Source organism: Drosophila mojavensis, unplaced genomic scaffold, assembly GCF_018153725.1.
Source record: "Drosophila mojavensis isolate 15081-1352.22 unplaced genomic scaffold, ASM1815372v1 contig_72, whole genome shotgun sequence".
Classification (NCBI taxonomy): Eukaryota; Metazoa; Arthropoda; class Insecta; order Diptera; family Drosophilidae; genus Drosophila; species Drosophila mojavensis.
The window spans coordinates 3,093,388-3,154,335 of record NW_025318897.1 but is presented as its reverse complement, the minus strand read 5'-3'; the positions used below and the strand labels follow the sequence as shown (position 1 = coordinate 3,154,335).

The 60,948-nt window shown below is 37.5% G+C and overlaps 2 protein-coding genes and 2 long non-coding RNA genes across 5 annotated transcripts; 2 read left to right on the top strand and 2 right to left on the bottom strand.

The window, feature by feature from the left end:
* Window positions 1–9,399: 9,399 nt before the first annotated feature.
* Window positions 9,400–18,354, bottom strand: LOC6585864. 2 transcript variants are annotated; one of them, XM_032732957.2, is made up of 4 exons: window positions 17,871–18,354; window positions 17,531–17,607; window positions 11,368–12,477; window positions 9,400–11,303 (listed from the first exon to the last, which is right to left on the bottom strand). In XM_032732957.2, the coding sequence occupies exons 2-4, from the start codon at window positions 17,555–17,557 to the stop codon at window positions 9,756–9,758; spliced, it is 2,685 nt and encodes an 894-aa protein (XP_032588848.1). In that variant the 5' UTR covers window positions 17,558–17,607; window positions 17,871–18,354; the 3' UTR covers window positions 9,400–9,755. The 2 variants fall into 2 exon arrangements, with proteins under 2 accessions (XP_032588848.1, XP_015016327.1); XM_015160841.3 differs by lacking the exon at window positions 17,531–17,607 and having other exon boundaries at window positions 17,871–18,353.
* Window positions 18,355–18,836: 482 nt separating this feature from the next.
* Window positions 18,837–35,711, top strand: LOC6585865. Its single transcript, XM_044009329.1, has 3 exons — window positions 18,837–18,885; window positions 35,254–35,430; window positions 35,488–35,711. The coding sequence occupies exons 1-3, from the start codon at window positions 18,849–18,851 to the stop codon at window positions 35,598–35,600; spliced, it is 327 nt and encodes a 108-aa protein (XP_043865264.1). The 5' UTR covers window positions 18,837–18,848; the 3' UTR covers window positions 35,601–35,711.
* LOC116804809 lies at window positions 21,069–26,399 on the bottom strand. The gene is made up of 3 exons (XR_006357408.1): window positions 25,918–26,399; window positions 22,365–23,752; window positions 21,069–22,308 (listed from the first exon to the last, which is right to left on the bottom strand). It is a non-coding gene; the product is annotated as an uncharacterized LOC116804809 (long non-coding RNA).
* A 4,067-nt stretch (window positions 35,712–39,778) lies between the features above and the next one.
* On the top strand, window positions 39,779–41,151 carry LOC122757391. The gene is made up of 2 exons (XR_006357416.1): window positions 39,779–40,001; window positions 40,056–41,151. It is a non-coding gene; the product is annotated as an uncharacterized LOC122757391 (long non-coding RNA).
* Window positions 41,152–60,948: the final 19,797 nt, after the last annotated feature.

Sequence of the window (60,948 nt, the reverse complement as noted above, 5' to 3'; positions counted from 1 at the left end):
TATATTTTTAAATACATCGAAATTGAAATTTTAGCCATAGTAAATGGGTATTTTTATACCCTGAACCCATTGAAAATGGGAAATCAGGGTATAATGGCAGAAGGAGGCGTGGCAGACCCCACAAAGTATATATATTCTTGATCAGGGCGACGAGCTGAGTCGATTTAGCCCTGTCCGTCTGTCCGTCCGTCCGTCTGTCCGTCTGTCCGTATGTTTGAACGCGTCGATCTCAGAAGATATAAGAGCTAGAGACTTGAAATTTTTTTCCTAGGTCCGTGTATAGCACGTGCATATCGAGTTTTGCTTTAAATATCGATAAATTGCCCCGTTCTTTTGTTATCGATTAAAAACATTATCGAAAACCAGTAATAAATTTATATCTCCTATATCTTTAAAGTAAGAGTCTCCAAATTTTTTATGTATACTTATATGCATTTTACACAATTTCGTTTTTTATCAAAATTTACCCCCCACCCCTAATTCACCCCCTCACCCTCACATTTGTAAAAGGCGTATTTCAAATACTAGAGATTTGTGCTTTGGCAAATACATACATATCCATGATATAATCATAATCTGAAAGTTTCATGATGAAACTTCATCCACAAGAAAAGTTATTGAGCAATTAAGTTCCCTTAGTAAGCCACCACTGCAGCCAATGCGTGTTTATGCGTGCGTGCGTATCTCTGTGTGTGTGCGTGTGTATGATGTGTGTGTATATGCCTGTTTGTGTATGCGCGTGTGTGTGTGTGTGTATGTGTGCGTGTGTGTGTCTTGTGTAAGCAGAAAGACGCGAAAAATGATTGAAACAGCTATTGCTCGAAGGGCTCAGGGGATCTCATAGTCGGGCACTCTCGACTAGAGCTTTCTTACTTGTTATACCCTGAACCCATTTTCAATGGGAAATCAGGGTATAATGGTTTTGTTGAAATGTATGTAACAGGCAGAAGGAGGCATGGCAGACCCCACAAAGTATATATATTCTTGATCAGGGCGACGAACTGAGTCGATTTGGCCCTGTCCGTCTGTCTGTCTGTCCGTCTGTCCGTATGTTTGAACGCGTCGATTTCCGAAGATATAAGAGCTAGAAACTTGAATTTTATTTTTTTAAATGACCGTATATACAGCGCGGACGTCGAGTTTGCTTTTAAAATTCGATAAATCATCTCTTTATGTTTTTATCGAGTAAAAACATTCAAGTTCAAATCAGATGCCACTATAGCTAATTGTGAATGATTTTTCTTTTTTTTAAATTTCTCAAATATTCAATATAATATGTAGATCATATGCTGAAAGTTTCATTAAATTCCGTTCAGTCAAAAATTAATAAAAAATAATCAAATATTTGGCCAATTAACAAACGCACGTGCAGCAGCTACAACAGCATCGTATGCGTGTGCACACATACATTAAAACTTCTTCTAGAAACATTCGTTGAATCACATCAGCTGTTAGTTTCGCTTAGTTTTGGTAGATGGCGCAGCAGCAGTGAATCTATTTGAGTTTTGCCAGCGCCCCTAGCAGGAGTGGGGTGGCCTAGTGTGTTAGCTGCATGACGCTCGATCGAGAAGTCGCGGTTCGAATCCCGATCGATGCAGCTGATGTTATTTTTTTTTAATTGTTTCAAAATATTTTTAAATTTTCATAAATGAGTTTTCTATTGAATTTATATTTTTAAATACACTGGAATTGAAATTTTAACCATACTTAATGTGTGTTTTTAATAGTTTGGTCATTCGAGCAGAGAGGGAGTGTCTTAGTAATTGGGCCGGGAATAGGGGGAAAGGGGAAGATGATAATTAACCACCACTCACGTTTACCATTTTACCACCGCTTAGCCTTGAGTCTCCACCGTCCCTTGTCGATCCTCCAAATATGTCGCCCGCCTCCGCAAAACACAGTCTTTCTTCGCCTTTTATTTCATTTTAACACTCCAAATTAGAAACTATACATTATGTTACAACCGCTTCGTGCGGCGATCGCTTAATCACTCGTTAACTTAAAGGGATTCTTTAACTTGACCGCTTCGCCCGACGGTCACTCACTAACTACCTATACTCATTTTCTACGCTCGCTCAAAACGCTCGACGTCGGCGACGCAACTCTCCACTCAAGAACTCTCCACGCAGGGTTGCGCTGCTGATCGTCGATAGTTCGTCTGCGCTTTGGGCGGCCCTTTCAAATACAAATTCAAATTGGCATCATAGCTACAACTTATCGCTATCTTAATTTAAACTTATTGTTAATTTAGAATTCAAACAAAAAACTCCCACCACTACCCACTACCACTTATCACTATCTTAAATTTAACCTATCACTAATTTAAGAAATCAAAACAATATTCACTATTCATCCATATTCATACTAATCTAAGAAATCAAAACTATATTCACTATTCATTACAACTTATAACTATCTTAACTTTAACTTATTATACTCATTCACGAAAGTGAATCAGTATATTGGTTTTGTGCAATGTCCGTCTTGCTGTCCGTCCGTCTGTCCGTATGAACGCAATCTATTTCGGCGCTATTGAAGCTAGAGACTTGAAATTTGGAACACATACTCCTGTATATCTCCGATTTATAAAGTGTTAAAATTTTCCCGATCCGCCCACTAGGGGCGTGGCAAATCGGAAAATGCATTTTCCGATATACCAGAAATCATGTTAGTTAAAGAGCTAGAAAGCTGAAATTTGGTATGTAGGTCCGCGTTGACCACCCAAGATCACGAGCTATGGCGGATATATCTACGCCCATTGGGGGCGTGGCAAATCGGATAAAGCTGTATCTCCTAAAGTTGTAAACCTAGAATGCTGAAATTTTGCACGTCAGCTAATGGTATGATTCTATAAAGTCTGAAGATAAATTATAAGTCTACGCCCATTGGGGGTGTGGAAAATCGGACCTGAAGATATAGTGATTTTTTAAATTCTCCTATATTTTGGACACTATTGATGGCAGAGACCTCAAATTTTGTATATATACTCGGACTGATCACCCAAGACCAAAAAGTTTTATCGGATATATGTCCGCCCACAGGGGGCGTGGCAAACCGCAAAAGTTTATATCTCCTAATATATAATAGCTAGAAGCTTCAAATTGGGATAGTTGAGTTACTGGTAGCCTCCTCTATCGATTCCCCAAAAATAATTTTTACGCCTCTTTAGGGGCGTGGCATATCGAAAAATACCCTGTAATTTTCACATTTTTTGAGGGTAAGTATTCAAACTTTGCAGTTAGGTTACCGTTATCTCTTTCTAAAAACTGACCAAAAATGAGGTGTCTACGCCCAGTTGGGGCGTGGCAAATCGGAAAAACCTGTATATTCTACAGTATTAGAGCGAAACTTAACTACTAAATTGTTGATGGGATGTGAATGAGTATTCCGCAGTCGGTAACGCCCGACTGCAACGTTCTTACTTGTTGCTGATTTGAAGGCGGCGATCGGCGAGCCGCCTTACAGTTTTCTGGTCCAATTTGCCACGCCCCTAGTAGGCGTAGATATATAATTTTTGCACCCATCTTTATAGAATGAAAACATCAGCTTACGTGCTATTCAGCATTCTAGGTTTACAACTTTAGGAGATACAGTTTTATCCGATTTGCCACGCACCCAATAAGCGGAGATATATCCGCCATAGCTCGTGATCTTGGGCGGTCGACGCGGACCTACATATGTACCAAATTTCAGCTTTCAACTAACATAATTTCTGGTATATTGGAAAATGCATTTTCCGAGTTGCCACGCCCCTAGTGGGCGGATCGGGAAAATCTTAACACTTTTTGAATCGATAGCGCCGAAATAGATTGCGTTCATACGGACAGACAGACAGGCGGACGGACAGACAGCAAGACGGACAGTGCACAAAACCAATATACTCATTTCAATTTCGTGAATGAGTATAAAAATGCACATTTAGTATGGCTAAAATTTCAATTTCGATGTATTTAAAGATATAAATGAAATAGAAAACTCATTTGATTAAATATATAAATATTTTGAAACAATTAAACAAAATTTACATCAGTTGCGCGCTTGGGGTTCGAGACTGCTCAACTACGAGATCCGCTGAACTTTTCGAGCAACTGATATTTCAATAATTATTCGCACATACACATAGACACGCAAACATACGCACGCATAAACACACATTGGCTGCAGTGGTTGCTTACTATGGGAAGTTTATTGTTCAATAACCTTTCTTGTGGATGTACTTTCTTCATTAACTTTTTAGATTATATTTATAACATGGATTGCATGCATTTGCCATTTTACAAATATGTGGGGAGGGGGTGAATATAGCGGTAAATTTTACCAAAAACCGAAATTGTTTAAAATATATATGTATAAGTACACATTTAAAATTTGGAATCTTTAGCTCTAAGGGGGTAGGAGATATAATTAAATAACTCGCTTTCGATACGGTTTTCAATCGATAATAAAATATCGGGAGTAGTTATCGATATTTAGAGAAAAACTCGATATGCGCGTGATATACACGGACCTAGGAAATAATTTCAAGTCTCTAGCTCTAGCTCTTCTGAGATCAAAGCGTTCATACATACAGACGGACAGCGCCAAATCGACTCAGCTCGTTGCCCTGATCAAGAATATATATACTTTGTGGGGTCTGCCATGCCTCCTTCTGCCTGTTACATACCTTTAATAATTAACAAAACCATTATACCCTGATTTCCCATTTTCGATGGGTTCAGGGTATAAAAGTACGAAAGCTCTAGTCGAGGCTCCTCGACTACGAGATCCCCTGAACCGTTCGAGCAACTGATATTTCAATAATTATTCGCACATGCACACGCATTCACACACACATAAACGTACACAAGCACCCACGCCTAATCACGCATGGGCTGCAGTGTGCGCTTACTATGAGAACTTATTTGTAAATTAACTTTTTTTGTGGTTGTACTTACTTCATGAAACTTTCAGATTATAATTACAGCATGGATATGATGCATTTACCAAAGCACAAGTCTCTACTATTTGAAATAGATTTTATGAATTGTTTGCGAAGGAGGCGCGGTATCCAAAATCTGTAAATTACAAAATGTTCGTATTCATCAAATGTATATACGCAGTAAATCTGTCTCTAGGGCTAATAGTACTCATATTAGGCTGAACAAAAAACAAAATGATGTTATCGATTATTCTCGATAAAATAGAAATCGGATGAGTTATCGAAAAAATTCGATAGACTTGTACTGCGTATGGTATACACGAGTGTAAATGCAACATTTCAGCTCTCTAGCTCTTATAACTTCTGAGATCTAGGTGTTCATACAGACGGACGGGCGGACTTTATGGGGTCTGCGATTATCCCTTCTGCCTGTTATATACTTTTCACAAAACCAATATTTCTCATTTTCAATGGGTTCAGGGTATAAAAGTATGAGTGATTTTGACCTAACATCCCGGCCACATTGAATGGCGCAGTCTTTCAAGAGACAGCAAGAATAGTTATTTTGTGCTGTAATGCGGACATCTACGACTCGTACTCGTTGATTTCGTCCAGGAATTGTAGCTGTAATATGTTCCATTTTGCACTTCTCAGAAGGTATGTTGTCCTCATGTACAAGAGCCAAGTCACAGATAGAGATTCTGGGTGTTGGTTTAGTCCACTTAGAGCGTAGGTTCAGCTCCTTGAAGTAGTCTGCCAACCAGCGTCGCTAAAAATATTATGTGATACCAGTTTTGAAACACCAGCGGTCCAAAGATTTCAGCAGTTCATCTTCTATATTGCATTCAGGCAATGCTCGCCCGGTGTCTCCAACTAGGAAGTGACCAGGTTGTAAGGTAGCTCGCCCGCGAACCACCTTACATTGCGCTCGTGCCGGAGGAAGTAGATCTTCATCTGATAAGGGTTAGGTTTGTAAGATATAAAGGTATACAATGAAGAGTCGCATCTTTTAGTTCATAGCCGGTAAGGCTTAGATTTGTAAGGCATAATATGATGAAGTATGGTATTGTTAGTTTGTAGTTGGTAAGGTTTAAGTTTGTAGTACGTAAGCTGATGAAGTTTTGAATTTGATTTTGTAGCCGTAAGAGATTAAAGTCATTGTTATTGTTGGAGTGGTGGCGTCTTTAATAAGTACAAAGGCCGGGGTGTAGTTTCCAGTCTTTATTGTTGAGATGATAGCTGTGTCTTTTTGTATAATATAATTTAACATATGCATGTACATATGTATATCGTCAATACCAGGAGAGGCAAGTATCGCCACTAACGAGAGAACACATAGACTAGACATGTAGAACAAACTTTTTCAACACTGAAAAAATGCGCTGAAGCGACCGGACAACTTCGTATTTGGTCGGTTCGGTCGTTTGAGGCTCAAGCAGTGAAAATAAGGCAAGACAAAATCAGTGCGCTGCGACTGCTGCCACGAATTGCATACATTATCAAATAAAGCACGGTTATGCGCTCATTTTCCCTTCCTCACTCTCTCCCTCTCTTTATGCTCTCTCTCTATGGTCTCTCAAATAGCAGCAGCGCACAGAAATTGAAAATTGTTCGCGACGATCCCAGCTCTATCCTTTTGAGTAAAGGATATACCTAAATCATAAAAGCTTTTGTCACGCTCATGCAAACAAAATGTAAGCGTTTCGATGGTTATTCTTGGGAAGGGTATGAAAGCGTTGATGCGCATAAAGTACATGATTTCGCAAATATTTTGTAGGAGCTTGGCAAACGGTTTAAAGATTTCGATATACTCTTACACAGAAGGGAAAAAACGGGAGTCTAAGGCGAAGAAATTTCAGTTTTCGTGAGCTGCTGCTTGTGCTCACATGCATACATACATATACATATTTGAGAGAGTAGAGCGCATAGAGAGTGAGAGAGATCAAGAAAAAAATTGAGCATAGAGGCATCTTTTGTTCAACATTTGACCGTCTCGGCCGAGCGCATGAAGCGAAATGATTATGCTTTCGTATATTTACGTAGCCCAAACCTAAAAGTAGAAGAGCCGAGCAAATATGAAGTGGTCTGGGAGATTATGCTCGAAAAAAAAAAATGTGCAAAACGCTTTGCACTACGTGTCCGGTCTATGCGTTCTCTGGTTAGTGGTTGAATCGACGTGCTTTGTCCTTGGGTAGTGTTCCAGCATAGTTGGATGCTAATGATACGACTTTATTATCCACCCATGATGTTACTGATAAGTCAACTCCGTCAAAATCAGCGACATATTCTTCAAATTAATATTATCAATTGTTTTGTTATTTGGAATTCTGTTTCTTCGTATAGTACCCAAAGCTACCTTCATCCGCTAAGTATTTCAAATGGGGCAATGAATTGAAAAAATTGTCAAAATAAATTCGAAAGTTCTGATGCCTGGGCACTTCTCTGACCATTCTAACAACAGTTTGATGCCGCACCTAGAACTGGTTCGTTAAGTAAAATTTTTTTTTCATTTTCTGAGTCTATCTCAAACTTATAGCAGAAGCCTGAATGGCCGCTAAGAACATAAATTCTATATACCCATTTATGAGGCTTGTTCGGGTTGTATCTTTTCATATGATTTCTAGCTTTGGTTCGTCGACACACAAAAACTGCTCCATAGGAACTTTTTTAAAATTTTTGTTTAGTTCCTGGATAGTTGGCCTAATTTTGAAAAGCCGATCGTGATTGACATGAGTCCATTACTTCAGTAGGCAAGGCCTCATCCGTACCATCCAATTCTTCTCTGTCTGGATCGAAATCACTTTCTTCATTGACAGAAAAATCGAATTCGTCCTCGCTCTCCAAACTATTAAAAAACAAGTAAGAAAGCTCTAGTCGAGACTACCCGACTACGAGATCCCCTGAACCCTTCGAGCAACTGATATTTCAATAATTATTCGCATATGCACACATACACGCACACACAGACATACGTACGCACGCATAAACACGTATTGGCTGCAGTGTTGGCTTACTATGGGAACTTAATTGTTTAATAACTTTTCTTGTGGATGTACTTTTTTCATAAAACTTTTAGATTATGATTATAACATGGATATGCATGTACGTGCCAAAACACAAGTCTCTAGTTATTGAAATACGCCTTTTAGAAATGTGAGGGTGAGGGGGTGAATTAGAGGTGGGGGGTAAATTTTGACAAAAACCGAAATGGTATAAAATGCATATAGGTACACATAAAAGATGTAGGAGATATAAATTTATTACTGGTTTTCGATAATATTTTTAATCGATAATAAAATAACGGGGCCAGTTATCGATATTTAAAATAAAACTCGATATGCGCGTGCTATACACGGACCTAGGAAATTTTTCTCTATCTGTTATATCTTCTGAGATTGACGCGTTCAAACATACGGACGGACGGACAGAGCTAAATCGACTCAGCTCGTCGCCCTGATCAAGAATCCTTCCTCCTTCTGCCTGTTACATACATTTCAATAAAACCATTATACCCTGATTTCCCATTGAAAATGGGTTCAGGGTATAAAAAATCTTGCGATTTCCGAAGGTATCAATCCCTTTGCGGACATTATTCCTAAGTAAGAAATACTGTCTACAAAAATATACATATGTGTAGGTTGGCCTCAAAGAAGAACATAAAGCTCATAAGACAATCCAAAATAATGACACAAAACAATAAAAGAAGTATATACATATAAAACATAAGGACAATAAATGGTATGTTGCATGTGCAAAAAATGGTATGTTGAGAGTGCAAAAAAGAAATCCTAATAGTACTAATAACAAGGCCGTATAAAGGGTTAAAATACGTGCTTTACGCTTGAACGCCGAAGCGCACTGATCTTGGGGTGAGATTTTTCACTGCTCGAGCCTCAAGGGACGGAGCCGAGCAAATAAGAAGTGTTGACACGAAAATATATGCATGCAAAAACTCGAGTGCCTCGACGCCGAAATGCTTTGGTTAACTGTTGTTAACTTTGCATTAACTGTTAACTTTGGTTAACTGTTGTTAACTGTTCTTTTTACTAAAGGCAGGGAGTTATGAGATATTGAGTGCATGCGATCTCCCACTCTATCAACACATTGTATGCCTATCACAATTCTCAATTCGAGTGCATTCTATTTTGCTAGGTTATGAGTGCGGCCATGCAGCTCTCTAATATTTATTGCTAACACTTGCAACAAAGTTTTACACTATTTATTCAATATATTGAACATGCTGCAATTTAACAATACCATAATGCCCTGATTTTCGATTTTTAATGGGCTTATCGTACTTAGACGTTACGAGGATTTTTGAAAAATAACATCTTTAAAATAACATTAATGTATTATCCAGACCTTGGTCAAACAGCAATTGGCCTTCAGGTCGCGACAAATGCGAAAGAAAAATTTAGTGGGCAGAGATTTCATTATGTAGATCACAAATTTATTGGAAAAATAAATCGTAACACAAGTAATTATGATAATAAATAAATAATTTATTTCATTTATTTTTATACAGAATATATATATACATATATTATCGTACGTACATGCATATCACTATCAAACTATTTACTATCATCAATAGCAAATTGTTTTGAAAACAATTTATGGACATACTGTATAAAATTTAATGGCTTATTTCGAAAGTAACTGTCATATTATATTATTTTATATTATGGCTATATTTTCCCTAGTGAATTTTACGGAGAAAGTAAAAGGAAAATGAAATATACAAATGATTTAAGTTGACTATATTTACATAAATACATTTCTATGTATGTAAACAAGTATGGATTTCAAGCGATAAATACTTATGTAATTACTTGACTTAATGCTTGGACCTTTCTTCCACGTCGGCAGCTACAATAGGCACCATCTCGTTATCTTTTGTGTTCTTAATATCTGTATCGGGTAAAATTTGTAATTCGACACTTTCAGGTGTGTTATGATGCTGATTTGTTTGCGGATTATGTCCTATATCGCGTTTCTTTTCATTCTCTTGGTATTGGTCGTCAGAACGACTTTGTGCATTATGGCTCTGTGGCACAGACGACGCTGATTGAGGCTGTTCTATTGCAGTCAATATTGATTGAAGTAGACCTTGTGACAGAATGTCTACGTGCGTTGCACTTGGATCATCAATGTTACCATCATTTCCTTGATTGATACCACCATTATTTACTGAACTACCAAATTGTATTTGAAAGTTTTGAAGTGGCTGTCCATTACTTGCGCCAAACTTAATGTCTTGAGACTTTTGTGCAGATATTACATTCAATTCATTTAAACCTGGTAGCTGCTGCAGATCTGTACCATCCGGCAGTGCTGTGACTGCGGATTTTTGTGACTCATAGCCGAAATGATCAAGCTCAATTTCATTTCCAGAAGACGGTGGGCCATAACTGTCAGCAGCACCAGCTAAAAATTGTGTATGCTGTTCCGCTACAGGAACACTCTGCTCTATGGCATTGTATACGCTAGGAGATTCTGTCGAAACGCTCCCAAATTGTTGTTGCTGATGCACTTGGTACCCAGAGCTGCTGATCAAATTGGGACCTTGGCCGCAATCGTGTAACACAATTTGTGTCTGATGGTGCTGGTAAGGATGCCGTCCCACTGATACTGATGTTTGTTGGTTAAATCGGTCAATTTGCTGGATTAATGGTAGTGCCTGAGAATAGAAAACTGATGGCATGTTCTGGGGAATCACATTATTGCTTATCGATTGCTGACTCGGAAGGTGGATATTTGGGGAGGGTCTATCTGAAAAATATTGCTCCGGTGCCCGCTGTTGCTGCGGTGATGGAATATAATGAAGACTTGGTAGCGATTGTATATCAAGCGGAGCAAAAATGGGTCCTTGATACGGTTGCGGAAGCTGCTGTTGCATAATAACCTGTGATGATGCCAGCCGATTAAAGGGCGCGCCGTATGCGGGTAGTAATGCAGAATCCGCACTATTTAATGGAATTTCGTGAGTTGCAGGGGGAATATATGTAGGTGCTTGCGACGGTGGCTTTACACCAAGTTCATCCAAATGCTGCACAGTAGCCCCTATGGACTCTATAAGGCCCGTCGGCACAGGTGGGCGGAATGCGACTGGTGACTTAGGATGTCCGCGATAAGACTTTGGATTACCAGAATGTGTACCATAAAGCATGTTTGAATTGTAATGTGAATGCGACAGGGCTTGAGACTGAGGAAACGCATCAGCAAAAAGCTGCTGTTGCGGTGAAACGCCATACGCAGGACCAAATATATGTGGTAGTGGCCGACTTTCCCCAGCAACAGCTTTATATTTCGTATCATAAATAGATCCAGGCTGATATGAATCTGCTGGGGGCTTGGAGTAAGTATCATTTGCGCCGGCGAAAACCTAATCATAAAATAATAGAGAAGCATGTCAGAGAGATATTACCTGAAACTATATTGCAACCCACCTGTAACGCTTCAGAGTCAACGGTGCTCAGATTACCGTCGCTAGTAGGACCAGTTACGATATTACCGGACTCACCCTGAAGTGCGACTGCTACAAGTTGCTCGTCGGAAATGCCGTTGACAGTTTTGGCACTGTTGGCTCTACCAAAATTGTATTGTGAGCCAATTATATGGCCCTGATCGACATGACTGTAACCACTTTGAGTTACAATGTGATTCTTTTCAATGTAGGTCCCAATCGGTGTTGGAATAGGTTTCCAGCCATCGCATGCAGTGTGAAAAGGTGTTTGCGAGCCAGTCACACTGTGTGTGTGTCCAGAGGCATCTATTTGGATCTCAACTTGCTTAAAAGGGCTATCAATTGGGTCACTAGAGAGTTGCTGTACACCTGAATTATTTAATATAATAGTCGTTGCTGGAGCATGGCTGAAATCTGTTGATTGAGGACCTGGTACGTTAATGGGAAGTGGTGGTGGTCCGTAGTTTGGAGGTGTTTCGTAAGCCGGCTTAGCTGGGAGGTTTGATGGTCCCGAGGCGGGCGGACCATAAGAAGTTGCTGGGTGATGAGAAGGGTTAAACAGTTGGGCAGAATGTGATACCGGCAATAACTGTGGTGATACAGGCCGTGTGAAAAATTTATGCTTTGGAGGTGCTGCATACTGTGGTACCGGACGGTGTTGAATTTTCAAAAGCTGTGGAAATGATTTTGGTGGTGAGCCGTAATGTGGTGCCTTTTGTGGTATACCATATTCTGTTGTGGGTCTATACTGTGAATGCGGTGGTCCATAGAATGGCTTGGGAACGCCAAAGTGTGTCTTGATTTGCTCATGCAATCCATTCGTGGATAGCCCAGAGCCACCGCCAAAATTGTCAAGCTTTGGAGGGCCATATTTCAATATCGGCAAGCTGTAATCTCTAAAGGGAATCTGCTGGGGAACACCATACTCACGGTGTGGTACTTGATGGAGAGTATGACTAAAATGTGGTGTTGGCCTAGGTGGTGAGCCGTATAGGTCTAAGCCAGTTTCACGTCGGTTGACGTCGTTTCCGTTTAGCACAGCCCTGGCAACACAAAAACAGAAAGACGTCAGTAAAGCTAACCGCAACAGCATCTGAAACGATAAAATTTAAGAATTAAGAGAGTAAGACATACACAGTATATTTGAAGTCTCTAAGTAAATTAGGACTAACCACAGACCACTTCGTATTTGCTCGGCTTTTCACTTTTAGGTTCGGGCTACGAAAATATGGGAACACAAAATCATTTCGCTTCATGCGCTCGACCGAGATGGTCGGCTGTTGAACAAAAGATTACTCTCTACTCAATGTTCCCTTTCTGTACCTGATTTTATTTCAATGATCATAGGTTTGCCTATCAGAACGTATTTTTTTATAAAAATTTAGTGCCTGATGAGGCCCAGGTACAATTTACAATTTACAGATAAAAATTACCTTTTTAAAAAGAAGCATATGTATGTACATTTACAAGCCAAATGGGCCTATTTAAAAGGATGCAATTAAAAACAAGTAAGAAAGCTATAGTCGAGACTGCTCGACTACGAGATCTCCTGAACCCTTGGAGTAATAGCTATTTCAATAATTTTTCACGTCTTTCAGCTTACACAAGAAATACGCACACACACACACACACGCACGCACGCACGCACACACACACACGCATACACACACGCATACACACACACATACACAAACACATACACACACAAGCACCCACGCATAAACACACATGGGCTGCAGTGTTGGCTTACTATGAGAACTTAATTGTTTAATAACTTTTTGAACATACGATCTTCATGAAACTTTCAGATTATAATAACAACATGGATATGCATGTATTTGCCAAAGCACAAGTCTCTTGAAATACGCTTTTTACAAAAGTGAGGGTGAAGGGGTGGATATGGGGGTGGGGGGTAAATTTTAACAAAAACCGAAATTGCATAAATTGCATATTAGCATACATAAAAAATTTTGGGACTTTAGCAATAAAGGTGTAGGAGATATAATTTTATAACTGGTTTTCTATAAGGTTTTTATCGATAAAAAAAGATGGGGATGAGCTATCGATTTTTAATGATAAACTTGATATCCGCGCTGTAATTACGGATACTTTTAAAAAATCTCTAGCTCTTATATCTTCTGAAATGGACGCGTTCATACATACGGACAGACGGACGGACAGACAGACGGACAGGGCCAAGTCGACTCAGCTCGTCACCCTGATCAAGAATACATATACTTTATGGGGTCTGCCACGCCTCCTTCTGCCTGTTACATACATTTCAAGAAAACCATTATACCCTGATTTCCCATTGAAAATGGGTTCAGCGTATAAATACTTATAAAAGTAGGTAAATATTAACGCGATTCGCCAATTCGAGCCCAAAATCGTTCACACCATTCTAAGTTGAGGTAGAATGTTCATGTCGCATGCATACAAACAAACACATACACACGCACATGTAAAGGCACACAAGCCTACAAATGCTGCTACAAGCAGTGTTTCCGTTCTGACTTATTTTCGACCAGATCTAGTTTACTTTCAAATGCGATTGCGGGAAAAATTAACTAATATTTTTAAAAGTTTACATCCGAATTGAGCCGAGATAACAGATGATGATTTGAATACAGAGTTTCTCTACACTGCCTCAAATCGATCGCAACCAAGGAATATTTATATTATTAGACCAAAGAGTCTGTAGACTATCTATTGGCATATTTATTATTAATGTAAACATTTGAAATGTATAATGTTAATATTTCAATTATTTTCGTTCTGTTTTTCATGAATATAAAATGTTTGTTACAATATTTGTACGTGTATCTATCTATTACAATATAAAACAAGTAAGAAAGCTCTAGTCGAGACTACTCGACTACGAGATCCCCTGAACCCTTGGAGTAATAGCTATTTCAATAATTTTTCGCGTCTTACAGCTTACACAAGAAACACGCACACACACACACGCACACACGCACGCACGCACACACAGGCATACATACACATACACACACATACATACACACATACACACACACACATGCACAAACAATTACATACATATACACACACAAGCATAAACACGCATGGGCGGCAGTGAGCGCTTACTATGAGAACTTAATTGCTTAATAACTTTTTTGTGGACGTACGATCATCATGAAACTTTTAGATTATGATTATGACATGGATATGCATGTAATTGCCAAAGCACAAGTCTCTAGTATTTGAAATACGCTTTTTACAAAAGTGAGGGTGAGGGGGTGAATTTAGAGGTGGGGGGTAAATTTTAACAAAAACCGAAATTGTATAAATTGCATATAGGCATACATTAAAAATTTGGAGACTCTAGCAATAAAGGTGTAGAAGATATAATTTTATAACTGGTTTTCGATAAGGTTTTTTATCGATAAAAAAAGATCGGGATGAGTTATCGATTTTTAATGATAAACTTGATATGCGCGCTGTAATTACGAACATTTTAAAAAAAATTTGAAGTCTCTAGCTCTTATATCTTCTGAAATCGACGCGTTCATACATACGGACAGACGGACGGACAGACAGACGGCCAAATCAACTCAGCTCGTCGCCCTGATCAAGAATATATATACTTTGTGGGGTCTGCCACGCCTCCTTCTGCCTGTTACATACATTTCAACAAAACCATTATACCCTGATTTCCCATTGAAAATGGGTTCAGGGTATAAAAAACAATTCTAAAATATTAGCTTATTTTTCAGCTAATTGTTTCCGGGATTTATCTTATTTTTGCTTATTTTTTGTCCTGATTCAGCTATTTTTTCTCGGGAGAAAACGGCAACACTGGCTACAAGTAATATCCCAGCGCACAAAATTTGAAATTTGTTCGCGACGATCCCAGCTCTTTCCTTTTGAGTAAAGGATATACCTAAATCATAAAAGCGTTTGTAAGGTTCATGCAAACAAAATGTAGCGCTTCGATGGATATTCGTGGGAAGGGTGATGCGCATAAACAATATGATTTCGCGACGGGCAAGCACACACATACTGGTAGTCTCTGGAAACATGTGTGAGTATTTGTGGCCTGTGCAAATTGTAAAGCCGAAAATTGGTCGTTGGTCGGTCTTACGGACTGTCATATCCACTACATACAGATGTATGAGAGAGAGAGAGAAAGAGAGAGAGAGAGGGAGTAGGACAAATAGCGCATAGCTGTGCTTCATATAAGAATGGGACCATTTCGTTTGAGCGCTTACAGCGCACTGACTTCGTCGTGCAATATTTTCATTGCTCGAACCTCCAGCAACAGAGCCGAGCAAATACGAAGTATAGTGGTCGACCAACTTAACATTTTCTGCTGTAGAAAAGTTTGTTCTACATGTCTAGTCTATGTGTTCTCTGGTCAGTGGCAATAGTTCATAGTTCAGTTCTGTAATAAAGTCGAACAGTGCTCCGGTATTTTGATATCATATCTTGCCGTCAACTCATTTGTACCTTCGAGCCACAAGGCCAAACGTAAAGAGAGCATAAGTAAGGCTCTTCATTATAATCTTCCTAAGTTCTATTCAGCGAGGATTACAAGGAACGTCGCGGGACGAGAGAATTAAGGAATCTACTTACACCCGAAGACCACAACTTAACCTACATGCTCTATGTGGTCTGCTACATACATGTAACAAAGACAATATATCCTGATTTCCCATTTTCACAGAGTTCAGATTACTATCATAGCAACTTTAAATAAAACAAGTAAATATAACAAGTAAATACTATCATAGCAACTTTAAATAAAACAAGTAAGAAAGCTCTAGTCGAGACTGCTCGACTACGAGATCCCCTGAACCCTTTGAGCATTAGCTATTTCAATAATTTTTCGCGTCTTTCAGCTTACACAAGAAACACACACACACACACAGGCATACATACACACACACACATACACACACACACACAGACAAACACAAACATTTACATACAAACACATACACACACAAGCATAAACACGCATGGGCTGTCGCGCTTACTATGAGAACTTAATTGTTTATTAATATTTTTTGTGGACATACGATCTTCATGAAACTTTCACATTATGATTATAACATGGATATGCATGTATTTGCCAAAGCACAAGTCTCTTGAAATACGCTTTTTACAAAAGTGAGGGTGAGGGGGTGGACGTAGAGGTGGGGGGTAAATTTTAACAAAAACCGAAAATGTAAAAGCATACATAAAAAGTTTGGAGACTCTAGCAATAAAGGTGTAGTAGATATAATTTTATAACTGGTTTTCGATAAGGTTTTTTATCGATAAAATAAGATAGGGATGAGTAATCGATCTTTATACCCTGAACCCATTGAAAATGGGAAATCAGGGTATAATGGTTTTGTGAAAAGTATGTAACAGGCAGAAGGAATCATCGCAGACCCCATAAAAGTATATATATTCTTGATCAGGACGACGAGCTGAGTCGATATAGCCCTGTCCGTCTGTCCGTCCGTCCGTATGAGCAAAAGGATCTCAGAAGATATAAGAGCTAGAGAGCTGAAATTTGGCATGCATACTCGTGTATACCATAGGCAGTACGAGTTTGCTTTATTTTTTCGATAGCTCACCCGATAACTTTTTTTTGGATACCACGCCCCCTTCTCCCCCAATTTGTAAAAAACGCATTTCATGTACTAGAGACTTGTGCTTTGGAATGCACACATATATTCACCATATGATTACGCTCTGAAAGTTTCATTAATCGTATGTCTACAAAAGAAATTATTTAAAAAAAAATTCTCATAATATTGCCCACACTGCAGCGCGCGTGCTTATAAGTGCATGTGTATGTATGTGTGCATAGAAGAAGTGCAGAATGATTAGAATATCAGCTTGGAGGGTTCAGGGTATCTCCTAGTCGAGCAGTCTCGACTGGAGCCTTCTTACTTGTTAATGATAAACTCGTTCAGGGTATAAAAAACAAAATTTTGTAATATTTGTCTGTGTATAAGGTGTCAGTTTTTCTAAAAGCTTCATATTTTGCCTAATTTTAAAATACCTCGATTACTGTGAAAGATTTCAGAAATAAGCATATGTCCTACAGAGAATCAAACATACATGCATATTGAAAGTAATAGGTAATATTAATTGGCTTTGTGTTACATATATTTTATCAAATTACATACCAGTTTTTCACTAAGTTTGAGATTCATCTTATAACAAGCAGAAAACTTTCACTTTGGTTAACAAGTCAGTAAGCAAACTACACGAATAATATAACAATAAATAATAATAAGTATTTTGCATAACAGCAGTCATTATTGAACGAATTTGTAAGATAAGTTCAGTATTTTAGTACTTAACGGCAAATCAAGTTGTAACTTAATTCACTAATCCAGCAGTTATCATTAATATCTGTGCAAAAGTCAGTATTTTTAGTTATTAATTATTATATGAAATTAAATTTCACAATCACAAAACTAAAAAAAATATTTGTTATCACCTCATTAGTTATAGTTTCATTACCTTTTTGTCTTCTCCGTTATGCTTAAAAGACTAGATTTTAGTCGACCGTTGTTTTCTTTTTTTTTTTTTTCAAATCCTTTTTCAAATAGGTATCTGCTTCCTAACACGGTTTGCCTATTCTTTTGTCTGACACTTTAAAAACAAATGTACGTATTTGACTTTGAATTTTTATTTGCCACTGCACTAGGACACGATTAATATTCAAGAAGGCAATGACAACATTGCTGCGAATTCGCCGCACGAAAAAGCAACAGGTCGTGTGTTACTTTACACTCTCGAATTCAAAATAGTGCTGCCGAGATGATAGCCCCAGCTCATATAAGTAATAGCCAACGTTGGCAGCGACTCAGGTAGAGTAAGAAAAACACGAAACTGAAAGTGAAGAAATTTTGTGAAACAAGAAACAATAAGAGTGCTGGAATCAAAGCTGTTGACTTTGGCATACCCTGTTGCCATTTGAAATAAAAGACATATCGTTCTCTCTGTCTCTCTCTCTGTATATGTATGTATATATTTTATTTTATTTTATTTTTTTCTCGATTTAGCGGGAATGATTTATCGTGACTGTATATATAAATATATATTTAATGATGCTAATTAATGATCTAATTATGAAGAAAATAAAGTGTAACATTTCATTACGATCCAAAATGAAAATTAGTGTATTTTTATGCCACTCTCAAAATCCATATTTGTTTCCAGTGTTTCTCCTGTAGGAGATACATACATATGTATGTACATATGTATAAACTTGTGTGGTTCGCCACGCCGGGGGGCGTAGATAAATCCGCAATAGCATTTTGGTCTTGGGTGGTCAACCCGAATATACATACATATGTATGTACCAAATTTCATACATATCTCTACGGGCGTAGACATATTATTTGCATCGATCTTTATAGAATCGTAGCATTAGCTTACGTGCAAAAGTTCAGCATCGAAATAAATTTCGTTCATACGGACACCCGGGCGGACAGCATGATGGACACAAATCCAATATACCCATCTCACTTTGGTAAACGAGTATAATAAACAAAGTCGATATGACGACGTCACAGTCGCCACCAGAGGCTCGTCAAAGGGACAGCCATCAACGTTAAAGCCAGTTGGAAAGAGGAACGAAAAAGAGAAAAAGCAGTCTCTTCTACACGACCAGTTTTGCAATATTTTCACACAGATTTTATATATGTATGTGAATGCACATACATACATATATGTATGTATATGTATGTACTCTATAGAAACACTATTTATGTGATTTTAAATAGTTTATATGAATATGTATGTACATACATACATATGTAAATATGTATGTGTGTATAGATAAATATTTAAAAGCATTTCAAGATTAACCAAGGTACCTATTAAGATACATATGTATGTACATATATATATATATATATATATATAAACTAACAAAAAATCTAGACTTTGAACCAAATGATATGTACATACATACATACAACATACATAGTGGTGAGACGACCCACTGCATAACACTAGTTGGCGGTCCAAAATCTAGTTCTTGTATGTTTGTACAGTATGCACATACATATATGTATATACATACATATGTACATAAATATGAAGATGTGTTGCTATGTAACGTGGAGAAAAAACACAATTATTGAGAAAATATTTAAAGAAGTGAAATTGCATTCCAATATTGTGAGTTTGTTAAGACGTTTGCTTCGCTTTCGTCGGCGGCTGCTGCGTGTAGGCCGCGCCCACATTTTAGTTTGTTTTGGCTGTTGTTATGTACAGTGGCTCACACCTTATTTCGTGCAGCAGCATAGTAAAACTTTGAAACCGTATTCCCGCTAAACCAGTGAAGATATCTAAAAAAATTTAAATGAGGCCCTATTTATTGGATATTCATTATATATTGACGCACTTCATTATTTTTTTTTTTCTAACAAAAAACATTTAAAACTAAAGAAAACTAAAATAACTGGTCTTTTCCATGTCACAGCTTATTTTGTGCATTTCACTTTCAATGACTTTATTGTCAAAAAATTCTTAAATTAGGATTTTTTTTTTTTACCTTCTTTTGGTTTAATCACCTCTTTTAATCGTGATTCCAACGAGTTTAACAATTTTCGGGTGATTTCGCTGGGAATTTTTGGCCATTCCCCCAATAGGGCCGTTTTGACGTCAATTTTATTGTATATTGACCATTTCCGAATGGCCACGCTCAATTTTGTCCACAAATTTTCTATAACGTTTAGGTATGACCTCTGGGCCAGTGGATTGACCACATTTGGACTGTTCCAGATCAACCAGGACTTGTCAATACCCGGTTTATGTTTTTGGTAATTTGCCTGATGCAATCGGGATCGCCCTTCTAGACCCAGTTTTTCGGCATTTTGAAGCAAATTCTCCTTTAAAAAGGATAGGTACATATTATTTTTCATATTACCATCAATGAAAACTACGTATCCAACGCCCGAACCCGACTTGCAGGCCCAACCATGCAACAGCCACTGCCATAGCTCATATTTGGTTTTAGGTGCTGATCTTGGAGCTCGGTATTTGCTTAGGGGCAATCATATTGGAACCCATCCGACGCAAATATATTAAATTTTGACTCCTGAGCATATATATGGGTCGGATTGGAAGCAATATGCCTGTCGCCCACCAAATACTGAGCTCTAAGATCAGCACCTAAAACCAAATATGAGCTATGGAAGTGGCTGTTGCATGGTTGGGCCTGCAAGTCGGGTTCGGGAGTTGGATACTTAGTTTTCATTGATGGTAATATGAACAATAATATGTACCTATCCTTTTTAAAGGAGAATTCGGGGCTAGAATGGCCATCCCGATTTTATCAGGCTAATGACCAAAACCATAAACCGGGTATTGTCCAGTCCTGGTTGATCTGGAGCTGTTCAAATGTGGTCAATCCACTAGCCCAGTGGTCATACCTAAACGTTATAGAAAATTTGTGGGCAAATTGGGCGTGGCCATTCGGTAGAGGTAAATATCCAATCAAAATAACCTCAAAACGGCCCTATTGGAGGAATGGCCAAAAATCTCCAGAGAAGTCACCCGAAAATTATTTAACTCGATGGAATCACGCTTAAAAGAAGTGATTAAACCAAAAGAAGGTAAAAAAAAATCCTAATTTATGAATTTTTTGACAATAAAGTCATTGAAAGTGAAATGCACGAAATAAGCTGTGACATGTAAAAGGCCAGGTTTTTTAGTTTTCTTTAGTTTTAAATTTTATTATGTAATTATAATAGAAACATAATTAAGTGCGTCAATACATAATGAATATCCAATAAATAAGACCTCATTTCAATTTTTGGGATATCTTTACTGGTTTAACGGGAATACGGTTTCAAAGTTTTACTATGCTGCTGCACGAAATAAGGTGTGAGCCACTGTATGTACATACTTACATACATATGTACATATGTACGTATGCGGGTCCAACCCCAAAACTCTGTGGTCGCACTTGCGTTTTTTCAGTTCCCCAATACATACATACACACATATGTACATATGTACATACCTGCTATTTTAGTGATGTTTACGCTACGACCGTCGACGCATTTAATGTGATGACGTAATTATTGCGCAACTCACTTTCTTCTTTCGGTCTTTCATTTTCTGGTCATCGTTTCTTCAACACTTGATATACATACATACATACATACATATGTATGCAAGTATGTAGGTATGTGTTTTCTTTGTGACTGTCGCTGACGATGTATCGATGAGTTTGTATCCGCTTCTGATTTCATCTTTTGTCTTGAGCAAACTGCTTTGTAATTTATTATGCTCACTGTTCCAAAAACCATCGATTAGTCTCAATTGGCATACATATGTATGTACATGTATGTACATACATATGTATGTAAGTATCGCCTTACTTTCACGTCAATTTGAGAAAATTATATACATATGTATGTAGCAGGGATGCCAAGTCAAAATTTGAGAATTACGTAGCCCGGCTCCAAAATCTACGTGTTTTTCCGTAGCACAACTTTACTGAAATACGGAGATCTACGTACTGTTTTTTAAACTTAACAATATTCAAATTATACATTTTAATTTATTTACATGGCTTACAAAAATTTGTACATATTTTGATTAAAATATTTAAAGTGCTTGTCAGAAGGCTCTAAGTTTTCCTTTAATCCACTTTTGGTGTGAAGCAATCCTTTTAAAGTCTCCGTGTCTAATTTGTTTCTATTATTTGTCTTAATTAAATTAATTTCTGAAAATAAACGCTCAACATTAGCACTGCTATGTGGCAAAACAAGCAAATTTTGGGTTAGCTCCGTCTGGGTTGAATTTCCATTTTTTACGTTTGAAACATAACGCCAAAAGTCTTCGGGCGGTACCGCTTCCTCCTCTTTGAAGGGAAATTTCATGTTCCGGAGAAGCCGCCATTCGCGGTCTAGCTCCGTCATATCTTGCGAACACAATCCTGTAAATAATAAGAACTAATTGAAAATTCTGTTAATAATTCAATAAAAAACGTACCTGGAAACATTTGCCCTAAATGTGCAATAGATGGTAGCTTTGCTTTCAAACTATTGTTGAGTATTGTCGCTGGATTAAAAAAGTGTAAGCTTTTCATTTTCTGTAGCTCCTCATCCTCAAAGGAAAACCGATTTTGTAGTTGCCTTAAACTTTCAATATAAAATTGAAGGCAAGAGTTTTGAATCTCGATGATTTCATCTCGTTCCAGGTTATGTTTTTTTTGTCAACAAAGCCGCAAAGTTTCCTCCGAAATACATATTTTTTAAGGGCAAGTGGTTATCTTCGTTAGCGAAATCAATTTTTATTAATTCTTCATCAGGTAATAATAAAAAATCAGATTTTAGAAAGCACTCAACTATTGTCTTGTAAACTGCAAGAACATTTTCGTAAAGCAAATACAATTTTGGACTTTCTGACTGCATTTCCTTGTTTAAATTGTTGAAATACGGTAGCACAAATTTCAGAAACTCCAAATACAGTTCTGTCGTCGAATCTAAACACATTTGGAGAATCGGCTCTGCATATTTTAACTGGTCATTCAATACAGCTCCTTGAAAATACAGTTTTAACGCAGGAAGTTGTTCTAACAGCCTTTCAACTACTTGAAGCAGAGATAGCCACCTTGATTGTCCAATATGTAAAAGTTTGTGTGGTTTCACATTAACGAAAGACTAAAACTCCTTATAGTCTCCGATACGTTTTGGGCTTTTTGATATAAAGTTATATACATCTCTTGCAAATTCTTCCACTTTTTTTTGGCAATTTTTTGCAAGCATAAGACGCGCAGAGGTGAAATGAATGACATATACATTTAATCAAAAACAAATTAGGAATATCCTTCTTCAGCAGTTGCGAAAGAGAATGGTTTTGGCCAAACATTGCATTGCATCCATGCGCAGCGAATCCTATCATGTTCTGCTCATATCATATGTGCCTTTCTTCAAAAAATTTCTTGCATTCATTATGCAATGCCGTGGCAGAGCTGTCAGTGACTGCAATAAGACCCAAAAAGCTATCTTGTACTTTAAATGCCACTGCAGTTCTTGCAATAAGAGCAAAATGTTTCGTTGTAGATCTGTCTGTACTTTCATCGACAATAAGCGAAAACTTATTCGATTTTAAACGTTCTATTAACTCGTCCTCTGCCAATTGTCCAGTTACCGATGTTATTATAGCTTGAGCCTTTGTCCGTCCAAATTTTAATGAACCTACGATTTTTGAATCACTAGCAACAGATTGTATGACACTGCTTAAATCTTCCGCCAAACTAAAGGGAAGATTGTTTTTCGCCAAAAAGAATGCCATCTTAATTTCAGCACATTTAACCATATTTTTATAAGACGTTGACGCCTCAGGCAATAAAGATAATATTGTTGGTTGATCGATGCCTAAGAGTAAAATAATAACAGTAAAACTGATTAAAATAACATATAAAAAGCAACAAAAAACACTGTTTAGTAAATTTTTCACAAAACAATTTGTTAAAGAAAATCGAACTACAAACGTATAAAAAGAGCACAAAAGGCACGTGGACACACGACACAAACTTGACAATTATAAAATGCAACACTATACATACTTCTCAAATTTTTCTTATGCTTAACAGAAGCTTCATGCTTCTCTAAATCCCTCTTGCCTGAAGAGCATTTGAGGTCCGCTTTGCAAGATTTGCAATAAAAAACAAGTAAGAAAGCTCTAGTCGAGACTGCTCGACTACGAGATCCCCTGAACCCTTGGAGCAATAGATATTTCAATACTTTTTCGCGACTTTCAGCTTACACAAGAAACACGCACACACACACACACACACACGTACGCACACACAGGTAAACATACACACACACGCATATAGACACACATACACACACACACGCATACAGACACAAACGCATACACACACACACATACACATACAAGCAACCACGCATAAACACGCATGGGCTGCAGTGTGCGCTTACTATGAGAACTTAATTGTTTAATAACTTTTTTTATGGACGTACGATCTTCATGAAACTTTTAGATTATGATTATAACATGAATATGCATGTACTTGCCAAAGCACAAGTCTCTAGTATTTGAAATACGCTTTTTACAAAAGTGAGGGTGAGGGGGTGAATTTAGAGGTGGGGGGTAAATTTTAACAAAAACCGAAATTGTATAAATTGCATATAAGCATACATTAAAAATTTGGAGACTCTAGCAATAAAGGTGTAGAAGATATAATTTTATAACTGGGTTTCGATAAGGTTTTTTATCGATAAAAAAGATCGGGATGAGTTATCGATTTTTAATGATAAACTTGATATGCGCGCTGTAATTACGGACATTTTAAAAAAATTTGAAGTCTCTAGCTCTTATATCTTCTGAAATCGACGCGTTCATACATACGGACAGACGGACAGACGGACAGACGGACAGACAGACGGACAGGGCCAAATCAACTCAGCTCGTCACCCTGATCAAGAATATATATACTTTGTGGGGTCTGCCACGCCTCCTTCTCCCTGTTACATACATTTCAACAAAACCATTATACCCTGATTTCCCATTGAAAATGGGTTCAGGGTATAACAAGTAAGAAAGCTCTAGTCGAGACTGCTCGACTACGAGATCCCCTGAACCCTTGGAGCAATAGATATTTCAATACTTTTTCGCGACTTTCAGCTTACACAAGAAACACGCACACACACACACACACACGCACGTACGCACACACAGGCATACATACACACACACGCATACAGACACACATACACACACACACGCATACAGACACACATACACACACACACACGCATACAGACACACATACACACACACACGCATACATACACAAACGCATACACACACACATACACACACACATACACAAACACATACACACACAAGCAACCACGCATAAACACGCATGGGCTGCAGTGTGCGCTTACTATGAGAACTTAATTGTTTAATAACTTTTTTGTGGACGTACGATCTTCATGAAACTTTCAGATTATGATTATAACATGAATATGCATGTAATTGCCAAAGCACAAGTCTCTAGTATTTGAAATACGCTTTTTACAAAAGTGATGGTGAGGGGGTGAATTTAGAGGTGGGGGGTAAATTTTAACAAAAACCGAAATTGTATAAATTGCACGTAAGCATACATTAAAAATTTGGAGACTCTAGCAATAAAGGTGTAGAAGATATAATTTTATAACTGGGTTTCGATAAGGTTTTTTATCGATAAAAAAGGATCGAGATGAGTTATCGATTTTTAATGATAAACTTGATATGCGCGCTGTAATTACGGACATTTTAAAAAAAATTTGAAGTCTCTAGCTCTTATATCTTCTGAAATCGACGCGTTCATACATACGGACAGACGGACAGACGGACAGACGGACAGACAGACGGACAGGGCCAAATCAACTCAGCTCGTCACCCTGATCAAGAATATATATACTTTGTGGGGTCTGCCACGCCTCCTTCTCCCTGTTACATACATTTCAACAAAACCATTATACCCTGATTTCCCATTGAAAATGGGTTCAGGGTATAAAAACATTACCCTTACTGCTTTTCGTCAACCAGGAATACGTTTTTTCCCAAGCTGCTGAGTACTTCACATCGTAGTGCACTTTCATTTTCTTTGTCGGAGTTACGTTTGCTTCTTCGTCGGTGTCACTTGTTAAAAAATCCATTTTTTTACATTCACATTAGTTTCTTTCCCTCCAATTTCAAGCACAAAATTGAAAGTAAGCCATGCCAATCTTTTTGCAATTTAGCGCTGCTAACCCATTTAAAAAGGGTTTCGCATATTTTAGTGCTGCTAACCCAATATAAATCATATTTTATTTTTTATTTAATACACAATATATTGATATTACTCAAAAATTTTAGTTTTTAGGGTATTTTACAATATTTTTTAAAAGTACGTAGTTTTAGTCTCATTACACGTAGACACGTAGATCTCCTTTAAAATACGGAGATCTACGTAAAAAGACGGAGGGTTGGCATCCCTGGTATGTAGGTACATACAAACAAACATACATATGTACGCATGTAGTACATACGCATGTATGTATGTATGTACATATGTACATATTTGACAACTCTAGTTTCTAGGGTGTATTTTGTCAAAAATCGAAATTCTGTATGTATGTATATACATATGTATGTATATGTACATATGCATACTCTATGCCACCCCTCGTTTTGTCTGCTACATGTGTACACACATGTATATACAGTGGCTCCACTGACCAGAGAACACATAGACTAGACATGTAGAACAAATTTTTCTACAGCAGAAAATGTTAAGTTGGTCGACCACTATACTTCGTATTTGCTCGGCTCGGTTGCTGGAGGTTCGAGCAATGAAAATATTGCACGACGAAGTCAGTGCGCTGTAAGCGCTCAAACGAAAATTTGAAATTTTTTCGCGACGATCCCAGCTCTTTCCTTTTGAGTGAAGGATATACCTAAATCATAAAAGCGTTTGTAAGGTTCATGCAAACAAAATGTAGCGCTTCGATAGATATTCGTGGGAAGGGTATGAAAGCATTGATGCGCATAAACAATATGATTTCGCGACGGGCAAGTACACACACACTTGCAGTCTCTGGAAACGTTTGACTATTTGTGGCCTGTGTGCGTAATTTTTGCTGCCTGAGCAAATTGTAATGCCCAAAATTTACCGTTGATTGGCCTTTGAGTGAGCACATACATTTGCATACATATGTGTATGTATGTATGAGATGGGATGATAATTGTCTCGCGATTTACTAGATTGTCAATTTTGTATGGTTTCAGTTGTAGAGTGACTTTCAAATGAGCCTTCATGACTTACATCAGTAGTTTTGGCAATAATGAGTACATCTTGAGTTAGTATGACATGTCTATGTCCCCTTAATGTTAGCATAGCATTTACTAAACTTATTAGTATCCACGATCATCTCTTCGATCTTTACCACTAAGGCAGCACAAACCGGGCGTTTCACCAGCAAACTTCAATGCGCCACAATGCTGGCAAACAACGTCCATTGGACCAATGCAAACTAAACGATTCAAGCTATAGTCAATGGTGCAATCATATCGAAACGCTTCTCGATTCAAATCAAACCTTGAACCATTTCTTATTGCCATTTCACGGGCTGCCTCTCTTTGAGAAGAACGAATTAAGGCCCTTCTTTGCTGGGTACTAACGCGGAGCCTTTCTCGGGCGATTTCTCGATCTTCGTCAGATAATTGACTCGCGATATTCCGTTGCCTAATTGCATTATGGGTCCGCCGGGAAAGATTAGATCTTCTAGGACGCGGTATTTTTATTAATAGTAATACTGCCCTCGCACAAAGCCATATAAAACAATCGAGAAATATAAATATAAATAATTTACACAAATTTATGTTTGAGACAAACAAATACCTGAACATTCGAGATATTTAGCTTTTGTACGCACGCGCACAATTATTTATAAAGTTTAAAAATCCAAAAATATAAAAAGCCAAAAATACACTTTTTAATAATTAACTTTTTTTTTTTTGAATTTTGAATTTTTGCAGATTTTTGATTTAAAATATTTTTCTTTTTGATTTGGAAAAAATTTTTTTTTTTTGTTTATTTATTTATTTTTTTTTGAAGTCTTTTTTTTTTTTTTTTTTTTTTTTTTTTGTTGAATAGTCTTTTTCTTTTTGTTGAATAGTCTTTTTTTTTTTTTTTTTTTTTGAGAATAGTCAGGTCTGCTCGAGGCTGTGCCGTAGACTGACTGACTACATTTGTTTATTTACTTCTATACAGGACCGAAACTGTCACTGTTGTCAAGGCTACTGAGTATAAATGGAAATTTGAATCTTTAGGGAAAAAACCGCGTTTTTCAAGTATTCGTCAAATTTTTTCAGTATTTTAAAGATCTACTGATCCGCCTCGTGCGGAGACAAATCCAACAAAATCAAAAACCATGAAAATTGGTCCAGCAGATCTCGAGTTATAAGTGCTAAGACACTTTTACACAACTCTCTTTTATATATATAGATTACTGTATTTGATCGATATATGCATTTATAAACATATCATATTGTTTATGTGCATCAACGCTTTCATACCCTTCCCACGAATATCCATCGAAGCGCTTCATTTTGTTTGCATGAGCCTTACAAACGCTTTTATGATTTAGGTATATCCTTTACTCAAAAGAAAAGAGCTGGGATCGTCGCGAACAATTTCAAATTTTGTGCGCTGCTGAGTTCGGTGATTTGAGAGACCATAGAGAGAGAGAGATAGGGAGAGAGAGAGAGTAGGACAAATAGCGCATAGCTGTGCTTCATATAAGAATGGGACCATTTCGTTTGATATTCTTTCACTGCTCGAACCTCCAACGACCGAGCCGAGCAAATACGAAGTATAGTGGTCAACCAACTTAACGTTTTCTGCTGTAGAAAAATTTATTCTACATGTCTAGTCAATGTGTTCTCTGGTCAGTGGCCGCTCACAGCTTATTTTGTGCAGCGGTAAAAGAGGTGATTAAACAAAAAAGAGGTAAACAAAATCCTAATCTAAGAATTTTTGGGACATAAAGTCATTGAAAGTGAAGTGCACGAAATAAGCTGTGACGTGGAAAAAGGCAGTTATTTAAGTTTTCTTTAGTTTTAAATGTTATTTGTTAGAACAGAATAATAATGAAGTTCGTTAATACATAATGAATGACTGATAAATAAGACCTCATTTAAATTTTTTTGGATATCTTTACTGGTTTGGCGGAAATACGGCTATAAAATTGTATTATAACGCTGCACGAAATAAGCGGTGAGCCACTGTATACATATGTATGTATAAATACATACATCTATAACAAAACAAGTAAGATAGCTCTAGTCGAGACTGCTCGCTACAAGATGCCCTGAACCCATCGAGCAATAGCTATTTCATCCATTTTTCGCGTCTGTCTACTTACACAAGACACACGCACACACACACGCATACACACACACACACATATATATATATATATATATATATATATATATATATATATATATATCACACACGCACACAAGCACCCACGCCTAAACACGCATGGGCTTTAGTGTGCGCTTACTATGAGAAACACAACACAAAGACAACACAAAGTATATATATTCTTGATCAGGGCGACGAGCTGAGTTGATATGACCCTGCCCGTTTGTCTGCCTGTCCGTATGTTTGAACGCGTCGATTTCCGAAGATATAAGAGCTAGAGACTTGAATTTTTTTTTTAAATGACCGTATATACCGCGCGGATGTCTACTTTGCTTTTAAAATTCGATAAATCATCCCGTTATGTTTTTATCGAATAAAAACATTCAAGTTCAAGTCAGATGCCAGTATTGATAATTGTAAATGATTTTTAATTTTTTTAAATTTGTCAAATATTCAGTATAATATGTGGATCATATGCTGAAAGTTTCATTAAATTCCGTTGAGTTAAAAAATAATAAAATATTTGGCCAGTTAACAAACGCACATGCGCAGCAACAACAATTTCGTATACGTTTGCACACATATGTACATTCAAACTTCTTCTAGAACATTCTTAGAATCACATCAGCTGTTAGTTTGGTTTAGTTTTGCTAGGTGGCGCTGCAGCAGTGAATCTATTTCAGTTTTGCCAGCGCAGCTTCCAAAAGTGAGGTGGTGTAGTGAGTAGCGGCGTGGCGCTCGATCGAGAAGTCGCGGGTTCGAACCTCGAGCGGCGCAACTGATGTTAATTCTTTTAATTGTTTCAAAATATTTATACATATATTTCATTAAATGAGTCCTATTCTACTTAATTTATATTTTTAAATACACCGAAATTGAAATTTTAACCATACTAAATGTGCGTTTTTATTAGTTTGGTTATTCTAGCAGATTTTTAGAATCACATCAGCAGTTAGTTTGGATTAGTTTTGCTAGATGGCGCTGCAGCAGTGAATCTATTTCAGTTTTGCCAACGGAACTTTGAAAGGTGTGGTGGTATGGGGAGTAGCTTCGTGACGCTCGAACGAGAAGTCTCGAGTTCGAATCCCGAGTGCGCAACTGATGGAAATTTTCTTAATTGTTTAAAATATTTTTATATTTTTAAATACATCGAAATTGAAATTTTAGCCATACTAAATGGGCATTTTTACTAGTTTGGTTCAGGGTAGTATCTAGTCGAGCACTCTCGACTAGAGTTTTCTTACTTGTTTAATAACTTTTCTTGTGGACATACGATCTTCATGAAACTTTTAAATTAGGATTATAACATGAATATGATTGCATTTGCCAAAGCCCAAGTCTCTAGTATTTGAAATACGCCTTTTATAAATATGTGGGTGTGACGGTGGATATAGGGTAAATTTTAACAAAAGCCGAAATTGTATAAATTGCATATAAATCTACATTGGAGACTTTAGCTTTAAGGTTGTAGGAGACATCATTTTATAACTGATTTTCGATAAGGGTTTTTATCGATAAAAATATCGGGAGGAGTTATCGATTTTTAAAGCTTAACTCAATATCCGCGTGGTATACACGGAAATTTTACAAGAAAATAGAGGTCTCTAGCTTTTGTATCTTCTGAAATGGACGCGTTCAAACATACTGACAGACGGACGGACTGACAGACGGACAGGCCAAATCGACTCAGCTCGTCACCCTGATCAAGAATATATATACTTTATGGGGTCTGCCACGTCTCCTTCTGCCTGTTACATACGTTTGACAAAACCATTATACCCTGATTTCCCATTGAAAATGGGTTCAGGGTATAACAAGTAAGAAGGCTCCATTCGAACCTGCTCGACTAGGAGATACCCTGGACCCTCTAAGCTAATATTCTACTTATTCTGAATTTCTTTTATGCACACATGCATACACACGCAACCACACGCACGTATATCACGCGCTCTGCTCATTGCGCAGTTAACAGCGACAGCGCTTGGGCTGCGCTGCAGTGTAAGCAATATTATGAGAATTTAATTGTTGAATAGTTTCTTTTGTAGATGGAATATGTTTATGAAACTTTCAAAGCGTAATCATACGGCTAAAATGTGTGTACATTCCAAAGCACAAGTCCTTAGTACTTAAATTGTAAATTACAAAATCTTTGTATTTATTAACTTTATATACGCAAGTTGAAGTCTCCAGGCCTAAAAGCGTTAAAATTAGGCTGAAAACACCAAGTCGATTTTTCGATTATTCTCGATAAAAAAGTTATCGGATGAGTTATCGAAAAAAAATGAGATAAACTTGTACTGCCTATGGTATACACGAGTATGCATGCCAAATTTAAGCTTTCTAGCTCTTATATCTTCTGAGATCGGTTTGCTCACACGGACGGACGGACAGACGTACAGGGCTATATCGATTCAGCTCGTCATCCTGATCAAGAATATATATACTTTATGGGGTCTGCGATGATTCCTTCTGCCTGTTACATACGTTTCACAAAACCATTATACCTTGATTATTTCCTGATTTCAATGGGTTCAGGGTATACAAAAAAAATTCCGTGGCTTTCGAAATATCACCACAATCGAAAAGCCTGTTTGACAAAATTAAAGAGAAACTAGTAAAAGTGCTCTAGTGGAAACTGGTCGACTAGGAGATCCCCTAAATACCGGGGTGATATTTAAAACATTATGAACTTCTTTTATACACACATGCACACAAGCTTACGCATCCATCTGCTATCTACTCACTTAGTAGCCCAAGTCCTTTGCACTTGAAAGAATTTTTTTTGTTATAACCTGAACCAGTCTCGGCTAGAGCCTTCTTACTTCTTTCTTTTCAAATTTGTATATTCGAAATGTGGCTCAAAAGGAAATCAGATCATTGATTATTGCCCTACTATGTAGGGTGTGTATTGAACACATTTTTAAATTGTGGATACAGTTCCCTTTTCCTACGAATTTGAAAAAAGAATATTTGAAATACAAGAAAGTTGTACAAGAATAGTTATTCAGCAATTAAATATCCATTACATAGCCCAATTAAATCTCCATTACATAGCCCAAATCGCAGGGCAAGCGTAGTCGATGCGTAAGCTGCGCAGTAAACAGAGCTGTTGCATGTGCATATGTACCTGCATTTGTACATATGTACATACATATGTATATATATATGTATAAGAGATATATAACCTCTTTCCCCATTTCAGAGTATTTTCGAGTCGACTACAGTACCTTTTACTAGTTAATTTAGAGCCATCAGTTTTTATACAACGCACTATGGGCAAAAATATCGATAGTTCGGCATAAACCTAAATTTTGGTTGTCTCAAATCCGCAATTTTTTTTTTTGTTTTATCCTATTAAGGAGATTCTAATTAACGTCAAAACTATTTTTATAAAATTTTGGGGACTCCCGGTAATGTTTTCAGCTTTGTCGAAGTCAGCTGATTCAGGATTGCATTGTGAATTGCAAAAAGTGTGAGAAATAATTCCCACCTTTCGGCGTAAAAAAATACCATTGCAATTAATATTTACGAAAAAGTTGAATTACCGAAAGTTTGTCCAAAGGTATGCTAAATAATATGTTTCAAAAGATTTACTGTGCCTAGTGATTTAGTGTGAAATACTCCAATGTGTTGCTAAATGAATTTTCAGCCGTAACCTAAAAAATATTTGTGTCTTTCGTGGAAGATAACTTATAATGTTGTGAAATATTTAAGTGGCTAGGTATTCACTAAACGTTCCTTAATCAAATGCTATTAAGGGTTTTTGCTCCTTTTTGCTCCATTTGGCCAAATATCGTATGTTGCAAATACATACGTGATTTGGAATATACAACAATAGGCAAGAAAGCGCTGTCAGAAATTTTATTTCGGAAAATGTAAACAGCGAAAATATATCTTATGTACAACTGGACATTATTATGCAAAAAGTCTACACTTTTAGATATTTTATTAAATATAATTTGCGCAAATGTAATCGTAATCTGAATTGATTTAAGCAAAAAATACGCCTTGGCTATTATGTAGTGTTAAGCTTACGATACACTGCCACGGCAACAATATGAATATGGGGGCCGGAAGACCTTAAGCCGATTAAAAAGGAAGTTAGCTTCTGAACTTGCCTCAGAGAGCAATAATTCAAAACTCACTACATGCTGATTTGCTTTCATCAAAGAAATCAAAAGAAACCAATAACCAAAAAACTATGAGCAGTGACAATTTATGGGATATGGAAAATAAGCTATCATTGAATGGCTCAGTACCCATAACTGCTGAAGGTGGCATTAGCGTTTTTAATTGGAAACGGGCTATCTAAGCAACAATATCTCAACATAAAAGCATTAAATAAAAAACATGGATGTGACATTTATCCTCCCTACTCAGAAATCTGCCAACTAAAATGCTAATGGGACAAGGGTGAGGGCGTGGCCCAAATAAAAAAAAATCCGAAATTTTGTATTAATATTACTAACGTGTGCGCAAAATTTCAAGGCTCTATCTTTAAATTTACAGTTAATGCCGCACTATCGGTATTTTTGCCCATAGTGCAACGTCCAATGCGGCAGTATACATAAATTTATAACAATCCCTTGAGAGCGAAAGTCTTTGGATGGAGACCAGCACAAAAATGTAAGTTAATGCAGTCGATATACGCAAACCGGCAATAGCAGCTGCAAAATCATCATCTACCAACCAAACAAAACAATGGTACGGCTTCGAAGAGTAAACATGTCGCGTTTTTTCGTGTTGTGCGTAGTTGTATTTTGGTTTAACTATTCAGCATTAGCTACACAAAAAACGGGTGTGTAAATGTGTAAATGAAAAATACAATATATGTATATATATATATTTATATATTATATACATATAATACATTATACAGTAGAATCCGGTCATTACGACTCTGCTTAAAGTGTCTGTACGGTTATTGCGACGAAAATTCTGGTCCCCAGACAAACATACATACATATGTGTGTAAATATATGAGCAATCATATACGGTTATAGAGTTCTCCGGGTCAACCTACCGTTCAAGAGACCGTCGCACAGTTGGACCTCTGCCGGAAGAGCGTGGCTAGAGCTAGAGCTAGAGACTTGAAATTTTTTTCCTAGGTCCGTGTATAGCACGCGCATACCGAGTTTAGCTTTAAATATTGATAGCATGCCCCGTTATTTTGTTATCGATTAAAAACATTGTCGAAAACCAGTAATAAATTTATATCTGCTACATCGTTAAAGCTAGACTCTCCAAATTTTTTATGTATACTTATATGCATTTTATACAATTTCGGGTTTTGTCAAAATATAATCCCCACCTCTAATTCACCGCCTCACCAACACATCTGTGAAAGGCGTATTTCAAATACTAGGGCTTGTGCTTTGGCAAATACTTGCATAACCATGCTATAATCATAATCTGAAAGTTATTAAACAATTGAGTTATCTTAGTAAGCGCACACTGCAGCCCATGCGTGTTTGTGTGTGTGTGTATGTGTGTATGTGTCTGTATATGTGTGTGTCTGCGTGTGTGTGTACGCAGGTGTGTGTTTGTGTGTGTATGCGTGTGTCTTGTGTAAGCAGAAAGAAGCGAAAAATGATTGAAATATCTATTGCTCGAAGGATTCAGGGGATCTCGTACTCGAACAGTCTCGACTAGAGCTTTCTTACTTGTTTAAATATATTGTTTGGTTCCAAAGCTATGATTTATGTAACACAAAATGAGCAAAGGTCCAACTATGCGTCGTTATAACCGAATTCTACTGTATAATGTGTGTATAAACAGCTTGAGATTATAAATTCATAGTAAAATGTTAAAAAGTTATTCACTTAACATTATTATTTATATATATAATATAATATATTTGTATCCTACTATATAATACATTTATATCATACTATTACTGTTTATTCATATTATTTCAATCCTCTAACACTTTGAACAACACCTTTTCAGTACGTGAATATTGGGGTCACACAATGGGTATTGAAGGCCTAGGACCGACTGGACTGCAATTAAATTTAGGATATCCTGGTATCGGGATATTTCTGAACTGTCCACTGTGTGACTCTTCCGTCTACTCCTACTGCTCGAGCAAGGTGGAACATGATGCTTGTTGTTGTATTATTCCAGGTGAGTGTCTATATTTTGTGGCAAAGCACAAACCATTTAAATATATTTTATCCGCAGGACATCAGTTGCATCCCACTCAATGCGCAATCTATAACTGCTCACTTTTGTACGCGAAGTCCTGCTATGAACATGCTCTTATTAAGAATTGCTGTTGTGAAAATCGATACTAGATATGTATGCACATACATACATATGCTACGCAAAATTTTCAACATTTATGTACTAAATTATTTATAAAGTTTTTAAAATAAAAACATCTATGAAAGGTGTACTCGAAACAGCTTGACTTGGAGATCAACTCAATCCGTGGAGGAACAAATAATGCACATACACACATACATATGTACATATGTATGTATGTATATACACTCGTACGCATATGAAAGCACCAGCGCACTATGGGGAATTTTGCCGTTTTTCGGGTATTTAGTCATTTTTGCGAAGTATGAAAATTTATAATTTTTTTATGTTAACATCTTAATAAAACTCCAAACTTTAAGGTACTGTACCCAAAATGTTGAATAACAGTCCACTGTTAAGCCTAACAGCTGTTAAAGTCAGCTGTTATCTTCGAAAAGCATTTGCCTTCAGCTTACAATTTGTGTTAGCCGATTTTCAAATCATCGTTATTCAATGACCAGACATTATTTTTGAGAAATTTAAAAAGGATATGAATTTTTAGGGCTTCTACTATGCGTTGGCTTAAAAACCAATTGATGTTTGAACTTATTTTAATCATTTATTGTATAATTAGCAAATGTTGTCAAATTTCATTTCTTGTAAATAAAATTAAACTTTGCAAAGACATATAAAACAGCCACCAGGGCGCACCAGTGTAATTCCAATTGCATGTTATAGAGTAATCAATTGGGATCTTAGTGCCTTTGTCTCAATGTGCACTTTTGCGCACAACCGGCGCAAATCAATTTTTAGCAGGTGACTATGAGCTGACCTGTGTGATATTTGGCTCAATGAAAAAGGCAACTCTAACCAAGAAATAGTAATTGTGATTTTGAAACTAAATAAGACTAATATTGATTCAACTTATAAATGATATTAAAAAAGCAAAAGCCGCTTTTTTTGCCAAAATATAAATTACAAATGGAAGAAATGCAGCAGGAACAAAAACTAGCTGACAACTATGAATGACTGCCTATGACAGCAAATGTTTATAAAAATAATTGTTCATTTGAGGCAGATTATGGAAAGTACTGTTCATCCTGTAGGCTTTTTGGTAAGGGAAGCGTCTGATTTGCCCAACCAGGTCTATAAATCAGACTAATTTCATCATGCATGAGAGCATGAGAGCAGAATCCATAATTTCGCTGATGGTTTTTAACAATGGATACATCTGATCAGATTATTTCTTCGGCAAATCTTTAGAAAAGAGTTTGAAAGCATAAAGGTCGCTGTCTAATGAAGTTGTACGTATTGTATTATGTAAAGTTGAAGGCACAATTAAATCAGTTGAAGAACCCGAATTTTTTTAGCGGATCAATATTTCTGGCTGATTTGGAACTCGAAACTGAAGAAAACTAATTTCGATTTTATGAAAGTTCGATTGTTTTCAATTAAAATTATTATTTTAAAGTATGAACAAGCAAAATTCTTAAAAAAAAAGAAAAAAATTTTAATACAAAATTTTAATAAATTTTTTTTGGGTGGGCGGTGACACGCCCATTTTTCTAAAATATATTTCTGATGGTATACATATTAATAATACAAAAACCGGATCAAAAAATCTGGCTTAGTTTTTAAGTTATTAATTAATACCCGATAATTTGGATTTTTCCCCATAGTGCAGCGATGCCAAGTCAAAATTAGAAAATTACGTAGCCAGGCTCCAAAATCTACGTTGCTGAAATACGTACATAGATCTACGTACTTCTTAGACTCATTCACGAAAGAGAAATGAATGTGCAAATGAGTGAGAAATGAGTTTTGTGCAATGTCCGTCTTGCTGTCCGTCCGTCTGTCAGTCTGTCCGTATGAACGCAATCTATTTCGGCGCTATTGAAGCTAGAGGAACTTAGAGCACATACTCGTGTATATCTCCGATTTATAAAGTGTTAAAATTTTCCCGATCCGCCCACTAGGGGCGTGGCAAATCGGAAAATGCATTTTCCGATATACCAGAAATCATATTTGTTGAAGAGCTAGAAAGCTGAAATTCGGTATGTAGATCCGCGTCGACCACCCAAGATCACGAGCTATGGCGGATATATCTCCACCCATTGGAGGCGTGGCAAATTGGACAAAACTGTATCTCCTAAAGTTATGAACCTAGAATGCTGAAATTTTGCACGTAAGTTTATGTTTTAATTCTATAAAGATGGGTGAAAATCATAAATGTACGCCTACTAGGGGCGTGGCAAATTGGACCTGAAGATATAGTGATTTTTCGAATTCGGCTATATTTTGGACACTATTGAAGCTAGAGACCTGAAATTTGGAATATATACGCGGGTTGACCACCCACGTCCAACGAGCTATGGTAGATATATGTCCGCCCATAGGGGGCGTGGCAAACCGCAAAAGTTTCTATCTCCTACAGTTTAAGAGCTAGAAGCTGAGTTGAGTTGCTGGTAGCCTCCTCTATCGATGTTTCAAAAATAATTTTAAAGCCTCTTTAGGGGCGTGGCATATCGAAAAATACCCTGTAATTTTCACATTTTTTGAGCGTAAGAATTCAAATTTTGCATTTAGGTTACCGGTTGCTCGTTCTAAGAACTGGCCAAAAATGAGAAGTCTACGGCCACTAGAGGCGTGGCAATCGGCATTTATAATGCCCATATTGCGGCATTTATATGCGTCAGCCATCTATTTATGTATTTGTACACATAAAAATTAATAAAATATAAAAAAGCTAAAATAACAAAAAAATTTTCAATTTACAAAAACGAGTTTTCCGCGGGATTTGAACTCGCACCCAAGCCGAATAGCATGTTCATGTCAAAATATCTAAACTAAAGATCGCGGGCACTTCAGCCTACAGCACCACCGCGTCACATAGCAACGAAAAGCCAGTGTAGCGGCTGGAAATTAAAAAAACAATGCAAAGACAAATCAATCGCAACTGAGATTCTTAGAATATGCTAGAGTACGCATTTATGTGTACATACATACCCACGTACAAATGAGCGCGTGTATAAGGCTGGAATGCTTGATGCTATGCGTGCAGACTTACATATATACATATATACATATGTATGTGTTTGCGTATATGTATTTGAGGGCTATTTAAAAATAAACACATTTAAACTTATAAAATTATTCGACTAAGAAAAAGAACAGTATTAAGTGCCATTCATTCAAGCTCGCACCTTCCCAATAAAATGTCTATTTTATAAAAAACGAAATATGTATGAAAAAAAAAAAAAAAAAACACCGAAGAGGTTCGAGCCTCCTACTCTAACATTACTTCGCCTTTAGCACCCGCACCACTGCTTTGCTTGACCAGCCAATTGCTAAAATAGAATAGCTTATTAAGAGAGCGTCATCAGACAAAACTACAGTAACGGCTAGAAAGTCCAGAAATCAATCGAAATTCTAAGAATGTGAGAAAAGGCGCGCTTCTGTCTGTTCGCATAGAATAGACGATGAGTGTGTGCACACGTATAGGAAAATCGCGCTGATCTGCTGCTAGCTTGAAGCCGGTATCCAATATATGGATATAAATATATATTATTAAAAGTCAAAATTGTATAAATTATATATGTATGTAAGTAATTACATATTTAATTAAGTATATGTAAGACTTTTGTTCATGCACATGCAAGAACATAGAAATATGATAAGTAGGGGAACGTACGCGCTATGCACTCGACAGCTATCATAAAATAAATAACATATGTTTCAAGTGTGAACTGTCAAACTGGGCATAAATTATGACCCTGACCCTTAGCGATAGAATACGTAAGAGGCGAGCGTTGAGCATTACAAACTCAGCGATAGCATAATAATAGCTAATAAACCAATGCGGAGTCTTACAAACTACGCGATAAGTTAATAATATGTAATAGACCAATGCTGAGCCTTACACACTCAGCAATAGAAGCACCAGATTTAATGGTTGAAATTATACATGAGTCTGGTTATAAAAACCCGGGCCCAGCAGAATAAAGAATCAATACGAAACTAAACACCAACAAAGTAAAGTGTATTCGTTCAACTTTCGACAATCTAAGGAGGCTGGAGAGTCCAGTCAGACATTCAAGGGGAGAACCTAACCAGTTGAACAGATTTAGTTCAGTTTATATTCGGATTAGAGAGAGTTTAAACCTATTGTTCCAAATTGTATAAAATATATTATTTCATTGAACACAAAGTTGTTATATATTCACAAGAACCCAACACAGCGTCCCCAATCACTAGTACTCTAGTGTGGCAGCGCTTAACTGGCGCCCGAGCAGGGACCCACATTCTTCACGGAAATAAAGGGAAATGGTGACGTGTCAATAATTCTATAAAAATAACTTATTAACAAAGCAAGTACAAATAAATTGTTCCAATCGAATTGGGCAATTGTTGGCAAAATTACGAAGTACTTCTGCGATTTGCAAAGTAATGAGGTGAAAGTCCTTGCCATAACATAATAATACAATAAATAATAACATAATTTCTAGCAAGTGTTGGTGCACTAGATAATTCTATAACATAAAAGAAATCATGGCTAAATGGTGGTATTGGCAATACCTAGGTTCAAATCCGTGCCGAGACGAGTCTTAAAACGAAAATACAAGAAATTTGCAGGCGGTGGTGGTATGAGATTGATTCTCGTATCGAGGTTCAAGTCCTTGCCGTAAGACAAATGTCATAAAAAATAAACGTCACAATTTCCACCTGTGTTGAATGATGGGTTTCCGTATAAATTAAAAGAAACCTAGTGGTCAAAGTTAAGCTTAAAGCACTAACTATATAACAAAATTAAAAGGCGGTTGTCTGGAAATCTCTAATCAACAAGCAAAGCATAAATATGCAAAAATAAAAACATGAATTGCAGAGACCTTCTATTCGATCGTGGAATAACCCTTACCCTAGTAGGTCTTAGAACCAGAGAGGAATACTTTGGGCTTCCCTTTCGGAAGAGAATAAGTCTGGCAACAATATATAACAGAAAAAAGTAAAATAAATAAATAAATGAAACGAAAGGAAGAGAGAGACCAGATGATTGTGGAACCACCCTCACCTAAGTAGGTCTTACACCAAAAAGGATCCTGAGGGCTTCCCAAGCCATGTAAAATAATAAAAACTGTTTGCCGGTTCGGTAACAAAAGATAATACAACTAGTAATTGGTAATTCAGTAATTCTATAACAGACAACGCAATAACACACGTGGTAATACACACACGTAATTCAATACAATTAGTAATTCAATGAAATAATATAAAAGAAATAATATTCCCGTCAATTATTTAAAAAAGGTGTTACGACCATGTGAGAGCATTACTAATATATTTATCTCCACAGGAAGCAATTCTACGAGACGATTATTAATATTTTCTTATATCCACTGGAAACGGTAAATAGCAGCAGCTTGGAAACAATGAAAAGCTGATTTAATGTAGAAAATTATATCGATAACATAGTAGGCATCGAATTGAATAGTAAGTAAGTTTTCAGACATTGAAATAATTTAGTTCACTTTTGCACCAAGCCGTAACTAAACGAAAAATTTTGAAAAATTTACAAATAAAAAGAATACAAAAAAAAAAAACAAGTAAGAACGTTGCAGTCGGGCGTTACCGACTGCGGAATACTCATTCACATCCCATCAACAATTTAGTAGTTAAGTTTCGCTCTAATACTGTAGAATATACACGTTTTTCCGATTTGCCACGCCCCAACTGGGCGTAGACACCTCATTTTTGGTCAGTTTTTAGAAAGAGATAACGGTACCCTAACTGCAAAGTTTGAATGCTTACCCTCAAAAAATGTGAAAATTACAGGGTATTTTTCGATATGCCACGCCCCTAAAGAGGCGTAAAAATTATTTTTGGGGAATCGATAGAGGAGGCTACCAGTAACTCAACTATCCAAATTTGAAGCTTCTAGCTATTATACTTTAGGAGATATAAACTTTTGCGGTTTGCCACGCCCCCTGTGGGCGGACATATATCCGACAAAACTTTTTGGTCTTGGGTGATCAGTCCGAGTATATATACAAAATTTGAGGTCTCTGCCATCAATAGTGTCCAAAATATAGGAGAATTTAAAAAATCACTATATCTTCAGGTCCGATTTTCCACACCCCCAATGGGCGTAGACTTATAATTTATCTTCAGACTTTATAGAATCATACCATTAGCTGACGTGCAAAATTTCAGCATTCTAGGTTTACAACTTTAGGAGATACAGTTTTATCCGATTTGCCACGCCCCCAATGGGCGTAGATATATCCGCCATAGCTCGTGATCCTTAGTGGTCGATGCGGATCTATATTCCAAATTTCAGCTTTCTAGCTCTTTAACTAACATGATTTCTGGTATATCGGAAAATGCATTTTCCGATTTGCCACGCCCCTAGTGGGCGGATCGGGAAAATTTTAGCACTTTATAAATCGGAGATATTCACTTTCGTGAATGAGTATAAAAAAAAATTTAAAAGAAATCCTACAAAAAGTTTAAAAATTTAAAAAAATATAGTAATCAAATAAAAATAATCCTACAGAGGGTTTAATAATAAAAAAAAATAATAATAATGAAAATAAGAATAAAAATAACTTATATAAATAGAATAATAATAGTAAAATTAACGGATAACAAGTAATATGGAAAATATTAATGGAACGTTGCAAGGGCTGAGCGCGGCAATAACTGTGTTAGCCGATCAATTTTTAAGTCTTAAGGAAGATTTGAAGCAATTGAATAGGAAAGTGGATCGTTTGGAAAAAGAGGATACTAATCAGTCTCTCATAGAGGAACAAACCTCACTGGCCCGTCCACGTTCGGAGCTTGAATTAAATGAAATTTCGTCATTGCCGGACTGTGTTAAAGTGTTGCCCACATTTGAGGGAAACCCTTCACCCTCGTGGGTAAACAGGATCGAGTCCGTACTTGAAGATTATTCTATTATCAAGGAAAGACCTCTATATCGCTCAATAATTTTACATAAACAAGGAAAAGTAATTGGAATTGCCGATGTTTCACTGTAATCGTACGGTGTACAAAATGATGATTGGCCTGAAATTAAGCGAGTTTGGCGATTGCATTATGCTGATAAAAGTGATGTTCGAACCTTGGAATACGAATTGAATCAAATGATTCAAGGCAACAACGACTGGAGCTGAAGCGTGGAATTAATGATTATCAACAAAACAAAAACTGGAAAAATTCTTCAATAATCAGATTTAAGAAAATAGGAAAAAAAAAAAAAAAATGCACATTTAATTATATTGTAATAATCCTCTTTTAACTTCCTTGACTTCCTAGCACCCATAGCACATTTAATTATATTGCAATAATCTTCTTTTAGCTTCCTTAACTTCCTTAGCGCCCATAGCATCCACAGCATTTTGCACGTGGTATATCCTTCCTAGTTTCGATCATTTATGGTAATAGGGATTTCCGAGATGCCAGACTGAATGAAATAAATGCGCTTACAATGTTGGATGTATTGTCATAACCACAAATGAATACTAAATGTATGGAACTATGAATGCTTTGAATTAACTTGAAGGTGGATATCGATGGCCCTCTTTATGCTAATTTATGGACTCTGGATAATAAATTTATATTGGATAAATATCATTATATTGGGCAATTTATATTGGATAATTATCATTATATTGGACAATTTATATTGGATGAATATCGTTATAATGGACATATGCACCCTAATCTGCGGGACGCAGATATTTAGATGGGGAAGAGTTAAGACTTTCGACAATCTAAGGAGGCTGGAGAGTCCAGTCAGACATTCAAGGGGAGAACCTAACCAGTTGAACAGATTTAGTTCACTTTATATTCGGACTAGAGAGAGTTTAGACCCAATAGGTCTAAACAACAACAATTTCCAAATTATATAAAATATATTATTTCATTGAACACAAAGTTGTTATATATTCACAAGAACCCAACACAGCGTCCCCCAATCACTAGTACTCTAGTATGGGAGCGCTTAACTTATATATATATATAAAATAAAAAAAAGGAGAGAAACAAATAAATAGAACAGCAGTAACGGAATAAGTTTTGAATAAACTGAGAGGAATAAATAAACATTTAAGATAGAAGACGACGAATATCATAACCCAGGATTGAGCGTTCGGTGGATTTACCAGCATACAAAGCAACAATTACTCGGCGGCCGAGATCGAGAAGCGTTTCGGGAAGGGCTCTGAGTTCACTCTTGGAGGCGCTGTGCCAAGCATGGGCAGCTGAGCCTACCAGAAATCGGAGCCGGATTTGCGAGAGGTTCAGGAGCATGGTCCCGTTCAGACAGAGTCCTTGAAACTGAGGGTGCCCATGGTGAACAGCGCGGCAGTGCGGCGTCATGAAGAACGGAAGGAGCTCAGCAACGCTGGAGAGTATGAGGCGCTATTGACGACTTCGATGACTGGTCAACAAATCCCCGCGCCCACGATCCCGTCGGAGAGATCCCCGCCCTGGGGGGTCGCCGATCAAGTTCGTAAATGGGGCATGCGGTACGATGGCCGAACAGACCCGATAGGTTTCGTAGAGATCGTGGAAGAAAGAGCGATCACTTACGGCATCGAGCTAGATCGGATGCCACGGGCGATCAGCGAGATATTCACGGATAAATGGTTCTTGACCAGCGGATTGAAGGACTCATCGTGGGCGAAATCCAGGAGATGCAGTCACGGATCAGATTGGTTAATGGATCTGCGCTAGAGATTACGAAGAGGATGAATGTAGAAGTGGGTCTCGCAGAAAAGGTTGTAAAAATGACAGTGCTCGTCATGCCGGCGATGCTGGACCACCTTATCTTGGGAATGGACTTCTTATGCGCTATAGACACCACGTTGTATTGTGGCAATGCAGCGCTCACCATGAGGATGAAGGAGGAGCCGAACGAGGAAGCGTCCTTGAGAAGCGGGTCAAATATATCGATAGAGAGCGACCGGTCGGGAGGTCCGAAATCGCTTGCTCGACCAAAGGTTCGTGGACAGGAATGAGAGAGAGGCATGGACTATCGGCAGCTGAACGAATGGCATTAAAGAATGTCTACTGGCAAATCCCGATGGCCAAAGAGAGTCGGGAGTGCACGGCATTCACGGTACCAAGGCGAGCCTCTTCCACTGGAAAGTAATACCGTTCGGCTTACATTCCGCTCCAGCTACCTTCCAGCGCGCGCTAGACAGAGATATCGTGGTGGTAGTAGAGACTCTCGAGGAGCACATGCGAGTCTTGAGGGAGGTATTCCGTCGCCTCTGAGAAGTTAACCTAAAGCTAAACTTGGACAAGTGTGCATTCTTTCAGAGAAAGATTACGTACCTGGGACACATGATAAGTGACGAGGGGATTCACATAGACCCAGACAAAATAGTAGCCGTGCAGAATCTACAGCCACCTACCACGGTGAAGGAATTGTGACAATCATCGGATTAGCGTCATGGTCCGGACGGTAGGTTCCGAACTTCACCGATATAGTGCAGCCGATGACCGCACTCCTGAAGAAGGGCCGGAAGTGGGAATGGGACCTCTACGTTGGACCTCTACGCCGAGCAACTTCGGCCACGTTGGAGCAATCTCTGAGTGAGAAGATAATATGCCGTTTCGGAGCTCCGAGAATCCTAATGTGCGACAATTGGACACAATTCATCAGGCAGGCCCGAACCAAATTAACGGTGAAAACCATGATTGCTCAGTATTTAAGAACACGCCAAGACGCATGGGACACGTTGCTACCGGAGTTCAGTCTATCCATCAACACCAGTGTCGGACACGACGGGATACAAGCCAGCATTCCTCGTGAAGGGTCGAGAACCGAGGCTACCTGGACCTTTGTATGAGGATGTCTCTCCTGGAACGGGCAAGCCGACCCCTACAGCTGAGGAAAGGGCCAAGCAGCTGAAAGACATCTTGGAAATCGCCCAAGCCAACGCAAGCAACGCGGCCGCCGAGCGGGAGCGACATTATAACTTGCGGAGACGCGACTGGCACCCTAACTTGGCTCCCTAGAAATGGTGCGCACCCACTTTCTATGTAAGGCGGCAGAGGCATTCGCCGCCAAGTTGAGCCCACGATATGACGGGCCATTCAAAGTGATTAACTTCGTGTCAACGAACATAGTACGGCTGCAACGACTGGGCACGCGACAACGACGGACGGCCAACGTGGCTGATCTCAAGGAGTATCACGAACCGCCAGGAGACGAGGAGGACCAAGGCCCGGATACAAGGTGTAAGGCGACTCGCCGATTGCCGCCTTCAAATTAGTAGTAAGTTAAAGTTAAGATAGTCATAAGTTGTAATGAATAGTGAATATGGTTTTGATTTCTTAGATTAGCATGAATATGGATGAATAGTGAATGTTGTTTTGATTTCTTAAATTAGTGATAGGTTAAATTTAAGATAGTGATAAGTGGTAGTGTGTAAGGAATATTGTTTGAATTCTAGATTAACAATAAGTTAAAAGTAAGATAGCGATAAGTTGTAGCTAAGATGCCAATTTGTATGTGTATTTGAAAAGACCGCCCAAAGCGCAGACGAACTATCGGCGATCGGCGGCGCAACCCTGCGTGGAGAGTTCTTGAGTGGAGAGTTGCGTCGCCGACGTCGAGCGTTTTGGGCGAGCGTAGAAAATGAGTTGATGGAGCTAATGAGTGACCGTCGGGCGAAGCGGTCAAGTTAAAGAGTACTTTTAAGTCAACGAGTGGCCACCAAGCAAGGCGGCCAAATTCGAGAGTAGAGAGGTGATAAAGCGAGCGCCGCACGAAGCGGTTGTAATCTAATGTATAGTTTCTAATTTCGAGTGTTAAAGTGAAATAAAGGCGAAGAACGCGGAAAGACCGTGTTTAGTGGAGGCGGGCGACATATTTGGAGGATCGACAAAGGACGGTGGAGACTCAAGGCTAAGCGGTGGTAAAATGGTACGCGTGAGTGGTGGTTAATTATCATCTTCCCCTTTCCCCCTATTCACGACCCAATTACTACGACGCTCCCCCCCCCCTGGTGTCACACATTTCAAATAAATTTTTCTTGTGAGTGTACCCTGGGTAGACTGAGTCTATCCCAAGGTGGAAATTTACTACTTTACAAGTGGCGCCCGAGCAGGGACACAGGGCGGTGCGCGGTACATCTAATGGCCGACAGTTAGCGGGCGAAAATTGCATATAATTACATTTTTAAACAATGCGTTTAGTTAAATAGAAAGATAACTTTATTTTAATAGCATTGGAGTTGAACAAGTTTATTCTCGTGATGCAGATTTACAACTAATTCTAATTCTAAGCTTACTATGCAATGCGTCGGCGTTGGCAGTTATAAAGCTCCAGCATCGGATGACATTGCCGTTACAAAGCTCTAGGTGGCCTGATCATGCAGTTACCTTTCTTGTAAATGCTTTAAGTGGCGTGATTCTGCCGTAACTTCGCTTGCGAGCTTTGAGAGTCGTAAGATTAAGCTACAGAGTGGCTTAAGAGAGATTATAAGAGAAATTATGTATGCATACCAAATACTCTAATTTGTTGGAGTATGATGAATACGTAACTCCTCCAACCCGAGAATGCAGCCTGTCCTCAGGCGGTACACTTGAAGTATTACCATTCTACAACCTTTTTATACCCTGAACCCATTTTCAATGGGAAATCAGGGTATAATGGTTTTGTTGAAATGTATGTAACAGGCAGAAGGAGGCGTGGCAGACCCCACAAAGTATATATATTCTTGATCAGGGCGACGAGCTGAGTTGATTTGGCCCTGTCCGTCTGTCTGTCCGTCTGTCCGTCTGTCCGTCTGTCCGTCCGTCCGTCTGTCCGTCTGTCCGTCTGTCCGTATGTATGAACGCGTCGATTTCAGAAGATATAAGAGCTAGAGACTTCAAATTTTTTTTTAAAATGTTCGTAATTACAGCGCGCATATCAAGTTTATCATTAAAAATTGATAACTCATCCCGATCTTTTTTTATCGATAAAAACCCTTATCGAAAACCAGCTATAAAATTATATCTTCTACACCTTTATTGCTAGAGTCTCCAAATTTTTAATGTATGCTTATATGCAATTTATACAATTTCGGTTTTTGTTAAAATTTACCCCCCACCCTTAAATTCACCCCCTCACCCTCACTTTTGTAAAAAGCGTATTTCAAATACTAGAGACTTGTGCTTTGGCAATTACATGCATATTCATGTTATAATCATAATCTAAAAGTTTCATGAAGATCGTACGTCCATAAAAAAGTTATTAAACAAGTTAAGTTCTCATAGTAAGCACACACTGCAGCCCATGCGTGTTTATGCTTGTGTGTGTATATGTATGTAATTGTTTGTGTATGTGTGTGTTTGTGTGTGTGTGTGTGTGTTTTGTGTGTATGTATGTGTGTGTATGTATGCCTGTGTGTGCGTGCGTGCGTTCGTGTGTGTGTGTGTGTGTGTGTGCGTGTTTCTTGTGTAAGCTGAAAGACGCGAAAAATTATTGAAATAGCTATTACTCCACGGGTTCAGGGGATCTCGTAGTCGAGTAGTCTCGAATAGAGCTTTCTTACTTGTTATACCCTGAACCCATTGAAAATGGGAAATCAGGGTATAATGGTTTTGTTAAAAGTATGTAACAGGCAGAAGGAGGCGTGGCAGACCCCACAAAGTATATATATTCTTGATCAGGGCGACGAGCTAAGTCGATTTGACCCTGTCCGTCTGTCTGTCCGTCCGTCCGTCCGTCCGTATGTATGAACGCGTCGATTTCAGAAGATATAAGAGCTAGAGACTTGAAATTTTTTTTCCTAGGTCCGTGTATATCACGCGCATATCAAGTTTTTCTTTATATATCGATAAATACTCCCGATATTTTATTATCGATCAAAAACCTTATCGAAAGCTAGTTATTTAATTATATCTCCTACACCTTTAGAGCTAGAGCTTGCAAATTTTAAATGTAGACTTATATGTATTTTATATAATTTCGATTTTTGTTGTAATTTACCCCCCACCCCTATATCCACCCCCTCACCCTCACCTTTGTAAAAGGCGTATTTCAAGTACTAGAGACATGTGCTTTGGATTGTACATACATTTTCGCCATATAATTACGCCCTAAAACTTTCATTAAGATTGTACGTATAGAAATTAAATTATTCAACAAATAAATTCTTATAATGTTGCCCACACTACAGCGCAGCCCAAGCGCAGTCGCTTCTAATACAAGCGTGTGTATGTATGTGTGTCGAAAAGAAGTGCAGACTGATTAGAATATCAGATTAGAGGGTTCAGGGTATCTCCTAGTCGAGCAGTCTCGACTAGAGTTTTCTTACTTGTTTATACTCATTCACGAAAGTGAATCAGTATATTGGTTTTGTGCAATGTCCGTCTTGCTGTCCGTCCGTCCGTCTGTCCGTCTGTCCGTATGAACGCAATCTATTTCGACGCTATTGAAGCTAGAGACTTGAAATTTGGAACACATACTCGTGTATATCTCCGATTTATAAAGTGTTAAAATTTTCCCGATCCGCCCACTAGGGGCGTGGCAAATCGGAAAATGCATTTTCCGATATACTAGAAATCATGTTAGTTAAAGAGCTAGAAAGCTGAAATTTGGTACTTAGGTCTGCGTCGACCACCCAAGATCACAAGCTATGGCGGATATATCTCCGCCCATTGGGGGCGTGGCAAACCGGATAAAACTGTATCTCCTAAAGTTGTAAACTTAGAATGCTGAAATTTTGCATGTCAGCTAATGTTATGATTCTATAAAGTCTAAAATTATAAGTCTACACCCATTAGGGGCGTGGCAAATCGGACCTGAAGATATAGTGATTTTTCGAATTCTGCTATATTTTGGATACTATTGATGCCAGAGATCTCAAATTTTGTATATATACTCAGGCTGATCACCCAAGACCAAAAAGCTTTGTCGGATATATGTGAGTCCACAGGAGGCGTGGCAAACCGAAAAAGTTTATATATCCTAGTTGAGTTACTGGTAGCCTCCTCTATCGATTCATCAAACAAATACTTTTTATGCCTCTTTAGGGGCGTGGCATATCGAAAAATACCTTGTAATTTTCACTTTTTTTTGAGGGTAAGCAGTCAATCTTTGCAGCTAGGGTAGAGTTATCTCGTTTTGAAAACTGACCAAAAATGAGGTGTCTACGCCCAGTTGGGGCGTGGCAAATTGGAAAAAACTGTATATTCTACAGTATTAGAGCGAAACTTAACTACTAAATTGTTGATGGGATGTGAATGAGTATTCCGCAGTCGGTAACGCCCGACTGCAACGTTCTTACTTGTTTTTTTTTTTGTATTCTTTTCTATTTTTCTAATATTAGGTATTAATATTTCGGATTATTTTAGATGTTCAAATATCAATTCTGAAAAGGTGATGTTAGGTTAAGTAAATTGTTCAAAAATGTTTTAATAATAGTAATAGCTCAAAAATGTTGGTGGGTTTATTTTATTTATTTATTTCTGTTTATTTATTTACTTTTTATTTATTTATTTATTTTTTTTATTAATATGTGGAGTAGGGATATGTGGAATCAATTGTCATCAGTATGAGTCATACAAACAAGTTCAGGAGGCCTGGTGTGATAGTTAGAGTCATTAATAACCTTCTTACGCATAAATTGATTTTTATGATGAATAAACTCCCTTCCTCTGTTTAATTCGCTAAAGTGTTTCTCGTCAACAACCTTAATTTTGGCAGTTTTCTTGAATGGGTTTTGAAGTTTGCCTTTCAATATTGGTGGTTTTTTATATTTTGTATTGACTTCAAAAGATTTTCTATTTTCGTTGACTTTATTAATTTTTTGTGTTTTTAAGATTTGATTACTGTATGGTTTTTTGTAAACGGGATTATTGTGAATGGTTTCAATTCTATGTTTGGTTTGATTAGTAAAGCTTAATATTTGGCCTTCGCGATACTGAATGTCAATAAACTGTTTTAAACGCTTCAGCAAATTTGCCCGTTCTTCTTTATTGAGGTGATCGAGTCGGTATTGAGGTTGCTTATCTATTGGATTTTCAATTGCGTAAGTAAGCTCTGGAGTAATTGTGAAATTTTTATTGTTGTCAGGAAAATCAAGTTTGTGAGAAAATGTTTTATTGTTTATTATAATTTGATCTCTGGAATAATCGATAATTGAATTAGTTGCCTTTAGAAAATTGCGTCCTAATAATATGTCATAATAGTGTGAAAATGGAAATATGTAAAAATGTTGTTTTACTGGGAAAAGTTCATTAGGTTGAACAGTAATTATTTTGTTCAAATTCACCACTCCACTATGGTCCAAAATCCAGATTTTGTGGCATTAACCCAAAAAATTTTTTGAAACAAAATCGTATTTAAACAATTTTTTGTTGTACAGAATACTTTGAATATATCGAATACAAAAATATTTTTGTTTTTACTGCACCCCTGAAATTTTGGCGGTTTTTTAAAGTCAAGTGATCAGTCAGCTGTTCGCAAAATGGCTTTCAATGCCCGTGTTTATCTTATTGGATATAAAAACAACATCAGATAATAAGGGGGGACGCCCATTTTTATCATATGATGCAGCAGGGGAACGTCTGAAGCGGAAGATGGCATCGGAACTTGCAGAAGTTGCAGATGACACAAATCTTCTGTTGAATGCAGCTTTTGTACTTTCGCGCCCAATGCTTACTCCAAGTGGACCGAGTGAAATAAGAAAAAAAATTGCTGCCAAGGAACCCATACCTCTAACACCGCACGAAGCCTTAGCGCATTTGCTTGAGAGCTCGCTAAGCAAAAAACAATACAATGATATGCGAGATCTTAACAAAAAACAAAACTGTGATATATTCCCAAGCTACCACCAAGTTCTAGAAGCTAAATCGCTATTAAGACCCAAGGGAGTACATTGTACTGATATTACAGCCGAAGTTTCCCTACAAGAACTGTTGAATCATACGGCCAGTCGAATCGTTCTTATGCAAGAAGAGATATTTTTAAATTTGGAGAATATTCCGAGTGCCGTGTTAATTCTAAGCTATGGATTTGATGGATCTACGGGACAAAGCATGTATAAACAAAGATACGAAACAAATGAGCCGGATTCGCTTGACCACTCTTTGTTCGTAACGACCGTCATACCGCTCAAACTTATAGATAGCTCTAATACAGTTTTCTGGCTAAATAGAACTCCTCAATCTGTGAGATTTTGTAGGCCTCTCAAAATAGATTTCGCTAAAGAAACCAAAGATTACGTTCTAATTGAGAAGGCTAATTTAGACAAACAAATAATGGAACATTTGCCTTTCACTTTCACATTTAGCAATAAAAAAACAATCACAGTGTCCTATAATCTTCATATGACTCTTATAGACGGAAAAGTATTGAATTTTTTGACTGGAACAAAGTCCTGTCAACTTTGTCCAATATGTGGTGCTGGTCCTAAACAGTTTATGGAGGTCAATGATATGAGCTCTTTGAAATTTAAGCCTAATCCTGGGAGTCTTATTTATGGAATAAGTCCTCTGCATGCCTGGATACGAGTTTTCGAACTGTTGCTTAAAATTTCGTACAGGATTGGGATAAAAAAATGGCAAGTAAGGGATCAAGCAGAAAAAAATATAATGATGGAGAAAAAACAGTATATACAAAAGATGTTGTGGCAAAAATGGGTATACATGCGGATAAGCCGAAACAAAATGGCAACGGTAACACAAATGATGGCAACACTGCGAGGAGGGCGTTTTCAAATGCAAAATTATTTGCTTCTATCCTAGAGATCGACTTAGAAATTATAGAATGCCTTCGTACCATTTTAATAGTCATTTCAAGTGAATTTTCTATTAATACGGTTCGATTTCAAAAGTTTTGTAATAAGGTCTATACCATGTATATGGTAATATTCCCGTGGTATCCAATGTCACCCACTTTACATAAAATTTTGGTACATGGATCGCAAATTATAGAAACATCAGTACTACCTGTGGGTTGCCTTGGTGAAAATGCTTCTGAAGCGAAAAACAAATTGTACAAACGAGATAGAAAATTACATGCTCGTAAAAACTCTCGCGCTAATAACTTGTTAGATGTATTCTTAAGATCAATGGACTCCTCCGATCCACTTATTTCTAGTTTAAATCTCAAAAAAAGGTCGGCTCAACATAAAAAACAAATATTATCTAAGGATGTCGTTGCACTTTTAGATGAACCGCTCCTTGCTGATTACATTCATGTTGATCAGTCGGACAGTGATTCTGATTCCGAAACCGAATCAATAAACCCATATTCGTTTGAATTAGAAATAGAAGAAAACTAATTAAGTATTTTACTCCGTTAATTTTTAATTTTGTTTCTGTGTTTATATGATTGAAGTAACTGTCAAAAATATCTTATTTAAAATAAAATCAAAGTTATTTATTTATAGTTTGTATTATCAAGAAACCAAATTTTTTTATTAATAACAGTTCAAAATTAAATATTAAAATTTAAGTTGTTGACTTTTAATTGCTATAATTATTTTAATCCCAGCCTAATTTAAATCACATTACGTATACGCTGCGTGGGCTAGTATGGGAGGTCAAGAGGGCGTGGTCAAATCACACAACTTTTTTTATTTTTTTATTATGCATGCTAACATGGTTATATGTGCAAAGTTTGAGCTCTGTAACTGCATTCCTTATAGTTAATGCCACAAAATCTGGATTTTGGACCATAGTGCACTCCTTGCAATGCACGAACTACTGTAGGCTTTGATGTTATGGGTAGGTTAAAGAAATTCTGGCTCATAATATTAATTGAGCCACCTGTATCAATTAGACAACGACAGAGTTTATTATTAAATGTTAAGGCAATATATTGGTGTGTTGGGAGGCTGATAAACGAAAATTTTCGGCATTATCTTCATCTGGTTGTTTGGTATGGATGATTAAGATTCTGATGGTCGGTTTCGCAATAAGGTTCGTCACTATTATTTTGATATTCGCAACTTTGATTACAGTATTGATCATTCGGCATTTCTATATGATGGTAATCATCAATATCCATCTTTTGATGGCCACTTGTACTTTCACGTTGGCGCTTTTGAGGTTGAGTTAAATTTGGTATCGAATAACCTTGACTTGACTTTCTATGGGCATCACTTTGTTGAGCTTGTACGAGCTTTTGTTGAAATTCTTTAAATATTTGTGGATTTGGCGATGGTAAAGAGGGTGGTAAAGAAGGTCGTCCCTGATTAAATGTGTTCTGTCGGACATGGTGCGGTATAAGATATTGATTGCTGACAATTTCGTTAGTTTTTTGCTGGGATAGACTGTTATTGTATGAAGTCATTTTAGTATTTATTATTTCTTTATTAGAAGGTCTATCAGGATTGATATTTGAATTTGATTTCCTACTATTTTGTACGAGAATTAAGTTTACATTATCTTCATATATGCCTTCTTGTTGGGCAACACATTTTAACTTAGAAATACTAGATATATCATGACGTGCTAAATTAATGAACATACGATCAGGCAATTTTTTATTTATTACATTTTTTACTGTTTCGTTCATAGCTTGTGTATAATAAAAGTTGTTTACTTCGTCATTTTCTAATGATAATTTGCTTACAATTATGCTTACGTAAGCTACCCTGGAAATTAGTATTATAGAGACGGCGAAGCAGCTCCTCAAAAGATATGTGCGGTTTGTACTCGTTGATTAAAGCTGCCCTTAGGGATTTCCAGTTGCTGACACCTTGAAGTCCTACTGCCCTTTGTGCTTGGATACCCAGCAACACTTCTGTCGCTCCAAAGATTATGCTTTGCTGCCTGAGATCATGTGTTGGATAGAGAGCAAGTAGATAATCCAGTCGACGAATAAATGGCCCCAGAGTATCGTCTTGACCCTCGAATGTTGGAATTTGTTTTAATTGCATTAACAATTGATTGAGTTGGCCTTCAGTAAGCATATTTGTGCTATTCCCAGTTGGAGGTAGTTGGTTATGGTTTTCAGTCAGCGACATAATTTATTTATTTTTTTTGTTACGTGGTCAAATTTTCACTCACGATTTAAATTAGGTTCTTATGCGGATACGGTGGTTTCCATTCAATAATTTTTGTTTGATATGTTTGTGACAGTTGATTATAACTTAACTGACGCACTTTTTCACTGTCTTTTATTGATTCCGCACAATTGGGTGATGGTACTAGTATTTGACCAATCAAATAAAATGACTTTATAGAGTTTATGTTTACCGCGCGTATCCTACCGGCTGCGCCAATTACATTTTTAAACAATGCGGTTAGTTAAATAGAAAGATAACTTTATTTTAATAGCATTGGAGTTGAACAAGTTTATTCTCGTGATGCAGATTTACAACTAATTCTAATTCTAAGCTTACTATGCAATGCGTCGGCGTTGGCAGTTATAAAGCTCCAGCATCGGATGACATTGCCGTTACAAAGCTCTAGGTGGCCTGATCATGCAGTTACCTTTCTTGTAAATGCTTTAAGTGGCGTGATTCTGCCGTAACTTCGCTTGCAAGCTTTGAGAGTCGTAAGATTAAGCTACAGAGTGGCTTAAGAGAGATTATAAGAGAAATTATGTATGCCTACCAAATACTCCAATTTGTTGGAGTAAACTGAATACGTAACTATATATATATGTCAACTGTGCGATTTTATGCGCGAGAATAAATGCGTGTACATGTATAAATGAGTATAGGTGTATATATATATGCGAGAGCGAGCGCATAATATATACATAATATATGCATACATGCAAGTATGAGAATACGCATATATAAGTTAACACATCCGGTCAGACAAAGTCAACGACTGCAGTTCTGGACGATCAGGAAAGCTGCAATTATGCCAAACTCCACAATACGTTGCCGTCAACATTCCATGCGCCGATAAACGCCCCATTTATATAATCGAGCAAGAGTTCTCCGTTCTACGTCAGGGAACCCTGACAATAACCCAATATTATGAGGAAATTGAAAAGAAACTAACATTACTCATAAACAAAACAATTATGACTTACGATTCCACTTTGGCTGCTTCTGTAAACGAAAAATACAGAGCAGATGCATTGAGAGTCTTCATTTCAGGCACAAAGAAATCTCTCAGTGACATTCTATTTTCAGCAAGGCCAAAAGATTTGCCATCAGCACTGGCACTTGCACAGGAAGTTGAATCTAATCATGAACGCTTCCAATTCGCTAGTAGTTTTGCTAGGAATAATGATGAAAGAGCTCAGCGTCAGGAACAGAGACAGCAAAGGCAGCCCACTGTAGAAAGTACCCCAAACCAAGTAAAAACTCCATTTTACAAACAAAAATCCCACAACAATAGCCCGAATATAAAACAAGAACCACCACAACCTATGGACGTTGACGTTTCATCTCGGTTTAGGCAAACAACTCAATACCCGAATCAAGGCGGTTCCTACCAAAATCAGGTGCCAAAAAGAGCAAGTTGTGGAACAGCTAGAACTACCGGTCCCAAACAACAGAGAATTAATCATCTCTCACAAGATGAAAATTCTGAAGGTCAATCGGAACAGGAGTACCAAGCAGTAGTGGAGGCTGAGGTATCAGATTTGGAAGATGAGGATCAGATTCAAGAGGTCAATTTTTTAGAAATTGCTCCCTGTTACCGTTTGTAGAGCGAACGATAGCAGGTAGACAAATCAAATTACTTATAGACACAGGCGCTTCAAAAAACTATATAAAACCAATCCCGGAGCTTAAAAATGTAACCAAAGTTAAAGAAAAATGTTTAGTTAAGTCACTTCATGGCTTTAACGCCGTTCAAGAGAAATGTCTTATGCACCTTTTTGATACCACATTTTTTTACTTCCCAGCTTATCAAGCTTTGATGGAATAATAGGACTTGATTTTTTTTTTTAATTAACGCAAATCTAGATTTGAAAAACAACATCTTAAAAACAAAAAATTGATCTGAAATAATTCATTATAAAAAAAGCCCAAATGTTAACTTTACTGAAGTAGAAAATATAAAAGTTCCGCAAGAAATTGAAAAAGAATTTAAGAAAATGTTACAAGAAAAAATAAATGTTTTCGCTGACCCTAAAGAATCTCTTCCTTACAACACAAATATTATCGCTACAATTCGAACAGAAGATGAAAAAGCAATGTACTCTAGACTTTACCCATACCCATTAAGAGTATCAGAGTTTGTCAATAACGAAACTAATGACATGCTGAGAAACAATATTATCAGACCATCTAATTCACCGTATAATAATCCGGTATGGGTAGTAGATAAAAAGGGTCTAGACGAACAAGGAAATAGGAAAAAACGCCTTGTAATTGACTTTAGGAAACCTAATTCAACAAGTAAGAACGTTGCAGTCGGGCGTTACCGACTGCGGAATACTCATTCACATCCCATCAACAATTTAGTAGCTAAGTTTCGCTCTAATACTGTAGAATATACAGGTTTTTCCGATTTGCCACGCCCCAACTGGGCGTAGACACCTCATTTTTGGTCAGTTTTTAGAAAGAGATAACGGTACCCTAACTGCAAAGTTTGAATGCTTAACCTCAAAAAATGTGGAAATTACAGGGTATTTTTCGATATGCCACGCCCCTAAAGAGGCGTAAAAATTATTTTTGGGGAATCGATAGAGGAGGCTGCCAGTAACTCAACTATTCAAATTTAAAGCTTCTAGCTATTATACTTTAGGAGATATAAACTTTTGTGGCTTGCCACGCCCCCTGTGGGCGGACATATATCCGACAAAACTTTTTGGTCTTGGGTGATCAGTCCGAGTATATATACAAAATTTGAGGTCTCTGCCATCAATAGTGTCCAAAATATAGGCCCCCAATGGGCATACACTTATAATTTTATCTTTAGACTTTATAGAGTCATACCATTAGCTGACGTGCAAAATTTCAGCATTCTAGGTTTACAACTTTAGGAGATACAGTTTTATCCGATTTGCCACGCCCCCAATGGGCGTAGATATATCCGCCATAGCTCGTGATCTTGGGTGGTCAACGCGGACCTACATACCAAATTTCAGCTTTCTAGCTTTTTAACTAACATAATTTCTGGTATATCGGAAGATGCATTTTCCGATTTGCCACGCCCCTAGTGGGCGGATCGGGAAAATTTTAACACTTTATAAATCGGAGATATACACGAGTATGTGTTCCAAATTTCAAGTCTCTAGCTTCAATAGCGCCGAAATAGATTGCGTTCATACGGACAGACGGACAGACGGACAGCAAGACGGACATTGCACAAAACCAATATACTGATTCACTTTCGTGAATGAGTATAAAAACTGTTGATGACAAATGCCCTATACCGAACATTGTAGCTATTCTCTCAAACCTTGATAAAGCCAAATATTTCACGACACTCGATCTGAAATCGGAATTTCATCAAATACTTCTTGCAGAAAAAGATAGAGAAAAAACTGAATTTTCTGTAGGAATGAATATGAATCCTGCAGACTTCCCTTTGGTTTGAAGAATGCCCCCGGAATTTTCCAACGAGCAATTGATGACGTACTTAGAGGACAGATTGGGAAGTCATGCTACGTCTACGTGGATGACGTGATCATATTCTCTGAAAATATGCAAAATCATGTTCACCACATCGCCTGGGTACTAGATAAATTGTATAGCGCTAACATAAGAGTATCACGAGAAAAATCTCACTTTTTTAAAGAAAAGGTCGAGTATCTTGGATTTGTGGTCTCCCGTGGCGGTATAACAACTAATCCCAACGAAGTTGAAGCACTTAGCAAATTTCAACAGCCTACCAACCTGTTCCAAGTTAGATCATTCCTTGGTGTAGCGAGCTATTACAGATGCTTTATAAAAAATTTTGCATCTATAGCCAAACCATTGACATACATGCTAAAGTGTGATAATGGTAAAACAAGTGCAGGACAATCGAAAAAAATTCCTGTTAACCTTGATGAAAAGCAGATAGCCACCTTCGAGAAATTAAAGAGTATCTTAAGCTCCGAAGATGTAATGCTCCTATACCCTGATTACCAAAAGCCATTCGATTTGACGACAGATGCTTCGTCCTCTGGCTTAGGCGCTGTTTTGTCACAAAACAAGAAGCCGATAACCATGACTTCCAGGACTTTAAGAGACAACGAATTAAATTTCGCCACAAATGAACGTGAGCTACTTGCGATAGTATGGGCCCTAAAATCCCTAAGAAACTATTTGTACGGTGTAAAAAATTTAAGTATTTATACCGATCACCAGCCACTAACATTTGCAGTCTCAGACAAAAACACTAATGCAAAAATTAAGAGATGGAAATCCTTTATCGATGAGCACAACGCTCAAATTTTCTACAAGCCCGGTAAAGAAAATTTTGCATTTATGCTCTCGAAGAAGATGCTCCATCAAACTTAGACACTATGCATAGTGAGTTGTCATTGACATACACTATCGAGTCTACTGAAAAACCGATTGTTTCAGGAACCAAATAATTATTGAAGAAAACAATATAGCTTCTGAAAAAAATTATTATTATGTTCGGACAAAAAACAAGACATATCATACTCTTTTCGAATAGAGAAAACTTAATAGAACAAGTAAGAAAGCTCTAGTCGAGACTGCTCGACTACGAGATCCCCTGAACCCTTGGAGCTACATAGCCTTGGGGCTATATAGCTATTTCAATAATTTTTCGCGTCTTTCAGCTTACACAAGAAACACGCACACACACACACACGCGCACGCACGCACACAGGCATACATACACATACAAACACACACACACACATACACAAACATTTATACACACATACACAAACACATACACACACAAGCAACCACGCATAAACACGCATGGGCTGCAGTGTGCGCTTACTATGAGAACTTAATTGTTTAATAACTTTTTTTGTGGACATACGATCTTCATGAAACTTTCAGATTTTGATTATAACATAGATATGCATGTATTTGCTAAAGCACAAGCCTCTAGTATTTGAAATACGCCTTTTACAAAAGTGATGGTGAGGGGGTGAATATAGGGGTGGGGGGTAAATTTTAACAAAAACCGAAATTGTATAAATTGCATATAAGCATACATTAAAAATTGGAGCCTCTAGCAATAAAGGTGTAGAAGATATAATTTTATAACTGGTTTTCGATAAGGTTTTTTTATCGATAAAAAAAGATCGGGATGATTTATCGATTTTTAATGATAAACTCGATATCCGCGCTGTAATTACGGACATTTAAAAAATTTGAAGTCTCTAGCTCTTATATCTGCGGAAATCGACGCGTTCAAACATACGGACAGACGGACGGACGGACAGACGGACAGACAGACAGACGGACAGGGCTATATCGACTCAGCTCGTCACCCTGATCAAGAATATATATACTTTGTGGGGTCTTCCACGCCTCCTTCTGCCTGTTACATACATTTCAACAAAACCATTATACCCTGATTTCGCATTGAAAATGGGTTCAGGGTATAAAAACCGGTTTAACGTCGATATTGTAAATTCGCCACCACTACATATTACTTCATAGTACTTTCTACAGGTGGAAAGATTTCACAGTACTCTTGCAGAAATTGCCAGATGCTTGAAATTAGAAAAACAATTAAATGACACTACTGATATTATACTTCAGGCAACAATAGAATACAATAAATCAATTCACTCAGTCGTTAATAAAAAACCAATCGACATAATTCATGCATCCCCACCAGAATTTGAAGTAGAAATAAGAGAAAAAATATCTAAAGCGCAAGATCTGCTACTGAAAAGACAAAACGCGGACAGAAGAAATAGAACTTTTCAAATAGACGACAAAGTACTTATGAAATCAAATAAAAGACTTGGTAACAAGCTAGCTCCTTTATTTGAGGAAGTCATTGTAGAAGCCGATTTGGGGTGAACGGTTCTTATAAAGGGGAGGGAGGTACACAAGGATAACATAAGATAAGAAAAAAATAATTATCCTTCCAGTACTTATTCTGCTCAGTATCCTATCTTTACTAGGGTTTGGATTCTTCGCCTTCTACTTTTAGTAGCAGCAGCAGCTGGAAAGATTATCAATTACTCGAACTCGGATTATATTCCCATCATGGACGGAAACGTAGTTATTTGGGAAAATTTTTAAATTTTAAGACATTCTTCTAATCTCACAATGTACTCGGAGATTGCCGAGGAAACTAATTCACTTATGAAACATTTCCCACAGTCTCATATGAGACAAATTCTTGAATCAGATTTAGGTCATATTAGGACACTGCTAGAAACAGTATGTTCACCATAGGCAAGCTAGGAGTATAAATATTTTAGGATCAGCTTTAAAGATAGTAGCAAGAACTCCTGACTTTGATGACTTCGAAAATCTGAAATTTCACCAGCAAAAACTAACTGACTCAGTTGAACAACAGACAGTTATAAATACAAAAGTACAAGAA

What these genes read in the sequence shown, in the direction of transcription:
- LOC6585864 (XM_032732957.2), bottom strand. Translation starts at nt 17,557, where the DNA reads ATGAATCTCAAACTTAGTGAAAAACTG. An exon ending in TCAAACTTAGTGAAAAACTG is followed by an intron (nt 12,478 to 17,530) that starts GTATGTAATTTG and finishes TTATCGTTTCAG; the next exon opens with ATGCTGTTGCGGTTAGCTTT. An exon ending in TTGACTCTGAAGCGTTACAG is followed by an intron (nt 11,304 to 11,367) that starts GTGGGTTGCAAT and finishes TTTTATGATTAG; the next exon opens with GTTTTCGCCGGCGCAAATGA.
- LOC6585865 (XM_044009329.1), top strand. Translation starts at nt 18,849, where the DNA reads ATGATGGACACAAATCCAATATACCCATCTCACTTTG. An exon ending in AATATACCCATCTCACTTTG is followed by an intron (nt 18,886 to 35,253) that starts GTAAACGAGTAT and finishes ACACCTTTTCAG; the next exon opens with TACGTGAATATTGGGGTCAC. An exon ending in TTGTTGTTGTATTATTCCAG is followed by an intron (nt 35,431 to 35,487) that starts GTGAGTGTCTAT and finishes TTTTATCCGCAG; the next exon opens with GACATCAGTTGCATCCCACT.